The following is a 71764-nucleotide window of genomic DNA, read 5'->3' on the forward strand; positions in this document are numbered from 1 at the left end:
TTTACACAGAAATCAGACCCGGCTCTGATGCACGTATACCCCGGCTTTATTCCTATCATTATAATATACTGATGAACTTGATGGCAATGTAAATAACGGTAACGTTAAGGCCAGTTCAGATCAATGATTCGCAACGAGACAAACCGGTTTTAGAATGTTGCAGAGAAAACTGCAGCGGTGTGAACTGGTTAGTAGCAGAGCCATTGCCTGCCCCTTTAGTTAGCTACATTGCAACGTTGCAACAAGGTAGCATTGCATTCGAGAGATGGTTGGCGAGGTCGGTAGCGTTAGCTAGCGTTTTTTCTAATTGTTAGCTGACATTAGATTGTGTTAATTATATTAGCTAGCTAGCTAACGCAACGTTACCTGATATGAGAGATGGGTACTGTGCGCAACGTTGTTTAAACTAATGTTGCCTTTCTTGACATGGTCCGGTAGCTAGCGTTAGCTGTGCAAATAGCTATGTAATTTAGTAATGTTACATTGTCATCAAATGTAATACGAAATCTACATCAACAAATAATATGACCTCTCATGTCACACAAGAACTTTTTATTGTAGCAGACACCGGAAAAAAACAGTACGTGGCTCACACACAAGTGAGTTGAAGAGCAAGCCTGTTGCATTAGCTCCGCCTACCCTCTCTGGCGGACCAACCACTGATGGGTGATGGAAAACGCGTCACTAACTATGCGCCGCTTGTGATTTTTTCCCGGGAATGTCGCCACAGACACCAAGTTCTTTAGGGTGGCTGAAGGATGGAATGGGTAATATATTTAAACAAAGAAATAAAGTAAATGAATAAATAAATACAATAATGAGGGAGAAAATCGAACAAAACGTTGTCCTCTGGAAGGAGTGGGGGTAAAAAAAGATGGAGGGGAGCAGAGAGGAAAGAAGGATAAGGGGAGGGGGGGTTGGGCGGGTGGGATTTAGGTGGAGGGCGGTGACTAGGGAAGAGGTTGGAATACTGGTCATTGGTTTTGGGTGGAGGGATGTGTGGAGGACATTCACTCGCTAGTGGTGAGACAGATAGACTATTGATAAATATTGTATCTACTTCTGTTTTTGTTTCTGTATTTTATGTATTTATTTTATCCTGTTATTATCAGTATCATTACTATATGTATGTGTATGTATATGTTTGTATATATATATGTGTGTATGTATGTATATTCGTTTGTTTGGAAAAATAAATAAATAAATAAAGAAAATTCCTACAAAGAAAAGGGCAACAGCAAAAAAAATAAAAATAAAAAAAAAAGAAGTATCAACATTGAGTTTCTGGCAACAGATTCCAAGTCTTAAGGGACCTCTGAGTACTAAGCCAGATAAAAATCTAAAGAGTGAGTTTCTAGAGTTTCATGATTGAGCAGATGCTGGTGCCAGGCATGTACAGAGTAGGCATGTACAGAGTAGGCACCTAAAAAAAACTCCTTTCTGCTCTGCCTCTCTTCATTGACATCTCCCGCTGGCTACGCAAGAGGCAGAGTATCCCAGCCACAGTGGTCAGAATTGTATCGTGTAAATTGTAAATTCTAAATGCCATTTGGCTTCATCAATAACAGTGTTTCAAAATATCTGAGCCATCAAAATAAATAAATAAATAAGAGACCCGAAAATAATGAAAATGATAGAAGAACAGAGGATAAACGTTAAACAGTTTAATGTTTAATGTTACGTTAACCAAGACGGCTGAAATAGCATTGTTTAATCTCTGTGATAGGGATACTTTGGAGCTTCGTTATCTAATGAAGATGGCAAACATTAGTTATGAATGAGTTGCTCTCCTAGGCTTGTGGTTTGTGGTGAGGGCCCTCGAGCTAGGCTGGGTTCCACACCGACTCCCATTGTTTTGGCAGCTGGGCTGCACCTGTATCGTTGGCGTTGGCTTCTGTATTATCTGTGTTTTCACTGACAACAGAACAGCTCACAGTGTCACCCTCATCCCCAATGTCATTTACATGGATGAAAGATGAGGCCTTTACCTGACCCTTATTTAGCTGAAGATGACTTTATCATTTTGCCAGCCAAGTTAGTCACTTTCTTAAGGTTAATCTCTGACTACGAAAAGAGATCCACTCATCTGCACATGGCCAAGCAGCCAATCATAGTGTAATAACTGCTAATCAAAACACTGCCATTGCATACTTGTTGTTGGTTACTAACCAAAGGGTGTCCACACAAATGTATTGCATTGTTGATCATTTCCGAAGATGGATCACAAAATGGAGCTCTTACACAAACAAATGGTCAAATTATTGCTTTTAAATCATAGTAAATTACTTTTCAAATAATGACATTGGCATATTATGTTTTATACATTGTAGATGGACCACCAACTGTGTTAGGTGTGGTGGTCCACCCCATGTAATGTATTGAAGGGGAAACCCTGCTGCGGGGACATATCTGGACGTGTCTTGTGTAGGAGTCAGCAGACATCATCCAAGTTAACAAAGTTTTTAGGGAATATATTCATGCTTCGATTTCTTACACCCATGTTTGTTGCAGAGACTGGGCAAACTGTAGGAGGCCAAAGTCATTGTGCACCACTCAATACCATGATCATTCGTGTGACTCAACAGCTTTAGGACACATTCCTTGAAGGCTTCAGAAAACAGACTTTGCCGGTGCTGCAGTGGTCTTTCTGCCCTTATGAACCTCCTGATATTTATTCTGTGGTTTGAAAGAGCATCTCACCATCAACCTCCCGAGCTCGTTTCACACAAACAAACTTTTGACCTCTCAGGAAAAACTTGGTGCTTTTGCTATGTCTGCATCTTCCCTTACATGACCTTTGAAGTGTCTGACAAGTTTTGATTCAGCCTCTCCACAACCAAAGCAGGAACTGTGTCCGCTTCCTGTTATGGTGGTTGAATCTGGTTGGTCAGAAGTGTCATCTGTGTGGTTCTGGTGGTTTTATGGCATAGCCAGGTCCACAGGTGCCTCCATTTGATTGTCCAGGTAACTACTTGGTGTTCCATTGAATGCAAGGGCATTTGTTTTCACTTGACTTATTGCAGGGCTTTCAAATTCAGTCTCAGATCCAGAATCAGATGTAAAGCAAGGGATGTATTCTTTTCAGGAAGACATATCTCATTTCTTTCTCTTAACTGGCTCAATGAATCCAGCTTCTGCATTTGAGCCTTTGCGTTCTTCTTGTATTTGTTGTCTACCATTGCCTTTAGAGGCCTAAGAAGAGATGAAGAGTGATTGATTACCTAATGTAAAATTTGTCTTCCACTTTTCCATACCCATATACATACCTGCCTTGGAGGGAGAACATAGGTAGGGTCCTTTGCAGAAACTCCCCGATCCCCTCATCCTCCACTATGGTGAATGGCTCAGAATCTTTCTCAACCATGTTCACCAACACTTCATCAATCTCTTGCTTTCACATCTCTATGACAAAAGAAAATGGACAAAACATGTAGTCTATGTAAATATTAGGGAAGGGTACAAGTAATGGATCGATCGATTACTCATCGGATGTGTGCTTACTTATTCTTTTTTATATTTTCTCATGGAGGCTACAACTATGTTTCAGAACTTAGCACCATTTATTAATTTATCATATGTAAAAAAGAATACGCATTAAAATAGAGTTTTGATTACAATGTGCTGTTTGTTGGTGAGCCGTTGCATAAGTGGGATAATGTCAGAGAGGCTGAGCATTATGCAGGTTGAATGCCCTGTGCTGAGGGAAATTGCCCGAGGCGTATTTCAGCTACTACCTTCGTCAGCTGTAATGGAAGCATGCATTTAAATACATGCGATTCAATTGCAATGGAAACATCACTTAAGTATTCCAGCAAATATCTCATACTTTATACCACTTAGCAGCGATTGTGTCTTTCTAGTACCTCAGCTGGATTACCTAATATTAAAATTCAGTTTGGTTTTAAGTCAAAATGCAAAAGCATGTTTGTTATCACAGATAGCTAGCTAGCCAAATTCTTAATTATATTCAAAACACAGGCTAAACTATAACATAGTCAAGCTATAACTAGACTAGCTACTTTCTGTACCGTCATACATGGACATCAAGCTGACACTGTTGCAAGAATGCTATTGTAACTTGGCTTGCTTGCTCTTTTGAATTTCCACTTTATTTATCGAGTCAGACTAATGCGCATGAATTTAGAATGATGACTGAACTTTTGTAGGTGCCACTTCAGAGCCAGGCATATTTAGAAAAACAATGCATATCAGAATCAAGTATTAAGCAAAGCTGTTGTGTAAAGGTTTTCTGGGCGTGGAACATTATTGAGTTGAGAATAAAATTATTTGTATCATATCTGACACTGACTGAGTTTATTGACTCAATAGGCCAAGCATTAAGACTTTATTACGATGGACAAATTAGATGTGCGCTGTTGTGCCTAGTCTCACAACCCATTCCCATCTATTCCATTTCCAGCAGCCTAAAATTCATACTTATCCTATGAATGAGGGAGTTCTCACATCACATTATTTAATGAGTTTCTCCAAATCAATACGGATCAGAATGAAAATCTGCAATTTTTATTTCACTGATGAATCAATAAATGTAAGGCAATGATATTGAATTTAAAAAGTACATTTATAGCAAAAACTTTATTTCATAATTGCATTTTAATGCAATATGATGAATCAATCTCTATCTCTTCTTAATCTGTGTAACTTTCTATCATTTACAGTGGGTACCATAATGTTCGGGACAAAGAGTTTTTTAAAAATTGGCTCTGTTCTCCACAATTTTAGTTTTTAATGTTAAATGTGTTCATTTGCTTTCTGTGTTGACTGCCTCATCTTTTGGATGCTCCAAGTGATTAATGAAAAAGTAACAGCCACCTGGGCACAGGCATTTATAATACGCATGCACTGCATTGGTCTATAAGACAGACTATTTGCTTTGTAAAAGCTTACCTGAGTGTTAACAAACAAACAAAAGCAGCTTTCCTTATAAATTTAGACGTTACCACAACTCACTTCATTACATTACATTACATTACAGGCATTTAGCAGACGCTCTTATCCAGAGCGACTTACACAACTTTTTTACATAGCACTTTACATTGTATCCATTTATACAGCTGGATATATACTGAAGCAATGCAGGTTAAGTACCTTGCTCAAGGGTACAACGGCAGTGTCCTTACCCGGGAATCGAACTTACGACCTTTCGGTTACAAGCGCAGTTCCTTACCCACTGTGCCACACTCCATCCTACATGGTAAGTTACGAAGTTGCTTATGCATCAATTTTTACACAGTCTTTTCTATGAATAAAGCCCCATGCCTCATAATATGAGGATGTGGCTGGTTTCACTTCTTTGGCATTTCCTTGGTTAACATTAGTGCAGGAATAAAATCTGCGTAGACACATTAAAGGGTATTTTCATTTGCTGTTACAATTATTCCGCACCTCTGTTACAATCTTACTGACTATGCAGTATGAATGTAACATTGGACTGCATGTACTTTTAAAACTGTATTAAGGAATGACTGCTGTCATGTCAAACTAGTTTGAAGTAAAATTTTATAGTATTTATAAATAAATAAAATATTAAAATGTAAAATAAATATCATATAAAATAGAGTTGAACCCGGGGTTGGTTGGCACAATTATTTTGGGGATGTGCAAACCAAGCCTGGTATAGGTGCGCAGTTAATAATGTGATAACACACTTGGTTTATCACATTGGGAACTATAATTCGTAGAAATGGCTTACTGGTTTCCTCTAGGTACGCTGTTGCTGTGACCCCTAATCACACTAAACAAGAAGGTAACTTACATTTCAGGAACTGCAGCATTCCACGCACCCGCAGCTTTCCAACGCCGACACGTCACATTCCCACGTTATAGCCTTTCAGAAGTGCGAAGAATTAAGCTAAATGTAGTCGATGTTATAGTAGTTTAGAGCCGTTCAAAAGCGCGAAGAACGAAGCTAAATGTACGTTATGGTTTCATTGTGAAACACATTTTTGCCTTCGAAAAGTAACATTGCATTCTCACGAACTCTTGACGTGTGAATTTTTGTTTTGTTAGACAAACGAGGCTGTCAGGTTCTGCTCATTTCCTTTTTGCTTAGACTGTGGGCTTAGTTACGTATGAAACATGGGTTGGGTAACAATGCCTTTATCTCAGCCCGAAGGATAAATAAAGATCAGTTGCGAGCTCATGTCAAGTAATTTAATTCATAGCTGTAATACGTTTATAAATGTGCTAAGTTTCACTCCTGAAACCTGAGCTGCTTTGTCCACATCATAGTGTACAAGACCACAATAATGAAAACACTTTTAATTGCAGGATTAATTAATCATGTTGATGACAGTAAGATCGGAGCAATTCCAAAGTAAATACATTTTCATGGTTATTGTTAATTCTGTTGAGGAAATGAGACCGTATTTCGTATAGTCCATCGTCATATTAATCTTAATGTGTCTTGAAATAGGCTGGTAAGATTTCTTACAGTTTCACGGACGTTCGTTACATTTAAAAGGCATATTTGTGGGTTTCGCGTACAGAGGGTACCACTATCCTAACTTCATTATAATTCCCACGTTGCAGAATAGTATATTTACATTACATTAATCTTAGGCAGATTTCTACAGGAATTAAATATTTGACAGTTTTTGGATAACTATAAACACAATAGCCGACATGATCAATAAAAAGATGCAGGGCGGTTTCTCACTTGACCGAGTGAAGTAGGCTAACAAATGGAATGCGGTAATCCAAGGGAAACTAGGCTAGGGACATTTCAAACTCAAACGCGATTTTAAAAACGAAGGAGCAAAGGAAGGAGGAAACAAGGAATTAATTCGAATAAAAGAACGGGGTAAGTAGCCTACTGTGGAGTTAAATAATGGGTTGGAGTCCTGATCTGTGGTCACTTCTGGCACTACGATCTTTACTTCACTCAAGTGTGTTTTTCTGCACCTCTGCACCTTGAACTAATGCACTTGTTGTACGTCGCTCTGGATAAGAGCGTCTGCTAAATGCCTGTAATGTAATAATGTAATGTAAAAATAAAAAAGAGAAAAATTAAAGCGGTGTTAAGCGGTGATATGGGATTTATTGAATATAACGTATATATTTCTCAACTGAACTAATGTTATATCTGTGTTTATTAAACAACGTCGATAAACCAGCCTTCCAGACAGTGGTCTTGTGGAAAATTCGGTTTTTCTTTCCATCTAGTGTAATATTCATTAATTGGCATTCTTTAGAAAACAATTCTGACACGTTTATTCTGAACACATTTGAAACAAATAGATCCCACTTTGTCCTAGCCTATAGAAACCTCTATATTGTAAATTGAGATGTAAGGATAAAATGACAGTTTTATTTAGCAAATTTTTTGTTATGACGATACACGTCCTGCTATTCACATTTTCCCGTGATATTTCTGGCTTCAATTTATATGAGCTGTTTTGAGTATTGGCTGGACTCCAATGTACGATTTTTTATAGGTACATTGTCTGCACGGGGTATAAGAACTACCGATATCTGGGCAATACAGCGCTCTCTTCTGTCTCTTTCAAACATTGCTTTTACGATATTTCGAACCAGCCTTGCTTTCAAGTAGCCTAATAAAAACAATTTACACTATTTGGACAATAATTATTTTATTCATTAATGATCTTTGGACACGATATATTCGTACATAACGAATATATATAAATCGGGACCATTTTCTGATGCTGTGAAAATGAAGAGCTTTTGTTTGCCACAAGCCCTTCCCTACAAAATGAACATATCAGTTGTTGACACCATTAGACTTTTCGCACGTTCGATCCCACATACTTGCTCATTTATGTTACAGGCATAACTGAAATGTATAGTGTTTCATTTTTCTCCAAAAGCTACAAGGCCCAACAGTGTGATCTTGAAGGAAAACGTTCCTCCCTATATCTACAAAAAAAAAAAAAAAAAAAAACAGTTACGTTTTCTTCTGTATACTCAATGCCGTTTAGTTTCGCACATTGAATGCAAATCACTTCCACAACACTTGATTAATTGTAAAAACTTAAAAATATGGAAAATCTATAATTTTTTCTACGAATACAATTTATCAGAAATTGTTTTTTAAACAAATTATAATTAGATTTTTATTTTCATGTAATATTAGTTTCATTTTTACCAACAGGTGTTAACATTATTAGCACCGCTAAATATTCTTGTATAAATAAAATTAAACAAAGTGAAATCTACGTCAACATGTAGATATGTGTTCATCTCAGTCTGAAAAAACAATTGTGACTTTCCAATGCTTGCTGTTTTACTGTGGTGCAAAATAAATTTGTCATCACAGGCTACAATCTCAAAAATGAAAGTGATAAATGATTGTTGACCTTCAAAACAAGGAAATATATATATATATATATATATATATATATATATATATATATATATGCACTACTTACTGCTTGCTACTGTAAGGGCAGTGGTAACACACCCTGTTCTTGTAGATTTTCACTCTTACCCTAAGAAAGCACACCTCATTCAACAGCTAGAGATCTCAAACTACTGATTAGTTAAATCAGGTGTGCCAAATTAGTGTTGCAATGAAAAACTACAGGATCGTAGATCTCCAGGAACAGGGTTGGTTACCACAGAGTTGGGGCAATAGTTAAGAATTTGGGTGGCAGTGGAGTATAATGAGTGAGGAACTGGTCATGTAACCTGAAGGTTGCAGGTTTGATTTCCGGGTAGCGCACTGCCGTTGTACCCTTGAAGCAAGGTACTTAACGTGCATTGCTTCAGTATATGTGCAGCTGTATACTATGTAAAGTTATGTACAAAGTTGTGTAAGTTCCTCTGGATAGCATCTGCTAAATGCCAGTGCGGCAGATGGTTTGCGAGGTTAAAAAAATCCAGTAGTCCCAGTTGGAAAATTAATTACAGAACGTACTTGCTCTCCAAGTCTTAAAATCTGCGATTAGACACTTCCTCCAGGCCAAAAGGCTATTTGGAATGCTTTTCAGAAAAAAAACCTCTACAAAACAGTCAACAAGTCCAAGCGCCTTTAATTTTGTAAATGACAATGTTTCATCTGCTGTGGTCAGATGAGATGACATTACAACTTTCTGGCCGAACACACATGCAGTGGTTTCGGTGGTGAAAGAAGGATGCGTAGACAGAAAATATCCTCATTCCGACAGTTAAATACGATAGGCAGACTTTAATGTTACAGGCTGTTTTGTATACACTGGTCCTGGGGCTCTTGTTAAGGACAATCGCATCGTGAACTCTACTGAAGTACGTTTTGGCAAAAAAAAAAAAAAAAAAAACGGTTATCCTGAAGGAAGGATGTGAAATATCTGGAAAGATTCTGGATGGAGGAATGGTCTAAGATCTCTCCCAATGTGATCTCCAGTCTTATAATACCCTGTAGATAAAGACTACTAGCCATTATCTATGCAATGGGAGGTTGAACAAAGTACTATGTGCAGGTGGTACAAATTACAGGTGCGCCAATAATGGTGGCATTTAATTTTTAAACTTCTTGTATCATCCGAGAAATGAAATGTGTAATTTAGGTTGATTCCATTGAATCATTAATAAAATATATTCCACATGTTGGGCAATCTGTATAGCTAGGTGCTCTTAAAATTTATTGATAATGATAATGTCTTGTTCATCATTATCATGGGTGCAAAGCATTTTTTGAGGTGACTGTATAGTACATGTTTAGTGGTAATTTAAATTCCAGATTTCATACAGTATGGCGTTTAAATAATGTATGTGTTTGTGTGCATTAGTGTGTGTATATGTGTGTCCAGTGTGTTCTCATATTGTTTGTTAGCAGATCTGCTAATTTGGGTCAAACCACTTCAACCGCTTTTGGTCAAATACAGTCTGATGTGTTCCAGTGTCCTGTTATAGGGGGCGCAGTTTCGAAAATGAGTTTCTCAGAGGAGCCAGAGACTGAAGCTGGAGCCCTCAGCCCTGCCAGAAAAAGGTAAAATGCATGAATCAGAGGCCCTGTTCAGACCTGGCATTAAAATATGTCTTGGATGATCCGATCACAAGTGGACAGCTCTAACTACAGGTGTGAATGCACCGAAGACACATTGAGACCCGATCACGCAGACCACATTTCACACAGTCTGGCTTGATTGACAAGTAATTTATTCAGTGGATGAGAGTATAAGCTTTCTAATATTGCACAACATGTCTAATTTTGCTTTTGGAATAGCGTATTATAGGTCAGTGTAACCGAAAATTTTCTTATCATCGCATTCACTCTGTGGTTGTCAGGACCGGGTTGGGATTCAAACTCCGCTCCTTGTGGTCAGATTCTAGAGCTCGACCACTGGGCTAGACTCAAAGACTGATTAACCTAAAAGCAAGGGCAGGCACAAGAAGCAAACGATAAGGTTTTAATTTTCCAAGAACAAAAAACTGGATTCCAATAAAATATACACAAGAAAGTACTCAGGCACAACAGTCTTTAAGTTCCAAAGAACACGATCCAAAAAAACGTGTAAACAAGGAAGGCCAAAAAATTTCAAAATCCAAAAAACTCATAGAAAAGGTAGCACTTACTCAAGGTAGACAGGACAAAGACTGAGCGAAGACAGCTACAAAACGGGCAACTTAAATACACAGCACAATTAAGGCACATATTACCAAGACGCTCTCAAAGACAAAAAAGAAGGAAACCCAATGTCTACAAGGATGCCATCTGGTAGCCAAAAGGATGTATTACAGTCCAGATCCTGACAGTGGTAGCAGTAAAAGACACTGCACCTAACGAAACGTTGTCAACAATTTTTTGTAATTTCTTGGAAAATACTATTATTATTGACAACTTCTGGGCATAGCTTTGACATATGTTTGCTGATAGACTTATCTGACATCGTTTTCTGGAGCAAAACAGAAGCTTCTTCTTCTTCTTCTTTTAATTTCCTGCAGACTAGGCACAGGTAGTGCATTGCTGCCTCCCGCCTGTTAAAAACAACAACACATTTGGTCTTTGCAAACGGAAATGATGTACGTGTTTATTTGCATATAGAGTGTCTTGTTGTACGTCGCTCTGGATAAGAGCGTCTGCTAAATGCCTGTAATGTAATGGAAGTGAGTTCCGATCACAAGTGGTCACTCGAGACGCATTCTGATGCCAGGTGTGAACTGACATCCTTCTTGACTGAATCTAGACACAGTCTGGATATATCTGGATACAAAGTACAGGTCCGAACAGGGCCAGAGTTAATGTGCTGTGAGTTAGAGCTGCAGTAAGAGGATGAGTTTAATTGGAAGCTCTGTCTCCATGTGCTGTGAGTTAGAGCTGCAGTAAGAGGGTGAGTTTAACTGGAAGCTCTGTCTGTATGTGCTGTGAGTTAGAGCTGCAGTTAGAGGATGAGTTTAACTGGACGCTCTGTCTCCATGTGCTGTGAGTTAGAGCTGCAGTAAGAGGATGAGTTTAACTGGAAGCTCTGTCTCCATGTGCTGTGAGTTAGAGCTGCAGTAAGAGGATGAGTTTAACTGGAAGCTCTGTCTCCATGTGCTGTGAGTTAGAGCTGCAGTAAGAGGGTGAGTTTGACTGGAAGCTCTGTATCCATGTTTTATTCACAGGGTTGTGGTAGAAAGAGCAGGGTCATCTGCACCCAGCTGTCTGTCTATGAAGAGTAATGAATCAATGGATCGTCCAATCTACTTAAAAAGAGAGTTTACAGGTGATCACAGGTAATTAAATATGATCATATCGACACTACTGTTCAATCTCACTGACAACTTTCATGCGTAGGTGGGTGTATTATGTCACATTCAGTTGTGCTGTTAGTTAGAGCTGCAGTAAGAGGATTAGTTTGACTGGAAGCTCTGTCTCCATGTGCTGTGAGTTAGAGCTGGAGTAAGAGGGTGAGTTTAACTGAAAGCTCTGTCTCCATGTGCTGTGAGTTACAGCTGCAGTAAGAGGGTGAGTTTGACTGGAAGCTCTGTCTCCATGTGCTGTGCGTTAGAGCTGCAGTAAGAGGGTGAGTTTAACTGGAAGCTCTGTATCCATGTTTTATTCACAGGGTTGTGGTAGAAAGAGCAGGGTCACCTGCACCCAGCTGTCTGTCTATGAAGAGTAATGAATCAATGGATCGTCCAATCTACTTAAAAAGAGAGTTTACAGGTGATCACAGGTAATTAAATATGATCATATCGACACTACTGATCAATCTCACTGACAACCTTCATGCGTAGGTGGGTGTATTATGTCACATTCAGTTGTGCTGTTAGAGCTGCAGTAAGAGGAGGAGTTTAACTGGAAGCTCTGTCTGTTATGTTCTGTGCAAGGACCCAAACGCAGACCAGGGAAATCCAAAAAACGTTGTCTTTATTCAGTCCAAAGTTCAAAGCCAGGTAATCAGAGATAGGACGGTACAAAATCAAGTTTCCAAAAGAATAGTGGTAAACGGGCAAAAAATCAAAAACCAGGAGATCAGATAGGCGAAGGTACAAAGGAACAGGCAAAAGAGAAGTCAAAACAAAGCAAAGGTCAAACCAGAAAGCAATCAAACAAAAGGGGCAGGCAAACTCAAAGTTGTACAGAGAGGGTATCTCAGGAATCTCGATAAACAAAGGCTTACAACACATCAGCACAGTGAATATGATCAACATTCTGACAGAGAGCTGGTGGAAAAGACTGACATTTATACACTGGGGAAGGTAACAATCAAGAAGGGGTTACGTGAGTGAGAGCGGAGTAACAAACAACATCCAGGTGAAGAACATTAGGATAACTAATTAAATGACAGGGGACTGACAAAACGCGGACTGGAATCACATAGACAACAATGATAACAGACGGCCTGGGTTTAGCAGGTAAAACACGTGCACAGAGAGAGAGAGGTGCAGTTAGAGCAAGAGACAGGTGCAGGCAATTGCAGAACTCAGCGTTAGGGCAGACTAGAAAGAAAAGGGGCGGAGCTACAGCGCAGCATGGAAAAGGGGAGAATGGTTAATGTATTAGTATAGTGATCTAAACTATCAAAAACCCAAAACTAGTGTTTGTTAATCCATTCGTAATATTCACATGTTAGTATATTAATGAGGTTAGTACTTTACAATCTATAAGTTAGGAAGTAAGTAAGTAAAACGAGACTGGAAAGAAGGGGGGAAACCACGAAAACCTGGAACCACCCGAATAGTGAAATCACGCAAATACAGGGGAGTGAAGCAGCTCAGGGAACACAGACACAGACACGGCACTGGGGAGACAAGTGACCGGGAGAACGAAAACACTGGGACGGAGGATGTGAAAAAATAATAAACCCACAGAAACACAAAACAAACAGTAACAGCAAACAGATACTAATACAGACTACAACACTGTCTCCATGTGCTGTTAGTTAGAGCTGCAGTAAGAGGGTGAGTTTAACTGGAAGCTCTGTCTCCATGTTTCGTTCACAGGATTCAGCTTTCCCTGCAGCCCAGCCGATTAAAAGAGAAGACGTCAGGGACATTACCTTTCTTAAATCTGGTATTTCAGTCTTTTCTATTACTTTTTATAGCTCCTTTCGCAATTTTCTTGTACTTTTCATTTCCATTTAATTGGACGAAGAGCTTGTGAAGATGTAGTTCTAATTTAAAATGTACTAAATGTATTCCATCAAAAGACATACATTCATATCTCATCCAGTTTAAAAGTCCAGGAAACTGAAATCTCTGAATCCTTTGTGCATGTGTTGTCTTAATACTTTTTTGCATTCACAAAAAGCCAAGAAATATTTTTGATTCTTGCAAAAAAAAGAGAGAAAGAAACCCAAAAAGGTAGAAACGCCTGCTCTAAATTGGCTTATTTACCCTCTTGGCCAAATGCCAGATATTCAATGGGCGGGGTTAGCTGAGTGTCTGGGTCTTTTTTCTGCATGTAGTATATAAATTACACTCTTTCCAGTTTTGTCTGGGTAAGGCAAGCTATGTTGAAAATGCCTAAGCATTGCCCCTTCTCTGGATGTGGAGAAAGCAGTATGCTTTTTCCTTTTTACAAAAATGAAGAGATTTGTTTTATTTCTGGAGCCCACGGGCACTGCAATATTACAGTAACCTGTACAGTTAGGATTTGCAGTGCCCATTTTCTCCTGGAAGTTTTCGCAGAATGCGGTGGATTGGTAAGTAGGCCTACCGTTAGCTAGGGACAATTAAATAGCTTTCAAGCTTAGACATGTGGAATCAATACTTTCTTTGGGTGTCATGTCCAAATGTTGAGACTGCTGTCTAATGTTAGTGTACAGTAGCTCAGTGTTACAGCATTATTACACATTGAATGATCTTTGGGTTTGACTATATGACGGTTGAGCCTCGTTTATGTTACTTTTTTGTTTTGTCTGGCAGTGTTGGCTACTGTTCTAACCAGCTCTAACCTAGCCAGCGATTAGGAATGGCTTGCGTATGATGTGTCTTACGGATATGACTGTTAATGAACGTCTTGTGCTCACCCACACTGTGCTTGTCTGCTAGACAGGTTACAAAAATCTAATAGTGATTATTGCAATTTAATAGCTATATTTGGGTTAAATACTTGAAAGAACTATTGAGAAGACAGTCAATGGTCACTTATGGGGAATACAACCACAAATTGAATCCAGTTGCCTGGGCCTTTAAACACAGTGGCAGAGTAAGACTTTAAACCTGAGACATTTCGATAAAAAGCATTCCTTTTACAGATACCATTTACTAAATGCATTGCTCAGAGAATTTTCCATTATTCTAAGAAAATTCATGATTCATCAGAAGTAGTGCCTCTAGAAAAGCATCATTTAGAAACAAAAGCTGGTCTTCAAACATGAGTGTTTGGCACTGCTGCATGTTTGGTGTCTGGGCATATCTGTCCTTTTTCTGGCACCCAGAAAGACACCCAAGACCAGAATAAAATAAATTGAGAGTTTGATTCAGTCACTATGATACAGCACATCTTCGTGTGCTTATTTCACACTGATACAGCACACCTCTTCATGTGTATATTCCACACACTGATGCAGCACACCTCTTCATGTGTTTATTTCAGTCACTCTAATTCAGCACACTTCATGTGTTTATTTCAGTAACTCTGATACAGCGCACCTCTTCATGTGTTTATTTCAGTCACTCTAATTCAGCACACTTCATGTGTTTATTTCAGTAACTCTGATACAGCGCACCTCTTCATGTGTTTATTTCAGTAACTCTGATACAGCACACCTCTTCATGTGTTTAAGTCGCTCTGATACAGCACACCACTTCACACTTTTCACACTGATATGGCACACCTCTTTATTATACCTTTGTTTATTTTAGTCTCTCCTGCGCACTCTGATGAAGCTGAAGAAGGTTGAAAAGTTTCAAATGTTTCAGAGCCATCTGAGTCAGGATTGCCCAGAATGCTGCGTAATTCTGTCTGAAGATCCTTCTGTAGTGGATGAATTTATGGAGATCAAGACATTGTTTAAGAGTTGTGATTACTCAGAATGCATTGAGAGAGAACAGGAAGATCCTGAGGCTGTGTTCATAGCTGAGAAGTTGCTGGAGACCTGTGGCAGTGAGAGGTCTCTGAAGATTACAATCCACATCCTGAGGAACATGAGGCAGAAGGATCTCACCAACCCACTGGAGAGTGATGAGCAGCACAGTAAGAATATTCTGTCATTGCTACTGTGTGTCCAATATAATGCTGAAAAGAGTTTAGCCAACAAATCTCATAGTGAACAGTGTTCTGATTCACAGCATTTTCACTTAATAGTGTTTACATTGGCAGTCTTTACAGAATGAAAACATACACAACATGTACATAAAGGCAGGGTAAGCAAAAGCTCATGTTGTTGAGTGGGATTCAAACCAGGTGCCTTGTGATCACCAGTAACTAAACCATCAGCCAGACTGCCCTGAGTTTGTATCCAGGACTAAAGAGTCACAATGTCATTTAGGCAAGTAGGATATGCTTTTGGGTCAACATCACTATTGTTGGTCCAGGAACTACATGTCCTCTCATGTCATCAGTGTGTGCCGAACAGCCTTTCCCTGAGCCATTTTTGAATTCTCCAGAACGTCCTGCTTTCCAGGGAGGAAAGCAATTCTGTAGCTGCCCATTTCTATTCATAACATTGAACAAAATCCCTTATTTACTGAACATATTTTAGCTGTACCGGTTACAGTTATTCTTTTAAATAAGCACTCTTAGTTGTTTGTATTAGTAGCCAGCTAGCTAGCAGAGCTGTTTTTAAATTCCATTCTATTAACATTAAGTAATAAATGGCCCGTCTTCAGTTGTTTTAGTAAAAACGAAGAAAAAATTGTTACAAATTGTGGGATAAAAAAAAGTTAACCAAAAAAAAAAAAAAACACCAAAAACATAACATATATTGTATATACAATATATTGTTATCCTTGAAAATGAGCAATTCTGTCCTGGATCACCATGGTAATGAACATCCTGGATCAATATTGGCAAATCTATCCCAATATCACAATGTGATGACAATCCTAGATCAACAATAGCAAATCTATTCAAGATCAACAATGTGATGATCATCCTGGATCAACGTGAGAAATGTCTATCCAGGATCAACATTTTCAAATCTCTTTTTAGGATGGAAGATGTAATGAATGATCCTAGATCAACATTAGCACCTAAATCCAGGATCTGATGAACCTGGATTAAAACTGGCATTGGAAACCTGAATTGGGGGAATATTTTCTAGTGACTAAAATGTTAAAGATGGGATATGTACAATATGTCAAGTTAAGTGGTAAACTGCCAATGTTTTTTTTATTTTTATTTTTTTTTAATTTTAGGTTACCAAAAACTGAAAAATAATGTATATTTCAGAATTATAAAAAGGCATTTTTTAGGGAACAATTAATGGGTTAACAACTTACAGCTTTTCTGCAGAAAAGGAAGTGAATTAAACCTTGAAATTTGATTAAAACAATTCCTACAGATTTCCCAACATTTGTTGATTACTTACACACCCTCTGTCTGTATAAATTCAGTGTTGGAACAGACTGTATTACTATACCCTCTGAAGTATTATTTGGCCCAAGGTTTATGGGGGCCCTCTGTTTCAGTTGAAAACCACCCCCCAAGACCCAGCCAGTATTAAAATTGTAATATGTATCACACTATTTAAAAAAGTAAACCATATCACACTATTAAAAACGGTAACATGTTTCACAGTATGGTAAACCACAGCAGTATTTTGAATTGTAAAGGGAGTTAAAATGACTAACTTCATTGTTAGTTATTTTATTTGTTATTTCATTGTGATCTGATTTATTTCAGAACAGGCGGCTAACGTTAGCTAGCCGCCCCCAGCTAACTGCACTGCAGAGATTGACACTGACAGGATTCTGGCTGAGTTAGCTAGCTAATGTTATTCACATGTCACAACCATGAGAAGGCAGAAATGACGATGAAGGGGCGATGATAACATGTGTAGATCGGGTACTCCGGGGTGAAACTCCGAGGAGAAAGGGCGAAATAAACACTTAAAACATCCAAAAGGCTAACTTTGACTAGCTAGCTAGCTAACCTTAGCGTGTGGGGTCATTCTCTCAACCTTCGCCGGCACCTCAGAAAACATTAGTTAAGTTTAACGTTGTTAGCTTAAGTCTGTAGTTAGCTAGCTAAGCTAACGTATTGGTGTTGTTATGGTTTACGCAGTTTATCACGCAGTGCGTTACAAATAATCGTGACACAAACAAACAAACATGCAACGCAATCCTCACTTCCTTATCCTAGATCTATTTCAGAACAGGTGGCTAACGCAGCAACAGTAGACACTAACCTCGCCTGCCAGTCGGCGGTAATCTAACGTTAAGGGCACGGTCACACGTGCGAGTGCAGCCGAATGACTATCGCCTGCCGAGGCGAAATTCGCATCTTATTATGCTGAATGTGGGCAGTGCAGGGTGTGACGCACACCAAAATCAGTTGGCTGGTTTGTAGTCCGTTTGAGTGGTTGTTGTTTCATAGTTTCATGGACAAACACGGAGAAAGAACATTGGTGTACAAGTTATTGACAGTAAATAACAGTTGTTATAGTTGTATTTGTTAGCTTAGCCAAGTTAAGCTACCAAATACCGCAAAATATGAATTGATGTTATTGATACATTTTCCATTTATTTACCTTCAATGCCTGTCTCACAACTCACTGCCAGCCAGGCAGCCTCTCTCTTGTGGAGTTTTCATGGGCAATATTGGGATGGCAGGTATGCCATCCCGCCAAGTTACGCCTTGGCGGGGGCATGTCCCATACCTATACAGCACCAAGAGTTTGGCACTTTTCAGGGTTCCCCACAGAAATAACCATAACAGCCACAGACACTCAGCCCTTAAAAACATTAAATTCTGTAAATTCTGACCACATTTCAACAGACAGATTTCATAAACAACTTCACATGTCCACACAATAAAGCCCCAAACTAAGGGGATTTACCGTTTTCTCCTTCTTCTTCTTCTTCTCATTCTTATTTTTCCTGCCGCCTATCCCACTAACAACATGTCTCCCCATTGGACATTTTACAGACACCAGCCAAATCTTCACCTACACGACCCAATCAAAAACTTGCATACACATGCAAAATAACATACAATCATTCACGCAACAGAAAGGCTGGGCAGCGAAATACATTCATACCAATACAAATTGGACATATAGACGCCTATTCAATCAATCTTGACTGTGAGAAAGCCATCCACACATATGTTTGGCCAGTCCATGTACTGCATGCTTATAATGATTGTATGTTTCTTGGTATAAATGTCTGTTCGTAAATGTGAATGTAACATGCTGCCAGGGAAATGTCCCCATGGGGATAAAGAAGTTATCTATGTATGTATGTGCAATATGTATTTTACAAGCAGTATTGTACGTAGCAAATATACAATCACTTGTACATTTACTCAAATTCAGTTCAGAAACAAGTATAAACATGTTTTCTGGAGAAATATGCTTCCTGTAGTTACTGACCAGCAGTTTTCTACTTGAATTTCAATGTGTTCCATGAGGCAAGTCAAAATATTTGACACTTTGATCTGAAATGGTAAGATTACAAAACACAGGGCCAAGTGACTTGAAAGAATTGAGGAAATATTGGGTAGCATTGCTTTGGAATACATCTTATTTAATTTTGGTGCGGCAAGATAGCCTATATTGTTTGTAGTACTGTAACTTGGCGTCATTTTGATATCTATACTTTCAATCGCAGGCCTGGATTTTGGCAGTCTGAATGAATGAGTTATAGACGGTGCATGGCTTGTATGTGTGAGTAACTTGGCATTTTTGCACGTTGAAAACGTGTTTTTTATGAGATCGTACAATACTGGCTGGTTAGACACAGCAACAATCAAAGTCTCCTCAATCCTGGCTCACTAAGAAAACATACAGCCAATTACAGCCAAGTGGGGTCGACCACACACACTTCTTTGCTATTGGTTGGCTGCAAATTCGCCGGTCAAAGTTCACCAAAGTTGAACTCCACGCGAATCGAAGATGCGAATTTGCTTCGCCACTGGAAGCAAATGTTTTATTCGCCCCTTCGCTCACATAGAATGGAAGTGAATGGGAGGCGATTATTCGCCAATGTTAATTTTAATTCATCCGCAGCACAGCACCCACAATTTTAAATTCCTCCTTCCTAGTTCCAAAATTAGGTTTAAGAAATTTAGAAAAATATACGAAACGAAACATACTACATTTCATTGTTACAGTTGTGTGTACTGTAATGTTTTTGCTATGTCTCTGATGGGTTTTTAGTTTTTTTTTTTCAGCCTAATGATGGCTTGCTTCACCGACAGTGACAGCTCTTTTTATCTGCTTACTTGTAAATGAAATAATGAGGGAAAAACACACACCTGGCCATGGAACAGCTGAGCAGCCAATTGTCCAATTACTTTTGGTCCCTTAAAAAGGGGGGGACCACATATAAAAAGTGCTGTAATTCCTACACCGTTCACCCGATTTGGACGTAAATACCTTCAAATTAAAGCTGAAGGACTGCACTTTGAGCTCATATTCATTATTTAATTTCAACTCCAATATGCTGTGGTAGACAGCTAAAATAACAATTAATTTGTCACTTCCAAATACGTACCTGACTGTAGCTGGGTGCAATTAAAATAATGAAATGATTTAAAATTCAATAAAATAATAAAATCAATGGTTAAAGCATGGACTTTGAAACTGGTGTAAACTGGTGTGCTCTCCTCGTCCTGGTCAGTACAGAAGCAGCTGAATTTTGTATTAATTGTAGCTGACCACTTGTTTTTTGGGGAAATCAGACAGGAGGGCATTATAGTAGTCCAGCCTGCAAGTGATGAATGCATTCATTAATCTCTCAGTGGTGGCTTGAGAGAAACGGCCGCAATATTCTTGAGATGATAAAAAGCAGACTTGATAATGATCCTGAAGTGGCGTTCAAAGCTGAGTTCAGAATCACAGATCACACCCAAATTTTTTACTTGTTGATTCACGCGTTAATGCCAGTCTGTGACTACAGTTTATAAGTCAGTTTCTCTCACCGGGCATTAGCGCAAATAACTAGTACTTCCGTTTTATCCTGGTTGAGCTTTAGAAAAGGCCATCCAAACATTGATGTCTAAAGTACCATTTAAAAAATAATCAATTGGCCTTGTGTCATCAGCAGACATGGCAATATAAAGTTGGGTGTGATCACCATTGCTGTGAAAATAAATACCGTGCCGAGTAAGGGGAAAATGTTGAGACTACACTGAGACCTGGGGCCATATTTACTCAGGATTTGCGATGCTTTTATGGACGCTAATGAAACAAATAGCATTTATCCATATTTACTAAGGTGCCGCACCAGAGATTTGCGCTGGTAAAAATGAGAAAAATGTGGCATCACTAAAATTTGCGTCTTTGGGTTATATTGCATATGTATTTTAGGGCATTCTTATGACAGACCACAGACATATGGGAGTAGAGAATGGAAATGTATGTATATATGTATATGACCTGTTACAGGTGATTTATCATGGCGGGTGGCCCTTGCAGCAAAAGTAATTGCGTCTGTTTTTTTGACGTCTGCACATAGCGGATGTTAACTTCTTTCCGGCACAAGATGAAAGTGGCCATGCTTAATAAGGGGCCAATTAAGGAGTTAACATGGCAATTATTTTTTTTTAAATTACATTGGTGATATGGGTGTTTGATAACTTTTTTTTTCCATTAAATTAATGAATGAATAATTATTTAAATGTTTTTTGTGTTTACTCAGGTTCCCTTTGTCTACTATTACTTTTTGTCTAAATATCTGAACTAGTCAGTGTGACAAAAGAGAATAATAGAAGAAATCATGTATTTTTCATGGCACTGTATGAATGATGCAAATAAGGTGGCACTAATATATTTTGCAAACGGAAATGCAGAGGTATGGGGCACAAAATAGCTTGCCTCTCTGGAGCCAGGGTGCCTCGCAGGGAATTTTGAAATGGCTTAGTTGGGCACAGCGGAGGGAAAGTATTCATTCTGGTGTGTGTAACACACTGAGAGAAGTGTTTTAACCTTTTCGAGATGTGTGAGACTGACAGGTGTGTAAAACATTGTGAAAACTGACTACATACACATTTTTATTGACTGCTACTGTTATTTTAAACATTGTTTCTCATGTTTCCTCTCCTCAGATAAATCCATAGAAAGAGCCCAGCAGGCACTGAAAACTGCTCTGAAGAAGAAGTTTGAATGCATATTTGAAGGTTTAGCAAAGCAGGGCAACCCAACCTTCCTCAATGAGATCTATACAGAGCTCTACATCACAGAGGGGGGAAGTGGGGGGGTCAATAATGAACACGAGGTCAGACAGATTGAGACAGTATCCAAGAGACAAACCACACAGGAGACTGCAATCCTCTGCAATGACATATTTAAGCCTTTACCTGGCCAGAAGAAACCCAGAACTGTTCTTACAAAGGGCATCGCTGGCATTGGGAAAACCGTCTCTGTGCAGAAGTTCATTCTGGACTGGGCAGAAGGAGAAGCCAATCAGGATGTTAATTTCATCTTTACTCTTCCTTTCCGAGATCTGAATCTGAAGAAAGAGAGAGAATTTAGTCTGATGCAACTTCTGCAGCACTACTTTCCACAACTGAAAGAGATCAGAAGTGTTGAACACGATGAAGTCAGAGTTGTGTTGATCTTTGATGGTCTGGATGAGTGTCGACTTCCTCTAGATTTCCAAAGCAATGAGATCTGCTGTGATATAACAGAGTCATCATCAGTGGATGTGTTGCTGACCAACCTCATTAAGGGGAATCTGCTTCCCAATGCTCTACTCTGGATCACCTCTCGACCAGCAGCAGCCAATCAGATACCTCCTGAGTGTGTCCATCGAGTGACAGAGGTAAGAGGGTTCAATGACCCACAGAAGGAGGAGTACTTCAGGAAGAGAATCAGAGATCAGAACAAGGCCAGCAGAATTATTGCACACATAAAGTCATCCAGGAGTCTCTACATCATGTGTCACATACCAGTCTTCTGCTGGATTTCTGCTACTGTTCTGGAGACAATGTTGGGTGAAGTAGAGAATGGTGACCTGCCCAAAACACTTACTGAAATGTACACACACTTCCTTATCATTCAGACTAATGTGAAGAATCAGAAGTATCATGGCACTGATGAGACAGACTCAAATAAGATGGCTGTATCAGATACAGAAATCATTCTGAAACTGGGGCAGCTGGCTTTTCTACAGCTGGAAAAGGGCAATCTGATATTCTATGAAGAGGACCTGAGGGAGAGTGGCATTGATGTCAGTGAAGCCTCAGTGTACTCTGGGTTGTGCACAGAGATATTTAAAGAGGAGTGTGGGTTGGATCAGGAGAAGACTTACTGCTTTGTGCATCTGAGCATTCAGGAGTATCTGGCTGCCTTGTTTGTGTTTCATTCATGTATAAATGAGTACAGAAATGTACTCGGACCAGGAAAGAAAAGATCCCAAGAAGAACTTTCAGAAGATGATGATGGTGATTCTGATTTTCATCATGCCCGTGATGACAATAAGGTAGAGGAAGAGGAGAAGACTGATGGTGACAGAGTGAAGCTGTCTGAGTTACACAGGAGGGCAGTGGATCGGGCTTTAAAGAGTAAGAATGGACACCTGGACCTTTTCCTCCGATTCCTTCTTGGCCTCTCTCTGGACTCCACTCAGACTCTTTTAAGAGGACTACTGACACAGACAGGAAGCAGATCTGATGGAGGGAGACACAAACCCAACTCCATTTTTACTTTCTTTCAAAGACTATGGGCATGGACAGGAACCACATCACCTGTACCAGATCCACAGACACAGACAGAAAGCAGCTCACAAAGCATTGAGAAAACAATCCAGTACATTAAGATGAAGATCAGAGAGGAATCTTCAGCAGAGAGGACCATCAATCTATTCCACTGTCTCAATGAACTGAATGACAACTCTCTAGTGGAGGAAATCCATAATTCCCTGAGATCAGGAAAACTTTCTGATAAAAAGCTGGAACTAGACCAGTGTTCAGCTCTGGCCTTTGTGTTACTGGTGTCAGAGGAGATCCCAGATGAGTTTGACTTGAAGGCCTACAACACATCAGCAGCAGGTCATCAGAGACTGCTACCAGTAGTCAGGAACTGCAGGAAGGCCATGTAAGTATTATGTCATTCATAATAATTGACAGCATTTGCCCACATATTTTATTTCTGGTCAGAATAAAGTATAAATAAAGAAAGTCAGAATAAAATGTTGGGCAAGTGAGAATTTGGTCAAAATTATGAGTTTTGAATTGAGCTGTCTCAGCAGTGATTGCCCTAATTTATTGCCCTACTTTTTGAGAAGGGAACACAAGTAGCAACAAATGGTAAAGCTCCTCACTTATCCTTTAAAATGTATTGTGTTTGTACCTTTTCTTATTATTCATCATCATCATCATCATCATCATCATCATCATCTTTTTCTTCTGGCTAGGGTGTCTATGGCAGCCCCTAGAACCATATAGTAAAAAGTTTTAAAATTTGGCACGCTGATTAGGGACAGTCCCATGATTATTTTCACCAAGATTCATGTCTCCACCTTGAGCGATCTAGCGCCACCAATGGGTCAAAGTTTGAGGTACGTTTATGCATGAAGTTTTTGAGCTGTAAGCCTGAGTTTAAGAAATGATATACTGTTGGATTCCTTGGACCAAGTCGAGTTCAACACATTGACATCAATTTCCGCCATATTGGATTTTCCACCATATTGGATTTTTTTGAAAAAGTCAAAAAAAAATTTCACAAATTTTGTCCAATCTTCACCAAATTCAGCACAGATGATGTTCAGACCAAGCCTCACAAAAGTTACCAGATGGATTTTTTATGTTCAAAAGCGTTTGCCCGTCACAGCCAATCGAAATCAGCGGCGAAGTTGCCAAACAGGAAGTGAGCTCATATTTCAGCAACGCTTTGATGTATCGACACCAAACTTGGTACATAGACTCAGTACTCTTTCCCGAGGACGTACAAAAAAAACGTGAGTCATTTTACTACTGCTGCAATAAGTAAAAACGCGTTTTGCCCAATAACTATTGATGCGTTTGCTGTAAAAAATTAATTCTTGTGTGTGGTTGTATGGAGGGAGATCCCAAGGCACAGACAAAAGCAATCGAAAATTTCAGCAAAGACACCAAACAGTAAGTGAGGTCATAACTCAGCAACGCTTTGATGTATCAAAACCGAACTTTTTACATGGACTCTGGACCCCATTTTGAGGACGCACAAAACATTTCCCATCATTTGACCACTGGGGGTGCTGCAATAAGCAAAAATGCATTTTGGCTAATAACTAGTGATATGTTTGCTAAAAAAAAACAAATTCTCATGTCTGGTGATACCATGAGAGGTCTCAAAGGTGGAGACATGGCAACTTTTCATGGCAACCTAATTGATGTGGCCGCCATATTGGATTTTATCAAAATGATTAAAAAATTTTCACGGGCCACAGAGTTGGCCCAATATTCACCAAATTTGGCACAGACAATCTTCGAAGGCTCACAAAAGTTATCAGATGTATTTTTGATTTTCTAAATCGTTTGTGCAGTACAGCCAATCGAAATTGTTGATACACACTCTCTTGAGCGTTTAGCAGCGATTATAGCCTAACTATCAAGATTCTAAGTAACTGGAGATAAAACTTTTTTTGTACTCCACTGAATATAAAAACGACTCATTGAAATCGGTTGAGAAATGTAAACATTATAGTGCTTTTTATCCAGAAAAACCACAGCTCCCCTGTTTACTTGTATTTGTTTTCAGGCCAGTCTTGCCTGGTTCAATATGGTGGCGACGTTGACGTACGATCCAAAGGCCAATGCGGCATCTATGTATACATGTCTATGTGCTGGACTGCGTGGCCCCCTCATCGCTGCTTGCAGCTATATTTTCATTTGGTTTAATTGACAGATTATCATTAAAGATAACAAATGATCAAATAAGTCATGAATTCATTGATAGGCAGAGCAATCTGATGGATCAACCTTTGTCAAAAACACAATTTAGAATCAGATTAAAATTAAGAGAGGCTATATTAAAGGCATACTACGTAGGATTTTTTATTAGAAATTATTATAAAATAACTATGCTAAGGCTTATGCACTGGCAATCTAAGTCTTTAGACACTTTAGCCAAATTTATGCTCCTTTTACCTGTATTTGTTACAAAATGTGTTCGGCACGCTTCTGGGTATGGCACTCTTTTCTGTGTGGGGAGGGCTGCGCATGGCTACAAAGCCTGTGGTTTGGCATCACATTCCAATGAAGTGTTTGTTGTAGTCAGCTGTTGCAATGGCAGATGCTGTTGCAAAAGCCTAGATACAGCAAAGCAAAAAGACAAGCCGACAGGGCTCAAAACTAGAGTCAACCTTGGAATTGCTTCTTCTCGGTGGTGTCAGCTGAAATTCGAGATGGGGATGAAAAGCGACGGGGAGTTGGCCTGTTTTCTGTCAGACCTCTAAGGAACGTGTAGTGAGTTAGTCTACCTTACACAGCTAGATGCCCGAGGTTGGATAGCTTTTGTATCAAATTCTGTACTTCTATCAAGATGTCGCCCCCCCCATGGAACTGCTGTTACTGTTTATAGTGGCACCTTGACGAGCTTGGTAATTCAAATGCATTTAGTTCAATTAGGGGAACTGAATTTGATACAGCATGCAGCATGCAAATGTTATGTGTAGCCAACTTCATTAACAACGCTAACAAAATTTCTAACAACGTTGAAAAGGCTACAAATATCTTCATGAAAAAGTAATTTACTTCACAAGTATATTAGTTAGCTATGATAGACCTATGGCCTGCTTACGTTACTTATTCCACTCCACCGCGATTCCGTATCTATATCCCAATTCTGACTAAATGTCAAGGAGGTATTTCAGGGAGCAGGATTATTGAGTTAGCCGGATAACTGCATGGAGTAAAACCCAGAACAACTCTTTTTCAGTCCATGTTCCAGATTTAGGTGGGTTCGGAGTTTTACTTGCAGTTATCATGTCAGCAATCCTGCTTTGTGAAACAGGGCCTAGAATAGTTAAATACCAAATGAGGAAAAACACAAAATTGCTGCACTGGCACTACAGAGTGCTAAGGGGTGCACTCAGTGATCGTTATAACATTTCATAATTCCTGTGACTATCTGTATGCTTATTCATTTTGCATTTTCGATATCTCTGACCACCTCACCTGTTTGCATGACATTTTGCTTGTAGCTTTCGAGGATGTGTCCTCAACGGAAATGTGGGTGGGGTTGAGGACGAAGGATGTGTGTGTAGGGTTCACAAACAGAGTGTACAAGCCCCACAGAATCCTTCATAGTATGCCTTTAAGTTACAATATTAAGACAAAGGTATTGGTAAAGGTATACACGATATTCAACATCTGATTTAATGATACATGTTCAACCACCTTAACAAACACAAATTATACAGACATGGAAATAAATAAGGCTTTATCATGAAAGGAATGAGAATACAAAACCACAGCTTGTAACCCAGGATGGACCAGTACTCTATGCAAAATCATCAGAAAAAGAATCAAGAACAGAGATCCAAGACTGTGATTAAAAACGTGGACTTGGACAAGTAAATGCAAGTGCTATAACTTTTCTTCACTAACTCAGTTTCAGTTTGTGAACTAGTTTTAGTGATTGATATACTTACCAAACTGTGTTTGTAAAGAAAACAATTATTCTTGTTTTTAATTGTTGGTTAAGGTTAAGGACAAATGTTGATTACATCCCAGCCATGTGTTTAAAAGTGGGGAACCCTCCCCTTTCTCCTGGCCTGCATACAGTTAATGAATGATTATGGAATGACAAGACAGAGATGGTTATGTACTCCTTTTTTATAAGATATCTCTTCAACATCATAATTAAAATAATTTGTTTTGGTTTGAGAGAGAGAGATTTGGTTATGAATGAAATGGTTGTGTTAATATGCTGATAGTAGTGTAAGGAATTAGATTTAGTCGCAGGGAGGAAAACATGTTTATTTGACTCCATTAACTTCAAATCCTGTAAAGTGAAGATGTATGTGAATACGGGTTCGCGTATACGTGCATTGGCAGCTCTGGAAAAGGGAAAAAAACTGTTTATTATGACACAATATGACCGTTGGCAATGATGGAAAAGGTGAACACTTTATTTTACAAAGCAAGACAAAAGACCGCTATGAAAAGAAAAGACATACAAACTAACAAACTAGGACAAAGAAAAGGAACACAAAGCGAGTAGTGATGAATGCCAAAATATTCTGTACAGCAAAGACTATGGTACCAGGAGAACTGTTAAGCAGATTCTCCTCAAATGTTTTTTTGGACTTCCCTTAAATCCAATCCAGAGAAAGCCTTCCACACCCCACAGCTCCCTTGGTTTGCCAAAATAAGGTCTGGATATGAATAGGCTGGTAACATCTGCCCCACCAAGAAACCCCCCTACTCCTCCAGAAAGAGAGAAACTGCACTTCCCCCCTCCTCTGTAGACACAGGAGAAGCATCAAAAGCCCGTGACAGTAATACGATACTTTGTACGATGGCACGTGATCCTATGATTTTACCTATCGATTCTTCAAATACTTCTCTATGGGAGTCCATGGTGGTGACCCATCTGTGACCCAGACACTTATGTAGGCATACCTATGTATAAATATACTACGCTTTACATACTTGTGATCATAACCCATAACTTATGATCATGTGCTTGTCTATGTATGATATTATTCACAGTTCCCCACATTTATCATATCATCCTTAGTTATCTACATGCAAATACATATGATGCATTTTTTCAGTCTGACCCAGGAGAGCCTGGGCCATTGTCCATGAATTGCAGAGCAGCCGTTTATGGCCCCCAATTGAAATTCTTCTGGACCCTCCACCTGGTATGGCCACAGCTCCAAGAGGGTACTATCCTGTCATCTGATTCCTCCAACTCTTCCAGGAGGATAAGCCATTTGAAGATTGCTTCCCCTCAATAAATGGGTCGAAAAAGACAGGCCCATGCAGCTTTCAGCTGCTGTCCCCATCCTGGGGCATTTTATGGCTCCACTCAGCTTCATTCATGTACGGCAGTGGAATTCTACAACTCCACCAATGTGCGTGCCATGGAAGAATATGTCCCATTGTGAAGGGACAACAGAGTTTATTGGGAAAATTGAAATTTTACCTTACAGTAGGACATTCGGTCAGGTAATAAACATACCATGTTACAAGGCTAGTCGTACCACACTGGTCTCTGCTTTATATATGATATAATCGGTGCCAGAGTGAGGTCTACTCTGGGAACTGTTAAAGTGACCTCTCCCCCCAGTGCCTGTTTTTGAGTTCATTCTGTGGCTCATCTCAGGCTAAAGCCTGACGAGTAGAGGGATTCTGAAGCTTCCCAGAGCCCAGAATAGACAGAATGATGTCTGCTTGGGCACCTCCATCAAATGTATCATTCTCCCAACAAAATAATCTCAAAGGTATTATTAACAGGAGTTCCTACAGAACTTTGGAATATCTTGTTTCTCTACCTGGTCATATGTAACACCAGCAGAACAGATGCACTGCCCTACCTGGTTATATTTTAACACCAGCAGAACAGACAGACTGCACTACCTGGTTATATGCAACGCCAGCAGAACAGATACACTGCACTACCTAGGTATATGTAACACAAGCAGAACAGATGCACTGCACTACTTGGTTATATGTAACACCAGCAGAACAGATGCACTGCCCTACCTGGTTATATGTAACACCAGCAGAACAGATGCACTGCACCTCCTGGTTATATGTAACACCAGCAGAACAGACAGACTGCACTGCCTGGTTATATGTAACACCAGCAGAACAAATGCACTGCACTTCCTGGTTATATGTAACACCAGCAGAACAGATGCACTGCACCTCCTGGTTACATGTAACACCAGCAGAACAGATGTACTGCACTACTTGGTTATATGTAACACCAGTAGAACAGATGCACTGCACCTCCTGGTTATATGTAACACCGGCAGAACAGATGCACTGCACCTCCTGGTTATATGTAACACCAGCAGAACAGATGCACTGCACTACTTGGTTATGTGTAACACCAGCAGAACAGATGCACTGCACTTCCTGGTTATATGTAACACCAGCAGAACAGATGCACTGCACTACTTGGTTATATGTAACACCAGTAGAACAGATGCACTGCACCTCCTGGTTATATGTAACACGGGCAGAACAGATGCACTGCACCTCCTGGTTATATGTAACACCAGCAGAACAGATGCACTGCACTACTTGGTTATGTGTAACACCAGCAGAACAGATGCACTGCACCTCCTGGTTATATGTAACACCAGCAGAACAGACAGACTGCACTTCCTGGTTATATGTAACACCAGCAAAACAGATGCACTGCCCTACTTGGTTATATGTAACACCAGCAGAACAGATGCAGTGCACTTCCAGGTTATATGTAACAACAGCGGAACAGATGCACTGCACTTCCTGATTATATGTGAACAGATCACTTCCTTGTCTTCCTGCTTCTTAAATTAATCTTTGTTTAGCTGTATGTTAGCTTGCAATGCTGTGGGAGGGTTTAATCCACAGCGCATGGGTTAAATGTGCCCACAGGCCTTCTGGTGATCGTCTGTTATGTATTTCAAAAGTAAATTACTGGCAGGTGTCCTTTTATTTCTCTGCCCCCACACTGTGGAATAGTCCACCTAGACAGATCAGAGAGGTGTCAAATGTAGCACTTCCCAAAAGCCTTCTGCAAAAGTACTTTTTGGGATGGCTTTTAAATGACTGTATTTTTGTATTTATTTTTATTTTATTTCATTCTTAGTCCATCCTATTTTAGTGCCTTGTTTTATTTGATTATGTTTTGCTCTATTGTTTTTATCTAATTATTTCCTGTTTTTGTATGCCCTGTTTCATCTGCATCCCCCCCCCCCCCCCCCCCCCCCACTGTTGGCTCCCATTTTTTGTATGAAACCTGCAAATTAAATAAATGTGTTTATTATTATTATTATTATTATTATTATTATTGCTCCTGCTGCTTCTACTACAGTACTACTACTACTACTACTACTACTACTACTACTAATAATAATAATAATAATAATAATAATAATAATAAAGAACCAGATTCTAACTCACTATCCACTCTGAAATATTAGCGTTTTATTCTTCACTTTTGGTAGTTGCTGTGCCAAGCGTCCAACAGCATTGCAATAGCATTCACCTTAAATTTCCTAAATTTTACTCTCTGGAAACCATCATTCTTCCATTTCAAATATGACATTGTAAGATGGGTAATATTATTATACTATAATATATGAACTCTTTGCAGACTGACCAGCTGTGACCTCACAGCGAAGTCCTGTGATATTGTGGCCTCAGCTCTCCGGTCATCTAACTCACCTCTGAGAGCTCTGGACCTCAGCTACAATAACCTGGGAGATTCAGGAGTGGAGCTGCTCTGTGCTGGACTGATGAGTCCAAACTGTAAACTACAGAGACTGGGGTGAGTAGTGATGTGTACTCTGTGACCCTCACGGACCCTCAACAAGAAATCGTTTTTATTCACTTCTGCTTCGCGTAGAAACTAGGGAACAGCGTAGTACTGAAATATCGATGCTTCCAATGCTGACGGTTCCTTCTGAGAACTGATCCTCACATAAAAAAAATATCGATACTAATTATTTTCTTGAAAACAGAGCTCAAACAATGTCAACTCTATCACTGTAGTACTAGACAGTTGTTCATCATACAACTGTCTAGTACTACAGTGATAGAGTTGACATAAAATCTCAACAACATCATAAACCTGGGGTGTCAATTTCTGCCCTCCTTTGAGAAAGGGGACTGCCTTGTAATTATTATTTTTTTTATCTCTAGTGGTTTTACTGATCTGATCGAGATCAGTAAAATATTAAATATATGCATCAAAGTGCAGAATATTTAAGCTTTGCAACGCTGTATGTGTTACAGCATTGCACCTTGAATCAATGACAGATGAAAGGTAAATATTTGAAAAATAATTGTATTAAATATATGTTGATATTACTTTCAGGCCATTTCACCCACCGCTAACTTGATTAGATGGTTACGTAATTAGGAAGAAAATAATTATGTATTGTAATTATTACAGCTTATGGGTTTTACTTCTACATTTTATTTATCTATTCCTAGTAAAGATTGAATGTTTTCGTTTTTGTAGACCGATTATCATGTCAGGTAAGGTAGAGTGCACCACAGTGATCATACTAACACTGTTTTTTCTGTTTGCAGATAAAATGTTTTAAAATCAGATTGTTTCCCATATCGTGTGTGTGTCCATGTGTGTGGTCTCTCTACAGGCTGGGTTGGTGTAATCTAACAGAGGGCTGCTGTGATGTTCTGGCTTCAGTCCTGCGTTCTCCTTACTCAGAGCTGAGAGATCTGGAGCTCAGAGACAACGAGCTGCAGGATTCAGGAGTGAGAGCGCTCTCTGCTGGACTGGAGGACCCACACTGTAAACTGCAGAGGCTGGGGTGAGTACAAACACACACTCCTTCAATAATTAAGGTCTTCAATGCGACTAAACACAGCGCAAAATACGCAAAGGAGTTCTATATACTTAAACTAATGTTCCTGTTTTTCCTCTTGGTAGAAATGGCAGAAATGTAAGCAGCTTTAAAATTTAACTTTCTGAAAACATTAACCAAGGCTCCCTGTTTCAGTTTAAGGTCACCACTTGGCCTTTCTGACTGTAGCCTAGTTAGTAATATTTGTTTTCTTGCTTTCTGTTCTCAATCATTTTGATTGCTTAGATAAATAGATACATTCTAATTAATATGTAATTTGTGTCCACAAATCCCTGCAGATATTTTGGAGCAGGTGAGAACATTTGTAAAGCAAATGATCCAGTCCTTTGCTCGCCTGCATTTATCAGAACCAGGAGATGTGTATTCACTGCCTTGACTGGATTTCGGCCAGAAAGGTCAAGGGGTGACATTACACTGAAACATGTAGCCTTAGTAACGGTTTCAGAAAGTTATATTTAAAGGTACGCCTGCCATTTCCTGTGGTTTTTAATGCTAACTGCAGTGTCTATGATTTAACAAGGGCCAATGTCAGAGGGAATGCATCACATCATATTACATTATTATCCAAAGTGACGTACGATAAGTGCATACGAGTGGAAGTGCCAGTATGAGTGCCAGTGTGAGTGTGTGTGTGCCAGTGTGAGTGCCCGTGCCAGTGTGTGTGTGTGTGTGTGTGTGTGTGTGTGTGCCAGTGTGAGTGTGTGTGTGTGTGTGTGTGTGTCCATGCCAATGTGAGTGCCATGTGAGTGTGTGTGTGTGTGTGTGTGTTAGGGCTGTCAAAAAATATTCGAAGTTCGAAAAATATTTGAAAATCTTCGAACCGAAATTTGAGCATTCGAATATTAGTTTTGGACCCCGCGTTTTGTAATTAACATGAATATACAGGCTTTAATTTCATGCGGCGAATCATGTTCATGCATGCAAAGTTCATTTCCTGTGCTAACGTTACTTCCTCTGTCAGCAAAAAGTGTTCTGCCCTGGATCCAGAGCAAGTGGATCGTCTGGTTTTCCTTGTCAATAACCGTGATACTTTCAGCTCCATGGACACCTAACGTTACTGGTCAGCTAGCCTCGCGAGCCAGTCTCTTTTTTCACTTCGTTCAACAGATCTGGTCAGCTAACAATTTAGGCTAAGTAATGTTCCCATGGCAGGCTGTTTCCTTTCTATTCTGAAGATTTTGATAAAATTGGATGATGAAAAAAGTTAAACAAACCAAACAGAGTAAGTCATTTATGTTGTTTTAGGCTACAGGTATTAGCTGTTTGAATAGTTTTTGTGTTAAGAAATAAACAGGGATTTCCTATAAACAATCATTTCCCTATTATTGTGATTAATAAATTCTGAGTTGTGGCAAATTACATCCACGAGAAAGTGCTTTATTCATTTGCGCATTAGGCTATAGAAACTGCAGGGGGCTCATTTATAAAATGAACTTGCATGCATACGCGAAGTGAAGACCTGACTTTTCCACGGTCAAATGTAGCCATGTCAAAATTTTATAAAGCACTACTTTGACGTGATTTTCTACGTACGTGCCAAAGTTGATCTAAAATATGTTTTATAAACGAGGCCCCAGATGTAGTAACCTAGTATGAAAGTTCACCGATGTCCTCTATTCTACTGCCCGCTTGTGGAAAATAATGCGCAGGCCAGTTTGGAGGGAGAGTCACGTGCATAGTGCACCTGACAATAAGCAGCTTATATTTGTGAATTATAGGCAAATGATATTCAAATATATTTGAACTCTAACTAATTACAAAAGCTAATATTCAAACTCAATTTCATGGCACTTTTGACAGCCTTAGTGTGTGTGCCCGTGCCAGTGTGAGTGCCAGTGTGTGTGTCAGTGTGTTTGTTGTGAAATATACGCACATTTGTGATGCCTGGGTACCTTCCAAAACAGCTGTGCATAATACCACACCTGTTGTTTATGGCGTTGTCGGCCTTTTGAGTACAGTCTTGCCTGATTGACAATTAATTTGTTCAGTAGGTGAGAGCATAAGCTTTCTAACGATCTATAACATGTCTGATTTTTCTTTTGGAATAGCGTTTTATCGGTCAGCGTAACCGAAAATGTTCTTATCATCGCATTCAATTACGCATTCACGTGGTAGCAGTTAAACAAAGATGCTGCTAACGAAACCTTGTCAATGATTTTTCGAAATTTCTTGGAAAATACTATTATTATTGAGGACTTCTGAGCATAGCTAAGCCATATGTTTGCTGATAGACCTAGCTGACATCGTTTTCTGGTGTAAGACAGGAGCGGACAGAACTATATCATGATTTCCTGTCTCTGTCTCCATCTACTGAAAACAGATAAGATTTCATCATTGCTATGTAAGTATTACTGCTCAAAATATTTCGGTTATATACATTATTTTTAAATTGAATGTCTTTAAATAGGTTAGTGGTATTTCATAATGAGGATATTTCACACTGTAATGTAAGCGTTCGTTAATTGGTAGTCTAGTCGTTTTTGTGATGCATGCAACAATGATGAGGACAGTGAAAATTGTTTTCATGTCCTCCCATCACCATACAAGAAAACATACGAGAGTACAGAGTATAGAAATACATACAAGAGTTAATTATTACACATTTAGGTACTGTACAGCATTGTGTGACAATATTTTCCCATTATTTTTAAATCTGATATCAATGTTTCATCTTAAAGGAGTACCATGGTGATTTTCACACTTTCTCGGTTTTATGTGCTATTTGCACAAGAGGCATTGAAGAAACACAGTAAGCAAAGTATTAAATATGTCCGTTCTGTATTTTTGGAGAAATATGCGTTTTAAATTCATCGTCCTATTTTCAACCGGTTGAGAAAGTTGTCATTTTTTTACGTCACGAATACAGTAACCACTCCCATTTCCACGCCCCGTAAAGAAATCTGACAGGACACACCGTCCTGCTGTTCAGACAATGCAAATATTTGACTAACGTTAGGTTCACTTAAATTAGAGTGCCTTTAGATTATTTCTGGTTATATTCATTTAGCTAGCTAGCTAACGTTAGCTAGCTAGGAGGTTTGCTTTCATAAGGCAATGTTATCGATAACGTTAGCTTGCTAGTTTGCTTTTATGAGGACGTTATAGTTGTGCTTTTATCTTAACTTGGCTAGCTAGATAGCAAAAATTATAATTGGATATAAGTCAACGTCCTTACCTTAGCTATCTATCGATACTTGATATACTACTAAGCTAGCTAGCTTGTGAAAATTCAGTCTCCCAAAGAGAGCGTATCATGGGGGAAGCTATAGTAACGGGGCACGGTCTGTCAATCATAGCTAACTGACAGTTCTCATTACCACGCCCAGACGGTTCGGGTGAATTTTTATAGTGGGAAATTTAGGCTTAGAAAAATACGTTTTAAAGTACATTGAAATGACTGAAGAATAAAAAAATTATGCACATTTGTTTTGTTGTTGCCTGAAGACAACTGGGAAGTGTCACGTTCAACCACCATGGTACTCCTTTAAGCCTTCATAAGGGGCTCATTTATATGCTTTAAAATGGACAAAAAGCAGTATATTCCTCTTTGGAGAGATTTTGGATATGTTTCTGGACCCCTAGCTATTGTAGACCACTGTACTCATGGAAAGCTTGTAATTCCCACTTGAAAATGATGCAAAAACTGAGTTTCTTGAGTAAAAACAGTTGAATTGTAGTGAATATGAATATGTTGTGATTTACAGCAATACATAATTTCGACATTTTGGGTAGATTTGGAGATTCTGGGTACACTGCTTAGTTTTTGGTTCATAGATCTTTAGTAGTTCTACACATCCACCCTTAGATATTATGAACTTGTGGTCAATAAGATTTTGTATATATGCAATCTCTCAGTATTTCATTGCGAACTAAAAAAAGTAGAAATTTATTTTATATTTTTTGCCTAGACAATTGCATTTGTGGCACTTTATTTCTACCAAAATTATTAATATAAAGTAATCTAAGCTAGTATTGTAAATGGTACAAATGTCTTGCTTCATTTAAACCATTTTTCAAGTCTCTGTGGTGTTCACATCTGGAGTTATAAAGCTTTACCCCCTTAATGCACATGCCAAATCTGGCCAATCCTTGCCCATTTAAGGGGTACCCTATTTAAAGCTTTATAACTCCAGATGTGAACACCACAGCGAAACCACATCGTTAGAAAACTTATACTCTCACCTACTGAATAAATGAATTGTCAGTCAAGCCAGACTTTACTAAAAAGGGCGACAATGCCGTAAACAACATGTGTGGTATTACGCACAGCTATTTTGGAAGGTAAATTGTTTATTTATTATTTTATTTTATTTTTTTATTTTTTTTTATTTATTGTTTTTTGTGTTTTGTTTTCTTGTGTTTTTTGTCTTTGTTCTTTTGTCTTTTGTTTTGTTCATTTGTGTGTCTGTGTTTGCTTTCCATTTTTTATCAGCTCTCAGATGTAGTATGCTTGTATACCACTATTATTGTCATTATTTTCTGTCTACTTCCATCAGATGAGCTCGATTAATAACGGACTCATATTGATTATATTTCTGTTAACTATTGATTGTTTTATGTTGGTGATGCTGTTATTTTATTGCTGTTTTTGTTTGTTTGTACTATACTTTATGTTGTAGGACCCCCTCGAAAACAAGATGGTACATCTCTAGGGGTTTATCCTAGTAAAGAATTTCAATATAATATATATGTGTTTGATACACACAGCCCTGTTAGTTTATATTAATGTGTGTAAGGTGTGTAACACACTGCTATGTGTATAACACACACACAGCCCTATTACTTAATTTTAATATACTGTAAGGTGTGTAACACATTGCTATGTGTTTGACACACACAGCCCTGTTGTTTATATTAATGTGTGTCAGGTGTGTACCACACTTCTATGTGTTTGACACACATAGCCCTGTTAGTTTATATTAACGTATTGTAAGGTGTGTAACACACTGCTATGTGTCTGACACACACAGCCCTGTTAGTTTATATAATTGTGTGTAAGGTGTGTAACACACTACTATGTGTTTGATACACACAGCCATGTTAGTTTATATTAATGTGTGTAAGGTGTGTAACATACTGCTATGTATCTTATACACACAGCCCTGTTAGTTTATATTGGTGTGCTGTAATATGTGTAACACACTGCTCTGTGTTTGATACACACAGTATGTTTAGTTTATTTTAATGTGTGTAAGGTGTGTAACACACTCCTATGTGTTTGACACGCATAGCCCTGTTATTGTATATTAATGTGTGTAAGGTGTGTGTGTCCTTCTCTCTGCAGGCTGTCAGGCTGTAGAGTCACACAGAGAGGCTGTGATTCTCTGGCTTCAGCTCTGTGTTCAAACCCCTCACACCTGAGAGAACTGGACCTGAGATACAATCACCCAGGAGACTCAGGAGTGAGAGCGCTGTCTGCTGCTAAACTGGACACACTCACACTGCTGTAAGTACAGAGAGTTTCCATACTGCACCTCACACACACACACGCACGCACACACACACACGCACACCTGAGAGAGCTGGACCTGAGATACAATCACCCAGGAGACTCAGGAGTGAGAGCGCTGTCTGCTGCTAAACTGGACACACTCACACTGCTGTAAGTACAGAGAGTTTCCATACTGCACCTCACACACACACACACACACACACACACACACACACACACACACACACACACACACACACACACGCACACCTGAGAGAGCTGGACCTGAGATACAATCACCGAGGAGACTCAGGAGTGAGAGTGCTGTCTGCTGCTAAACTGGACACACTCACACTGCTGTAAGTACAGAGAGTTTCCATACTGCACCTCACACACACACACACACACACACACACTCACACTCTGTTCTGCTGTTCTTACAGTGTGGACCATGAAGGAGAGAACAGGACCAAACCAGGACCCAGGAAATGTGAGTCTGTATTGACACAGGACACATAGATACACACTCTACTGTGAGTGTGCATGTGTGTACACACATAAACACATGTGGAAACACACATGTACACAAACACACACATATATTATCACTGTTCTTTCTCTCACACATCTAATAAGGTGAATATTAATCTAATGTCTCTGATGTGCAGACGGCTGTCAGCTCACACTGGATCCAAACACTGCAAACAGAAACCTGTCTCTGTCTGAGGGGAACAGGAAGGTGACACACACACCGGGGAAAGAGGAGCCATATCCTGATCATCCAGAGAGATTTGAGCAGTGGCGCCAGGTTGTGTGCAGAGAGAGTGTGTGTGAGCGCTGTTACTGGGAGGCTGAGTTCAGTGTGTCTGAGGGGAGTGCGTTTTCTGTGGCCGTGACGTATAGAGGAATCAGCAGGAAAGGAGGAGATTCTGACTGTGTGTTTGGATGGAATAAAAACTCCTGGAGTCTGGAGTTCTTTAAACACAGTTACTCAGTCTGGCACAATAAGAACCAAACACACATACATGCCCCCCCCTCCCCCTATCGTAGAGCAGAAGTGTGTGATGATGATGATGATGATCTTAGAGGTGTGTGTGTGTACAGGGTAGGAGTGTCTGTGGACCGTCCGGCCGGCACTCTGTCCTTCTACAGTGTCTCTGACTCTGACACACTGACCCTCCTGCACAGATTCCACACACACTTCACTCAACACACACCACTCTGTGCTGGATTTGGAGTGTGGAGTTCCTCAATGTCCCTGTGCCAACTGGAGTAGAGACACACACGCGCACACACACACACACACACACACACACACACACAAACACACTCTCTCTCTCACACACACACACACACCCACAAATCCCTGGGTATGTAGTAGGGGTGTTCAGAGAGGCCACTATTTGTATTTGCATCATATTTGGATAAAATGGAAGAGGGCGTGGTTTGAACCAGAAGTGGCCGTTGCTTTGCAGGAATAAAGTAAACTTGTAGACAACCCAGATTTATATATATATATATATATTTTTTTTTTTTTTTTTTTTTGGTCATTGACACTCCTATTCCTGTGATATTAAAGGCATCTATCATAATAATGCAGTATAAAAACATGTTATGCAACATGCTGCTGCAACAGAGCTAACTATTTTGTGGCACCCTGGCAAATGAGCTCCTGCCCCCTGCAACAGGAGCAAACAGCCTATCAGGCAATACAACTTTCCTTCTCAACGTTAGATACAATTTGAAAAAAATTAAGACTGTTAATGAAGCAAAGAACATTTAAAAGTATAACCAATTACCAAAGTTAACTTCTAGATGGTTAACAATACAGCAGGATAGTACCATATCTTCGTTGAGGACACACCCTCAAGCGCTACAAGCAAAATGTCTTGCGAAGAGGTGAGGTGGTCAGAGTTATTGAAAATCGCATTTTTAGCAACATGAATGACTCAATACAGATGGTAACAGTAATTAGACAGTGTTATGATGTTCTTTACACTGAGTGCACACCTTCAAGTGTGGGAAAATCTTACGGTAGCTACTCTGTAGTGCTGTTGCATTTATTTTGTGTTTTTCCTCATACGGTATTTAGTTATTGCAGACATTTAGTTAGAATTGGGATGTAAACACAGAAACCTGTATTTATTTTCTCAAATGCAACCAAATATTTTTCTGTTTTTTTCTGATTTAATATTTGCAGACTCAGAGCTTTTATTAAAGGGTATTCTTATACACTTTGGTTTCACCATGTAGTAATTACAGCACTTTTTATACGTAGTCCCCCATTTCAGTGTTTTAGACAAATTAACATAATGTCAAATAAAAGAGTCATGTTTTGTATTTGGTTCCATATCCTTTGCATACCATGACTTCCTGATGTCTGTGACCTATCAACATCATCAGAGTCTGGATATCTTGTCAGGTTGTCCTACAAGCGATACAAAAGCTCTTTGCATTTGAATGGATCTCTATGGGAATTGGGGGGTGGGACTAGATTCAGCTGTAAATTATGCTGATAGAAGAATTGTTTCTTCTGATTAATTTTCCTGTTGAACTCAATGGAAAAAATATTCAGGAGAAACAATGCTTGTAGTATCTACTGCATATCTGGCAGCAGCACGGTGGTTTGAGGCTCATTTGATACCTTGGACCCTTGATTACTTAAAGCCATTTAGCCAACAAATGTGTTCCATACTGTATGAGCATAATTCAGTGGAAGTACTACAACTTATGAATAGAATATTTACTGTCATTGATTAGAAATTTTGTTAGCTTTGTTAGTGACGTTGGCTAGAGAAACATAGCTTGATAGCATGCATGCTGTATCAAATTCAGTTCCCCTGATTGAATTAAATGCAGGTGAACTACAGATGCCTAGGCACTTATGCTATGTTTTATTATAAGTGAACCCTGATGAGGACTGTTAGACGTTTCAGTAAACATTGACTTTATTTTGATATTTCTCAGTACTAATTAATTAACCCCTTCTATATCGCCCCCCTTGCATGTCGGGGGCAGGGGGGGGGTGGGGGGGGCGCAGCACTTGTCGAGCAGGGAGGGGGGTTGGGGAGGGGGCGCATTTGGATGTGGACGACGGACAGACGGACAAACGGACGGACGGGGGGGGGCGCTCGACCCAGTGTACCGAAAAATCGTACCGAAAACAGCTGACGGTTGGTAGCCTACAGAAAATGAAGACAGGCGAACCGCAGTTCATATATTAGCACATTAATTTATTTTAATTGAATGTAGTTTTCCAGTTTAAAAAGTAGGCTATAGACAGAGCATTTTCCCACAGAATATTTAATAGCCAAAGAACCAAGCACTTTCCCTATTTTCAATAAAATTTCGTTTTAGTTTTTTATTTTAAACAATTTAGATTGAAAGAATGTGTTTGAAAGGCCTATGGTAATTTTATTTTACTAAATTTCCCAAAATGTGTTGTTTTAGCCCTAGATGCTGATTTCTTTACCGTGACTTGTTCTAATGGCTGCTTGAAAGAGAAAGTGCTGATATACGTTGGCTAAGTAGATATAGGCTATCGTTTTCTCATAAAATGTAGTCGATATAGTAGCCTTGGCTAGCCTACTTTGAGACGTTTTTTTTTTTTTTTTTTTTAAAGGCTTGTTATTTAATTGAAAATAAATAGCACACTTGACTTACTGATAATAATGTTCGATTATTATCCATTTATTATCCATATTTACATACCCAATTTCGTCACCAGAGACTCCTCATTCGCTACAGCAGGAGGAACAAACTATTGTTGTGTCGTTCGCGAACGATTCGGGCAAAAGTACTGTTGTGTCGTTTGCGAACGATTCGGAGCGGGTGTAGTACATTCAGTGAATGAATCACTGAACTGCGAACGATAGTCAGTCAGTGAACTACCAGTTCACGTTCGCGAACGAATCGTTTCACGAAGTGATTCAGTACACTTCGTTCACCCAAAAGATTCGTTCTTTTGAACGAATCATTCATGAACGACACAACACTAGTCTGGCAGCAGGAGGTCTGGAAGATGGTAGAAAATAACTACATTAGCTGACTAGTTTACTATTCCATTGATTGAGGTCCATTGGTTTATTTATTTTTGTCAAATACCCCACCCCCATGAACACGTCAAATGCCTCCTACAATTTCATATGCCATATTTATTATTCAAAATCAGGCCTACCCCTTTACACATGAGATATTGTATAAAGATGTTCACCGATGCTAAATGGGATCAAGTTCTTCATTGCGCATGCTCTGTGCTGTGAAGTCAAAGCTGTTTTCACTGTCCTTTGAAATATTTAATCAGATGAGTGATTTCTTCCAAGGGCTCAACATTTAATAGGCTACATTTTGTTGTAAAAAAAAAAACCTTTTTAGGCATAAAGACTCAAAACCTTTCCTTGCCACTGCGTAACAATTTCAGCTTACATACTCAAAAACTAGTGGTTTGTTTACACAGGAGAATCAATGTGTCTTTTCATGCAAGTTTAACAAACTAAACATCGTTAGAAACATCATTTCACCTTCAACAGGTAGTTCAGCTGCAGAACTGCCGCTCAACATTTTTTTTTTAAATTAATTAATTTTTTTATCACAACTGTAGTGCGTGAAAACCCCAGGAGGTTAGCTGTTTCTACGATGCAGGTACCACCGTGTCTGACACCATCAATTAGGCTATGCTATCGTCAAAGTCGCTTCTATTCAAATGTTTGGTCGAATCAAAAACTAAACCTGTTCACCATGTATGCAGGCTTTATTTTATACTGAGCTCCAGCCACGTGATTCGCTGTTTGGTGGAGTGGGCTATTTGTGTTAATGAGCAGATGTACCTAATTAAGTGGCCAGTGAGTGTATATTTGTTTATGCATGATACTGGTATATGTCTTGTGATTTTACAAATATTGAAAAAGTGATGCAATATGATAATTGACCATATTTATGCATCTAACGGTCCTGTAGTCAAGAACATATTAACATAACTAAAGCATAGAAGGACAATTAATATAGACATCGGCAATGCAAGCCTTTGGAATACCTGGGAATTTTAGTTATTGATGCTGTTTTTGTTTAGTTTTTCTTTTTTATTTTAATAATCTAATGTCTTGTGTGTCTTTTTGAGTATGTGATTACTGTCATATTTAAATATGTGACTATTGTAATATTTGTATAATTGAAATAAAGTTTATTTTTAAAAATAAAAGCTAAAACAGACAAATGAGCTGACTTGGTATCATTACTAATTGGAGAATAAAGAAAGGTTGGTATACGATCGGAATCACCGTGGTCACAGGCTAATACCGAGTGCTCCCCATTCACACAACACCCGGGGTCCGCAAGTTTACTTCTGCACATGTTCCGCTAGAAAATTATAGGGCATCTAATAATTTATAATGTCGCTAATCAGAAAGTAAACTACTAAAAAATATCAACCCTATCCACAATATTTCTGACAAGGCCTCTGTATAGCGAGATGTGTGCGGATCTTTCGGTTGGGAAACGGAAGTGTCGTTGTTCATTGTTTTTAGCGAAGTCGATGAAAGTTAGCAAGCTAGCTAGCTATCTTGTTTAATTACCGTTTCATTCACCGTTTCATTTTGCATGTCTCTGAGGAGTTATGGGACAACATGCAGTTTGCGGCTGTCACAACGGGCGAGTGAAATTAAATATGTGGCTACAACAGGAATGTTATGATCAGAAACTGCTCAAGAAAGCGCAGTGCTCCTGTCCGCAGTGGTTCTCCTTCCATCGACTGCCTACTGCCGAAGAGGACAGACAAATGTGGCTTTGGAATCTCTGCTTGAAAAAGCCTCCAAAAAATTTGTTTGTTTGTTCATTTCATTTTGTTGACAAGAAGCCAACAGAGGAGAATCCCTACCCAACTTTATGGCTCGGGTACAACAGACCCCCAGAAAAGAAGTGCTGTATATTGTCAAGGAATAATGCCAACATTGTGCAAACAGGTTAGTGTTTAGCCAAACAGTTACTTAGAAACGAAGTAGGATAGGAATCCACGGATGTGTTTTGAATTTGAGAAGTCCAGATTAGCATTTGTGAATACTTTTATAATTGTGAATTAATAGCATTGCCCACGTAGTACAACAATTACGTATGTTATCCCTTCTAGATGATTGTGTTGAAATGGATGGCCCTCTCGTTACATGCTGTGATGCCCATTCACAGTGGGTGGATCCTGTGCTTGAAGACCTTGACTATGCAACATGATGCCCTTTGCAGAACAGCAGCACAGCAGATCCAGTACCAAGCAAGAGCCCAGTTACAGACAGACTGGTTACCAACTCTGCTGACTGTTTCCTCTACACTGGTCTCCCTTTGCTGTCATTTCAGACCCTGGTTGAGTGCCTCAAGCCTTTTGCTCCAGCTTCAATTTCAGTGCATCCAGTGGACCAAATCCTGATGACACTCATGAAACTGAGGCTTAACCTAGTCATGGCAGGTCTGGCACGTCGTTTTGGAGTGTCACAGGGTCTGGGAAGCAAGATTGTGGATTGATGTAATGACTGAGCATCGTAAACGTCTAGTGCCATGGTTCCCAAGGGAAACCATCTCTTTGACCATGCCACTTGCATTTACGCAGAGGTTCCCCAAGACCATGTTCATCATTGATTGTTCAGAGAGTGTGCTTCAGAAAGCCAAGAATTTGGACTCGCAAAGTGCCTCCTACAGTCATTACTATGCCACAAACACTATTAAATATCTTGTGGCAATAGCTCCTTGTGGATTGATCATGTTCATCTCAGATGCCTATGGTGGCAGGTGCAGTGACAAATTTATACTGGTTACCTAGATTACCTACAGCCTGGGGATGAAGTCATAGCAGATTGTGGATTTGCTATTTGCGACTTACTGGAGGAACGCAAAGTGACCTTGGTCATTCCAGCCTTCACACGCAGGGGTAGCCAGCTTACCTATGATGAGGTCACCAGCACCAGGTGAATTGCAAATGTTTGGATTCATGTGGAGAGAGCAATCAGGAGACTGAAAGTTTACAAAATCCTCTCACAAACTGTGCCTATCACGCTCATCCCCAAAATAGATCAAATACTGCTTATCTGTGCTAGTATGGTGAATCTGAGAGGGGACCTTATTTCAAGGAAATAGGGTGATTTGTGTAAGTGTCCTCTAGGAAATGTGCCTGTGAGATGAAGGTCAGTATGTTGTGTCAAAAACAGCTTAAATGACAATGGATGTAATTTTATGTAAGCGTAAAGTGGAACCATACTTTTGTATTACAAGTATTAATATGTGCACTGTACAAAGTTTATTTAGTGTCATCAGTTTACTTGAAAACATTTCATGTATTTCAGCATTCTATATATAGAGGAAAAGGCTCTCCTTGCCAGCTGATGTGAGCAGAATTGTACAGAATTGATTTGTTTGTGTCATGAGATTAATATTCAAGCAGTATTTAATCTTATTCAAACCTATTCACAACATACAATCGTTCTGTGTATGTCTTAATTTTTGGTGAATGTGAGTCTTTGTTGGTTGGTTTGAGACAATGTCAGTAAATAAATAAAAAACTCCTTACATATTATATAAATTTCATAGTAACTATATACAATAGTTTAAGTGAAATCCAGTGAAAAAATACATTTCTAAAAAGTGACCAAGAGCATTGAGTCATACAAAACCAAACAAAAAACCCTAACTATCAGAACAGTCAATGTTTCTAGCCTCTCCTTTCTTAGTATTTCAACTCACTCCATCTTCACCAATTAAATGTACTTCTTGTACAGTTATAGTTTACCAGCTACAAAGTCATCTACAACTCTGGGCAACATATGTAAAAAGTAAAAGTAAAAGATGCTCTACCTGGCACTTTGTGTATTCTCTATCAAAAGGGATGTCCAACACCAGGTATTCCTTAGGTGTCCAGACAACTAGCTTGCAGGTTTGAACTCCCAGACACAGCATGGCCAACTGGCATTGGAAGTAATACCCATTTGAACCATTTTGTTTCACTAAAAACTGCTCATCCCCTAAGGACTTGATGTCTCCATGGGGCTTGTTTAGAAACTCTGCAAGTGACATGGAGAAATTGAATCGGCATTTCACCCCTAAGGGTTGTGAAGCATCAAAGGCTCCTTTTCCACTGCAGGGCCGAACGGTTCTGAGCACGGAAAGGAACGGTTCCAATGGTGTTTCCACCTGGAAACGGTTTGGTGCGGAATGATTACAAACCATGCCCAGCACGATATTTTCAGCACGGTTAGACAACCGTGCTCAGTGCAGCAGAACCGTTTGGGCGGGCAGGCTTAATGACGTATTCACTGATTGGTTTCACATTACATCAGTTTTGTGACTCCGCATACGGTCTCTTCACGTCCTCTTCCGTAAGCTAGGTCAGTGGAGAAGCTAATATAAATAAAAATGCCAATCAAAAATCGTATTCCATCATAGCAACAAGATAAACCCGACAATATCCATTAGATATACAGCAGTGAAAACGCTGCTCACTGAATAACGAAATAAACGGGACAAAGTTTTAAAAAAATTATACCATGTCATTCTACAGTCAATATCTGGGACTAAATATTGAATAAATAGGCTACATTACCTTACCATTGGTTTTACAGGTAGAGATGTCCCTTTTGAGACTGCGTGGTCGTATATTGTCTTCGACAATCCGTTTATTAAATATATTTTGCGCATTTGTGATACCTGGGTACATTCAAAATAGCTGTGCATAATACCACCCGTATCGTTTATGGCGTTGCTGCCGTTTTTAGTACACTCTGGCTTGATTGACAATTCATTTATTCAGTAGGTGAGAGTATAAGCTTTCTAACGATGTATAACATGTCTAATTTTGCTTTTGGAATAGCGTTTTATTGGTCTGCGTAACCGAACATTTTCTTATCATCGCATTCACTTACACATTAAGACGCTGCACCTAAAGAAACGTTAACAATTTTTTGTAATTTCTTGGAAAATACTATTATTATTGAGGACTTCTGGGCATAGCTAAGCCGTATATTTGCTGATAGACCTATCTGACATCGTTTTCTGGAGCAAAACAGAAGTGGATTGAACTCGTTGATTTACTGTCTCTGTCTGAACACATAAAATTTCATCATTGCTATGTGAGTATTACTGCTCAAAATATTTTGGTTATACACATTATTTTTGGATTGAGTGTCTTTAAATAGATTAGTGGTATTATATAATGTGGATATTTCACACCGTAATGTAAGCGTTAGCTAGTAGTTTTTTGAATGCACGCAACAGTGATGGTCAGTGGAGGATACGCTAAAAAGAAAAACCAAAAACAGACCAAAATACACAGAATCCTCATCCGTTTCGTCAGCCAACGAAACATAACATAACAAAAACAAACCAGTATGGGGAGTGACAACAACAACTGGTGCATATTACATTGACAACGGGACGCCGTCGCTGATCCACCGCTTCACTTGCTGTCCTCACTAGATACTACCTAGTCCTGGTTTTAGCAGCCCGACGGTGGAAACAGAAACGGTAACTGTTCCCACAAGTACTGAGCAGCGCGGAACGGCACAGAGTGGCCCTGGTAACGGTTCGGCCCTACAGTGGAAAAGCGGCTAATGATCCCATCTGGGCTGGCTGCCAACCATGGCTGATCAGAACAGACCACAAGACCTCTTTCCTCAACATTATGCCCTGTTTTTCATAACCTGAATGGCTTGTTCCTCATTATCACTGCCATGCCTGGTGGCAGAGTTTCCTTTAAATGTAAGAAACAAGTGTTCATTTAGAAACTTTTTGGGGTCCGTTTTGCTGCATTTTGGGACCCTCTTTGCTGTACTGGATGTAATGCGTATTTTCCTGGCATCATGCTATACTTGGGATTTGCTCTGCATGTGTGTTTCCTGTGTCAACCTATCAAGATTCTCTGGGCTAAGATTCACTAAAGCATCATAAAGAGCAGCACATTTCTGACACACTAACTCAGTTCTATGTTCATTGTGAGGCAAGAAGGGGTCAAAGGGTAATTCTGTCTCAGTGCGGTTTACTCCCCTTGCTCTGTAATACAGCTGCAGGAGGCCATTTGTTGGGAGCTGAAAAAGGGTGCCATCACAGAGATCTGAGTAGGTTGGGGTTTGCATTTGGTTTCTGGGTTGTGGAACTTGTATAATGATGAGATGCTTTGTGGTGTTTGAAATTTATTTGTTTGATTTTCCTTTGCCCTACATTCTTTCTTGATTCCATTTTAAATTCCATTTTCTCTGAACATCAGTGCAGGATGTCCCTGTCTTCCCCTGTCTGACTGCATTCTCAACCTTCCAAAAAGAAAACATACCAAGTGATTTGTTAATCACAAAAAAAAACCTTTTCTATAGACTGAGATACTTAGTAGGTATGTTAACTAGGGATGCACAAAACGGTGAAACATACATTCTTCAGGATGCAGATAGACATAAATTGAATTTAAATGAAAAAGACCAGCACTGACATAGCCTCATCACTGTAGTATTGCCATAGATATGTAGGCTATATCAAAGACCTAGCGCTGTTATTTTAGACTTAATCAGCCAGCCAATAAACATAACCATTAACAAAAAATAAACATTACATTACCAAACAATAAAGTAAACATTAAAACAGTCCTGTGTCACTGTATGGAAACAATATATCAACATCATAAGAATTGAACGTCACATCACGCCTCCAGTGTGGTTGACACCAATGAAAAAGGCCAAACTAGGGAAAATCAACAAGTAGTTTCCCACTAGTTTCCTGTGCACTCAATGAACGTCAACATTCGTAAACGTGTCTAAATTGATTTAATCTTACTTCATGAACTATCTATCGATCTATGCTTGCTGTGAGCTAACCTTCCATAAAACAGCTGCATGACTGCATGATCGCTGGAGTCCAGCGATGCATGAGCACCCTGCTGGCTGGACCTCCCCTGCCTCTGTAGTAACCACCCATGCTTGGTGGTATGGACTCTTCAGGCTCTGGCTAGGCTCAATATCCGCTTTCAAGTAAATGTATTTGTCTACAGTCTTCACCAGAACCCGTCCAACCTTATTGCTGTGAAGATACTGATATGCTTCGGAGCTTTTCAGGTTGTCCATAGCTTCTCCGTCGCTTGCTAAAGACTCGACAAAGTAACTAAAAATACTACCATACGTAATTCTTGGCCACTTTTTCATATCATCCTCCCATCCTTCTATGGTACAATGGTGGGGGAGGACAATATCAACAATTTAGTGTTGTCTTTGTATGTTCCCAAATTTCTGCCATTTTAAGACATTACCATAGCATTTAACATAACGTTTGTTTGCGCTAAACTGGAAGTTCTACACATATTCCACGCAAGGCATCATAGGACTTTAAAATATTGTGGATAGATACCATGAAACATGCCTTGGTCAGATATCATATTTTGCCAGGAAAAAAAAATCAATAGATACATTCAAAGGCTGTCAACCATTTCCCTTTAGAATGAAAGGAATATCTAGAAAGTTATGTTAGGCCATAAATGAGGGCAACCACAAGGGAAACAAACCAAGAACATTCATTTAGATCAGAATGCAAAGACATTCATTACAATTCAGTTATATTTGATAGCCTTTTTTACACAGACACCATCAGGAAGATGCTTGAAGAAAGGGGGTGTACACAGGCATGAAAGGAATTGTGTATTGACATACAAATCACCCAGCTGGATAAAATAGTGAATATCTATTTATTTATGTTTATCTTCTGCAGTTGGCAAGCTGACCAATGAATGTTTAAGTCAGATTAGTCTTAGACAGCACAATCGGCCTATGAATTGTTGCATTGGTTTAACTGCTGAACCTTTGACTGAATATGAATTCTGGCAAACAGCCCAAAAATCTTGGTCTTTTGTGAAGGTAAGAATTCTTACTAAGGTAATGCAGGACAAACTGGATCCCCTTGAATGTGTGCAAACTAAATCAGGATGTATCAAAAAGGGGTAAGGTTGCCAGTCAAAATTGTGGAAAAGTAAAGACAAAAAAAGTGTGAGTCTTAATTTGAACAACGTGGAAACCCTGATGAAGGCCATAACGCGTAGGTCCACCACATTTTAACTCAAATACAAAACATAACATATCATGTGAAATAATACCTACAAAGGGAGCTTTTGTAAACAATAGAGGGACACAAAGTAACACCAGTGACATAAGTAATACCTTTGGTGGCAAAGTTGCCATGGAAAAGATTTTCACAAATTATTTTGTTAAAAATAAATACTTAAACATCTATGACCATAAGCAATAACAAAGAAACTAAGCTGTTCACGTCACTGTCTAGTAACACCAGACTAGACGGTAACATGCGTGACAGTAACACCAGAGACAAAATTGTTAAAATTGAGTCTTTTCTATGATTGATGGCTCCCACATGCCATCAGTGCAATGTTGATATATAACTTTAAATTAGGTGAAGGAGTGATTTATAAAATTCATGTGATAAAAATCTAATTACTGAGCACGTAGTCTACATGTAACATGAGTGACAACCATAACAAGCGATGGGCCATGTGTGCAAGAATACAGTTAAATTGATAAAATATGGAGAGCATGCATTAATGTACTTTCTGTAACCTTGGCATGCTTATCCTCCAATGACCTTGTGTTCGAGGAAGCAGATCATAATAGTGTATGACATCACAGAAATGTAAAAATGTCACTACAGAAACAACAGTGACATGAATTGTTGGGAAAAAGTAGTTTAAAAAAATAAAATAAAATAAATAATAATAATAAAAAAAACATTTCAATAACTTGCATAAGGTTCAAATATGACTTAGACAATGTATTGCTTTTTGGTTTTTCAGAAATGAGTTGCAACCTCTGCATTTCCTTTCACTGGGACAGGCTGATTTGCACGTGCAGTACAATTTTATAACATGCATTTGGATAGTGTTTTGGCTGCAAGTTGTTGTCCAGTAGTATGTCAAGCCCTCTTAATATTTAATAGCCTTGCTTGACTACCCATAATTACATTTTAGATCTACAAATGCATTTTTACTAGTCATAATTACAATGTGACTAGTCAGAACGATAATTCAAGATATCTGAAAATATATTTTGACTAGTCAAAATACCTTTAAAGATATCTATAATGATGTCACAAGAATCGTAATTTGACTCGTTACGCATACCGAATGATAATGAATTATTTTCCCAACCAATCAGAGTGTTTTGGCCAGGCGTGGTCTGAAATGTGCACCGGAAAACATTACCGGAGGCAAACTTTTCCACAAACCGGCACACTGAGACAGACAGTTAGATTAATAGATTAATCAATAGAGGCTCCTCCCTTTTGCCCCAGAAAGTACATGCGTTCGTCCAGACCATAGACATATAGGGGAGAGCGGGGTATGTTGTCACACTTTTCAGTCTTTCTTACATTGACTGGGCACAATACATCACAATGGTATAAATGTCATACCAAATGAAAGAAAGAAGTCTTGGGTTTATTTTGTATTAATTACATGTTCATATCTTATTTCAGTATAAAAGTTGTAGACAGTTAAATAGATCGTGCGCAGTTGTGACAACTTGCCCCATCGGCGGGTAAGTTGTCACACTATGTCGGGTAAATTGTCACATTTGATTATCAACAAATAAAAACACAACTACTTAATTGTGAATATTGATTTTTTAAATTTCGAATTCAAACCAAATTCAACATCATTAACCACTGTTGTTGGCACGGCTGCCTGACTTTCTACTTTTTCTGTGGGAACCTTTTGACAATACCAGAGTCAGAGTACGGTAATTTATGCCAAAATCCCTCGCTGTACTCCTGATTGATTTCTTTTGCAACTTCACCTGCCTCACTGCCTTTAACATTATATCAGGTGGTGTGCTGCAATTCTCTGTCTTTCTTTCAAAATTTCTAACCATCTTCCTTCCTGCCTTCCTTCCTTCCTTCCGAAGTTTCTCTCTCTGGGGATTAATAAAGTTTATCTATTCTATTATTCTATTCCTTCCTTCCTTCCTTCCTTAAACTCCTTCCTTCCTTCATTCAAAATATCACAATTTCACAGTGTTTTTTCACAGCATGTTCTATGTGACTGTTTATACTGGGGCAAGTTGGCCCCTGTGTACAGTATAGTGTTGTGTCGTTCGCGAACGATTCGGGTGTACGTCAGTTCAGTGTGCCGTCACATCCCTAGTACGTTCGGTGAATGAATCACTGAACTGATAGTCTGCGAACGATAGTCAGTCAGTGAACGACCAGTTCACTTTCGCTCGCAACTGACTGAGAGCTCAACTTAACAAATCGTTTCAGGAAGTGATTCAGTTCAGTTCGTTCGCCCAAAAGATTTGATCTTTTGAACAAATCGTTCGGGACGGCTCCCCAATGGAGTCTTAAACACTAGTCGGGCGCTACTGGGCTCGTCTTAGGTTTGTTGGTGATGGTGAGCCCCCGTCACGAACGAGTGTTGGGCTGGATTTAATATTTCAAAGCACTTGAATAAATGCAGCAGACATTTATTCTCTTATTGCATTGCCAAACAAAAAGGACTTTGAGTTGTGTTTCCACCGCGAAAATGTCCTGAGGCGTTTCCTGGATGTCTTTGCTGCCCACTCCAATGAAGGAGTGTTTGGCAGGGTAACCTGCTACAATGCCTTAGCTATACTGCACCTCCGTGTGCTTATTGGTGAACGCCTTTTGAAACAAACCACAAGGCTGTATGAAATCGAGCAGATGGTGTGGAATAAAACAACTAATTGTAGACTTTAGTGTTTGTAGAAAATTCAACTGGCAATTCCAAAAAAGTTCACGTTTTTAAGTAAACGTTGTTTTAAGCAACTTATTGCTCAAAAGGAGAGTGTAATGGACTTCAGAATACGAGTAACGGCAATGAAAGTACATTGAGAATTTTTTTTAATTTAAGAAGTGTAAAAATTTAAGGCACGCCGGTTAAAAACAAAATGTTGGTGGGGGGTCTTTTGTTCCAAAGAAAGATAGACTGTTTTTTTTTTTTTCTTGCCGACCCGCCGTAGTGAACCAATAGATTTTAAATATGATATCATGGACAAACAACATCCAATTTGTCTGACATCACCGAAAGAGAGGACATGTAAATTTGCATACACCTCTAGCCAGGCACTTTAAATTCTAGACAGAATTCCATCTCCGTCATTACAGTGTGCAAAATGCCAGAAGGCGCGAAGTCCGCGCCCAAAAAGGGCTCTAAAGCCGCGTTTCCACTGCAGGAACTTTACCCCGGAACTAGGAACCTTTTGAGGAACTCAGTGCGTTTCGACCGCAGGAACTAGGGTCTAAATTAAGTTCCCCAAAAAAAAGTCCCTGCTCGGGGGGTAGTACTTTTCAAAAGTACCGGAACCTTTGGGGTGGGGCGCAAGCGCTGAAAATTTCTGATTGGTCGACTACTTGCAGTGTTTTATTTCAACCGCCATTTAAAAAAAAATTTTTAATTTAAAACTTGAAATCAAACTTGTATGTTATGCGGTGCAGTAGCCTACTTTTGGTTATAGCCTGCCAACGTCTTGGAATTATAACGTGTGCTCTTCTGTTCTTTTCTTGCTTTAGTATTCGTTTTATAAAATGCTAAGCATTCGTGCTGGGACAGCATATTACGTACCAAAACATTCAAATGGTTTAATTCGGTTGCTGAATATTTTCTTCCGGATTTTCTTTGTTAGCCCGTTGTAATTGACTCAAAATGTTTGATACAGTTATGTGAGGTATGCGGTAGTTCTGCGTAATTTACATTGGTGATACAGTAAAAGCAAACTGGAAATCACCTTCCACACTTTTTTCAGACTGCCGTAATTTTACTCTGCCATTCTTCAATTCCACAAAAAGACCAGGAAGACTATGGACTAATTTATCGTGCATGGTTCGCATCTGGAGGGCACACTTCGCTGCTCGGCTAGCAGTAACTTTGAAGGAAAGCAAACGGTGGCTGTACCACTGCTAATTTAAATTTTCACGCAAGTCCGAGTTTTCGTTCTATTCTTGTCATTTTGCGATTAGCCTATATGGAATTGACGATGAGAAAGTAATAAAACAGCAAATTGTTTACAACGTGTGCATGTTTTCTGCTGTTAATGCATGTGTTTGAGAGAATATATGAAAATCAATAAATACAAAAGTAACCATATATAGTCATTGTTGAGCCGCGTTTCCACCGCAGGAACTATACCCCGGAACTAGGAACCTTTTGAGGAACTCAGTGCGTTTCCACCGCAGGAACTAGGGTCTAAATTTAGTTCTGGGGGCTTTGTTTTACCCCCCAAAACGTTCCTGCTCGGGGGGTAGTACTTTCCGAAAGTACAGGAACCTTTTGGGTGGAGCTTGCAGCGCTGAACATTTCTGATTGGTCGAGTACTCGTAGCATTTGTGTTGTATTTATTTTCCGCCATTACCCGCCATGTTTGAAAATATGCAGCGGCAAACCAATTTATTTTCATAATAACAAATCAAACTTGTATGTTATGCGGCGCAGTAGCCTACTTTTGGTTATAGCCTGTCAACGTCTTGGAATTATAACGTGTGCTCTTCTGTTCTTTTCTTGCTTTAGTATTCGTTTTATAAAATGCTAAGCATTCGTGCTGGGACAGCATATTACGTAGACTACCAAAACATTCAAACGGATTAATTCGGTTGCTGAATATTTTATTCCGGATTTTCTTTGTTAGCCCGTTGTAATTGACTCAAAACGTTTGATACAGTTATGTGAGGTATGCGGTAGTTCTGCATAATTAACATTGGTGATACAGTACAAGCAAACTGGAAATCACCTTCCGCACTTTTTATCCGGGTAAAATAACAGGTTAATTCTAGTAATCTTCCCTTTAGCTTTTTCAGACTGCCGTAATTTTACTCAATTTTACTGCCATTTTTCAAATCCACGAAAAGACCAGGAAGACTATGGACTCATTTATGGTGCATGGTTCGCATCTGGAGGGCACACTTCGCTGCTCGGCTAGCAGTAACTTCGAAGGAAAGCAAACGGTGGCTGTACCACTACTAATTTACATTTTCACGCAAGTCCGAGTTTTCGTTCTATTCTTGTCATTTTGCGATTAGCCTCTTTTGCGATGAACCCCTCCGGGCTGTCCCGGTTATTAGAAAATAATGTAGGCTACTTCGGTGGTAGTATGGGGTTACAGAAGAAATCATATGACAGATGGACCGACGGCAACGTCAGTGGGCTAATTTGCCTAATCTTTGCGGTACTTTAGACCCCGGTGGAAACGCAGACAACCATTGGCTGCAGGAACCTTTTAGTTCCTGGTAAAGTAGTTCCTGGGACTGAAAGTTCCGGGTAATTTTGGTGGAAACGCGGCTTTGGTAACCCGTTGTATATAAGTGGAATAAACCCCTCCGGGCTGTCCCGGTTATTAGAAAATAATGTAGGCTACTTCGGTGGTAGTATGGGGTTACAGAAGAAATCATAGGATGGATGGACCGACGACAACGTCGCTTTTTCATACGTCAGTGGGCTAATTTGCCTAATCTTCGTGGGACTTTAGACCGCGGTGGAAATGCAGACAACAATGGGCTGAAGGAACCTTTTAGTTCCTTGAAAAGTAGTTCCTGGGACTAAAGTTCCGGGTACTTTTGGTGGAAACGCGACTTAAGAAAACCGTGACCAAGACGGCCGGAAAAGGCGGAAAGAAGCGCAGAAAGAGCAGGAAGGAGAGCTATGCTATCTACGTGTACAAGGTGCTGAAGGAAGTGCATCCTGACACAGGTATCTCCTCCAAAGCCACGGGTATCATGAACTCATTTGTGAACGACATTTTTGAGCTTATTGCTGGTGAGTCTTCCTGTTTGGCTCACTACAACAAGCGTTCTACCATCACTTCAAGGGAGATTCAGACCGCCGTGCGCCTGCTGCTACCAGGAGAGCTGGCCAAACACGCAGTGTCTGAGGGCACAAAGGCTGTCACGAAGTACACCAGCTCCAAGTAAACTTACTACTTTACCAAAGGCTCTTCTAAGAGCCACCCACCTTGTCTACAGAAGGCAGAAATTTTGCTTTATTTCTCCTTTTTAATGACACTCAGTACCTTTTCAGTGCATTTCATGTCTCAGTTATACCGTGGTAGATAGTCCATTTACTACATTAGATGAAAAAGTCGTTTTGCAAGTTTTCATTTTGACTGTCTTCCTCCAATAAAATTGGTTTGCTTAAGAATTTTGAAAGCGCTTGTAATGCAGCCACAGGTGCGTGCGCCAAAATAGTTTTTCCCTGCTCATATACGCCTAAATCAGTGGTCTCCAACCCTGGTCCTGGAGAGTTAAAGAGTCTGCTGGTTTTTGTTTTCACCTGAAAATCAGCACCCAATTGAGACCCAAGACACCAGGTGAGTTGTACTGTGTAATAAACTGCTTTAATTGATTCATGAAGTGCAGAGTCACTATGAAAACCAGCAGACCCTGTAGCTCTCCAGGACCAAGGTTGAAGACCACTGGCCTAAACAAACAAGTATTGAAGTCAGAAAAGCTCTACAATGAACAGGATGCTGTATCCTGCATTTAATTGTATCAAAATGATATTTGGCCTGTCAAACTAACTCACTGGTGTGAAATGAAGGGTGCAAAGAGAATAGCCTCATCAATCATCATTTGTCCATAACTTGCCCTTAAAGTAAAAGCAAGTATGACCACTTTTCTTGAATCGGTTTGGTGAGTTAGTTGAAGTGATTAATGTGACATAAAAATTGGGAAAAGAATATTGCTTTAACTAGTCAATCAAAGTTAAGGACAAATGTCGACTGAAACTTAGCCGAGGGGAATGGCAAATAAACCTGCATTACGTTCTAATTTGTTACAGTACATAGAATTTCAATGAACGCTTTCAATAACTCCAAATTACTGGGTGGAAATATATTCAACACTTCAAACTGTTGTTTAAACTATATCTTTTGATTGAGGATCGTAATTCCTGCAAGGACCGTTTTGCTGTTGCTGTCTTTACTCGCAAAATTGTTTGTCTGTATTATTGAAGATTTTATATGTTGCTTTATTACTATTTTATGTACAGTTCTATTTATTTTTTCCCAAAGGCATTCAGTTGATTAGTGGACTCTTGATATCTTTCATATTTATTATTTGCACTTTCTGCCCATTTTTCTAGCTCTAACTAGTCCTACAGTTTTCGCACTACACTCAAACTTTTTACACCAAAATGACTGGCTAGTTCCAGGCATTGTTGCTTGCATTAATATTTTTGAAATATTAAAAACTTTTTAAAATATTTAACTTTTTTTGTGGTCACTCCATAGAGGCTCATTCATGGACGTTTACTGGGGCGTTTAGTAGGACGCATGCGCAGGTAGTCACTGACTCACTACTCATGGACGTTTAGTAGGACGCACTTCCAACGGCACAAGATTTTTAAGCACAGCTTTATCGCCTAAAGTTACTTTAGCTAACCCTAACATGTTCGCATTTAGCCTACTTAAGTTAACCTAGTTAGCGCGTATGGGTGCTATCCTGCACGCATGAGTATGAGCTAATGACACACAGCTACAACCATCAATACAGATGTATGGACACACAGACGCTACAACCATCTGTATGGACATCATGTATGGACACACGGAGGACAACAAATAACATTACAGAGGTGAGGACATGTCATAGGTAGCTAACTAGCTATATAGTTAGCCAAGTTTTACTCATGGTACTTTTAGGATATGACTAATGCCTGGAACATAATCGCTACTTGCTGACCCCCTGCTGTATATGTAACGCTACAGTGCGCAGTGGGTCTGGACGGTTTCGTGCTTCTTCTGAGCTATGCGCCCTCATTGAAATGCATTGAGGCTTGAGGACAGTGCCAGTTGGAATTTGAAGCAAGCCCACACAATTCCTTCAGGAATTGTAACCTTTCTAGTTCCAATGTTGTTATGGCTGCAAGGCAGGTTCCACACACCTAAAAACATCCAGGGGGAATATTAGGCGTAATAAAAAAGTAGGTTGAGTCACCGCGTGGGCATGCCCAAAACAAGACAAAAGTTTGTGAGTGAAATAGCGGACTCATTTGCATGGCAGTACATTAATGAAGATAGACAATATGTGTTGTTCCTTATATAACAGATTGAAAATCAAAATGTTCGGTTCAGCAAACTTTGATATGTAGGCTAACAGTAATGAAATCTCAGCAAAGATGCGCGCTGTGCTTTACTGCTAAAAATGAAAGTTCTGCTTAAAAGCCTCACTCTGGTATTTTCGAGTCTTTATCCTTTTATGTTTACATATGAGGCTTCTGTCAATAGTTAACGAACAATTTTAAAGTGTGTGACATGCTTAATAGTTTTAAAAGGCGAATCGTGCGAGAGGAGCACAGTGAAATTGTGTTAAACGTGGTATTAACCGGACTATAATTTCCAGTAATGCTGCTTTACAACAGATGATTGATTGATAAAGGAGAAAAAATGCACACAGCTTATAAAAACAGCCGTAGCCACTGTACAGACGATTTATATGTTTTATGTGTGCGTGATTGTTTCTTCGACTAGCGGTAACTTCATAATGCCTGAATTTGCAATTAAGCGCTTTTTGCAAAGAACCGCTGAGACAGTTCTATGCTGTGAGCGGCGTGTGAAAATTGTCCTCTTATTTGATTGGGCAAAATCCCACCAACGGTGCAGCCAATGGGCGAATAGAGTGTTGCTATAATAATGACACTCCTCGGTTGTGTGCGTCATTCTTTATTGTGAACAAAACAAGAAAGATGAGTGGCAGGGGCAAAACCGGCGGAAAAGCTAGAGCGAAGGCTAAGACTCGTTCATCTAGAGCCGGACTCCAGTTTCCAGTTGGTCGAGTTCATCGGCTGCTGCGAAAAGGAAACTATGCCGAACGTGTTGGTGCTGGCGCTCCAGTTTACTTGGCTGCCGTGCTCGAGTATCTGACTGCTGAGATCTTGGAGTTGGCTGGTAACGCTGCCAGGGACAACAAGAAAACCCGTATCATTCCCAGGCATCTGCAACTGGCGGTGCGTAACGACGAAGAGTTGAACAAACTTCTCGGAGGCGTCACTATTGCTCAAGGCGGAGTGTTGCCGAACATTCAAGCTGTGCTGCTCCCCAAGAAAACCGAAAAGGCAGTGAAGGCAAAGTGATATGTCTCTAACGAGGACCATTCATTCACCCAAAGGCTCTTTTAAGAGCCACCTACATCTGTATCAAGAGCGCAAAGCTGCTATTTCAATCTACTCATCTTAAGTTGACTTGTTCCGTGCTGTATAGTGCCAGCACTAAATACGCATGTGATTTTTAATACTTGTTTGTAGGTCCTGGGGATCATTGTACACCTGGTTGTCGCAAACGCACATTTTTAACAAGAAAATAAACGTTCTAATGAGAACTGGCTGTGCAACTAATTTTTGAAAAACCACATGTAAAATGACAATGTTCAATGTTTTCTTAAGCGATACTGTTTTTTAAAAAAATTGTAACTGCCTTGTAACTAAAACGCACTGAATTGGAATGGTCTGAAATTGATATGGCTTAATATGATTTGTAAAGTGTCTTATGAAATGTTATATAATCAAGTTTTTTTTTTTTTTTTTTAAATCAAAAGCAATTGCTGACCTGAAGTTCCACAAGCTGTTCCAATAGAATTTCGTAGAATTATTTACTTGAAGACACATTGTTAGGAACTACAACCATGAAGAGTAGAAGTCCCATATAAAAAAGGTTTAACTGATCAAATTAACGATTGAGGTGAATAGGACTCCTAATCGTTGTAAGTGTGGACGCATGGTGACAAGAACTAACCGAAGACTATAGTTCGACATTAATAATAGCGGGGCGACATAGCTCAGGAGGTAAGAGCGGTTGCCTGGCAGCCGGAGGGTTGTCGGTCTGATCCCCGCCCTGGGCGTGTTGAAGTGTCCTTGAGCAAGACACCTACCTCCTAACTGCTCTGGTGAATGAGAGGCATCAACTATAAAGCGCTGTATAAATGCAGTCCATTTAATCTAAGATTTGTATAGAATAAGTCTTATTCGATTAACTAACCTTTTTTATCGCATGTCAAATTGTGAAAGGTGCTACGTATGTCCTATGTTAGTAGTTCTGAGCGCCGTCAAAGTGTGTTGTGATTATACTAGGAAGCAAGTAAATGTTGAGTTGATAAATATGGTACTGATAAAAGGAGGATCATCATTATTTAAAAAAAAAAAATAAAAAAAAACTTTGTGATTGCAATTTAAATTTTAAAAAATTTTCTCACTTTAGTAATGTCGCTGTATGCGAAAGTTGGAATAAATCAAGAAAAAAGTTTAAATTTTTGGCGGCAGAGGAAACAGAAGAAACAATCCAATAGCCTCGGTGAATGAAGGCAGGATCCGAGCCAATAAGGATCGGCAAAATCCTATCCAATCAGCTCCTCTCTGGTATGCTTTAAATCTGTGTCGGCGGTATCGTGGCATATTCTGATAACCAAGTCTTGAGTAAGACGCAATGGCTAGAACTAAGCAGACCGCACGGAAGTCCACCGGTGGCAAAGCCCCCAGAAAGCAGCTCGCCACTAAAGCAGCACGAAAAAGCGCGCCTGCGACTGGCGGAGTGAAGAAGCCTCACCGTTACAGGCCTGGCACTGTAGCTCTGCGAGAAATCCGCCGCTATCAGAAGTCTACTGAGCTGTTAATCCGCAAGTTGCCTTTCCAGCGCCTCGTGAGGGAGATTGCTCAAGACTTCAAGACCGATCTGCGCTTCCAAAGCTCAGCTGTCATGGCTCTGCAGGAGGCGAGCGAAGCTTATCTGGTTGGTCTGTTCGAGGACACCAATTTGTGTGCTATTCACGCCAAGAGAGTGACCATCATGCCGAAAGATATCCAGCTGGCCCGCCGCATCCGTGGAGAGCGCGCTTAAATGGTTTTCGAGTGTTATAATCCAAATAACAAAGGCTCTTTTAAGAGCCACAACAGTACTTGTCAGAACAGCAAATTTCTCCATGTTTTGTCTGTTAGTATGATTAATAGGTTTGCTGATGCCTTCTGCTACAAAGCATCCCAGCAACAATACTATTTTTACAAAACCTAAAATAACAACATACAGTATCATGTGAAGTGACGCTAACACTAACACCAGTGGCATAAGTAAGACCTTTAAAGGCAAAGTTGCCATGGAAGATTTTACGAATAACTTTGTAGCAAAAAAGTAGCCAGACAGCTATGACCATGAGATAACAAGGTAACTAAATTGACTCACTGACTCACCTTCTCTGAGCTTGACATGCACATCCTCCAATGTCCTTTTGCCCTGGGAAGCAGATCATTATTGTGGATGGTGGCATTGAAACAGAGATTTGGCGATTTGTCACTACATTAACACCAGTGACAGGAATTGTAAGGACTTCTTTTATCTTAAATTAAGCGGTCAAGAGGTTGCATGAAGTTTAAATAGAGTACGATTTAAATAATGTATGGCTTTGCTTGATGCAATAATTTGAAATATTCATAAATATTTTCTTTATGAGAAAGTGTTGCAACCTCATTTGCATGTGCAGTAAAATTTTGTGAAAGGATAAAAGAAGAATAATCAACACAGATGCCTTATGTGTGTGTGTGTTCCTTGGCTGCAATACATCGGTGATTCACTTTACGACTTCAAATGAAAACGAGCCACTCTTGGCCCACTCAGTCTACTGGCTACTTATCTGAAGCGCTAGTGCCCTGTTTTGGTTTTGTGATATTAATTCGTATCAACTCCAGATTTAATATTCTAGAAATGTAACATTATGATTTTTATAGTTTTTTTTTCTTTTTCTTTCAATATCTTGTTTGGCATGCAGGAAGTACCCGAATACTCGGAAGAGTGGGCGTGGTGGAGGCGGGTTTTACATACTGCCGTCTTTTTGTTCATACCAAGCTCCAATCAGGTCGTCGTTACGCAGATATATTCGTGTTGTTCTGGAGGCTAGAGACAGTATTTTCTTGTTAGTTCAAAAAAAAATGTCAGGCCGGGGAAAAGGTGGGAAAGGACTGGGTAAAGGAGGCGCTAAGCGCCATCGCAAAGTTCTCCGTGACAACATCCAGGGTATTACAAAGCCAGCAATTCGTCGTTTGGCTCGCCGCGGAGGAGTCAAGCGTATATCTGGTCTCATCTACGAGGAGACTCGCGGTGTGCTGAAGGTGTTTCTGGAGAACGTTATCCGCGATGCCGTCACCTACACCGAACACGCTAAGAGAAAGACCGTGACCGCTATGGATGTGGTTTATGCCCTGAAGCGTCAGGGTCGCACTCTGTACGGCTTCGGTGGGTAAACTTTTCGTCGCTCGGAATTACACCAAAGGCTCTTTTAAGAGCCACCCACATTTTCTATCAAGAGTAGCGTTTTCCAGTTTCTTTATCGGGTTTACCCCCAACCCTACCGATTTATAGCGGTCATATGAACATTGTTGTGCAGCGCTCCTCCAATTGCTTTCATTTTCTCTTGTTGGAGGTAAAGGCCATGTGCACACGTAGCCTAGCAGATCCCCAAGCAGCTGTGCTGAAATGCGTTCGGTTTGAGTGCAAGAATGAAACGCCAACAATTTTCCATTCGAATTTGTATTCATCGACGTATTGGTAAGTCTTGTGGATTATTCCAACAACGCCTAAGACTCCAGAAGAAAATTGGTTTAAACCAGCCTGAGTCGGTCACGATATGGTTTCAACACTTAGCCTATGTTATATCAGCTGTTCAACCCATATACTCAACTAGTCCACCAGCATGACCACCATCTTACTCTACCGGCCCTTCCAGCTTTTAAACTGACTAGCTAGAATTTATGCAGAATCGCGAGTGGAATGTAAAGCTGGGAAGTCAATGCATAAAAACTTTTGTCATAAAATAAAATGGCAATTTCTGGACTGAAGTGACAACAAATGATGCACACTGAAAGGTACTGTTAGTTGAAAATCTCTTTTTGGAGTTTGTGTAGCCTGTTGCCGACACAGGCAATTCACGTTTTAAGTAAACGTTTCTTAAAGCAAATTATTTCTCAAAGGGAGAGTGTAATGGACTTAAGAACTACAATAAAAGTACATAGAGAAATTTAACAATGGTAAAATTAACGCTGGTTAAAAAGAAAATGTTGGTTGGGGGGTCTTTTGTTCCGAAGACAGACGTTATTCTTTTTACAAACCCGCCTTATTGAACCAATAGATTTTGAATATAACATCATGGGCCAACAGCTTCCAATGAAAATTAGTCTGACGTCATTAGCAACGAGGGCATGCAAATTTGCATACATCTCTGGCCAGACACTTAAACAATGACTCAGAACTACATTCTGCCCACATCATTGCAAAATGCCTGAAGCTGCCAAGTCAGCGCCCAAGAAGGGCTCTAAAAAAGCCGTGACGAAGACTGCTGCGAAAGGCGGAAAGAAGCGCAGAAAGAGCAGGAAGGAGAGCTACGCTATCTACGTGTACAAGGTGTTGAAGCAAGTCCATCCTGACACCGGCATCTCTTCCAAAGCCATGGGGATCATGAACTCGTTTGTCAACGATATTTTTGAGCGTATTGCTGGTGAGTCTTCCCGTTTGGCTCACTACAACAAGCGATCCACCATCACTTCAAGGGAGATTCAGACCGCCGTGCGCCTACTACTGCCGGGAGAGCTGGCCAAACACGCAGTGTCTGAGGGCACAAAGGCTGTCACTAAGTATACCAGCTCTAAGTAAACTAGTGGAATAGTTCTTGACCCAAAGGCTCTTTTAAGAGCCACCTACATTATCAATAAGAGGCAAAAATTAACCAACTATTATGTTTATACTTTAATGGAATCGATAGACGATGGAAAACCCGGCCCTAGGTTTAATGCGTGTCGAGGCTTCTAGGTATTTTGAAAGGGTTTGTAATGTAGCCGGAAAGCGTTCATCGCTGACATTATGCATATACAAGTGGTTGTTCTATATTATTGGGATGGCAGGTATGCCATCCCGCCAAGTTACGCCTTGGCGGGGCATGCCCCATACCTATACAGCACCGAGAGTTTGGTACTTTTCAGGGTTCACCACAGAAATAACCACAAACACTCAGCCCTTAAAAACATTAAATTCTGTACATTCTGACCCCATTTAAACTTCACATGTCCACACAATAAAGCCCCAGTCTAAGGGGATTTTGCGTTTTCTCCTTCTCTTTTTTTATTCTTCCTGCCGCCTATCCCACTAACAACATGTCTCCCCATTGGACATTTTACCGACACCCGCCAAATCTTCACCTACACGACCGAATGAAAAACTTGCATACACACGCAAAATACCCATACCTTTTTACTCTGAAATTTTTTTCAGTACAAATAGCTAGTCCACCTGTGGCCTAGTGGGTAAGGTTCCAGTCTTGGGAACACAGGGTCCGAGGTTCAAGCCTAGCTAGGAACGTGTTTCTTTAACCTGCTTTTACCCTCACTAATAATTGTCTACTACTTCTCAATTATTGGTTTTGCACCATAACTACCCGCCGTTCACCGAACGTATACACTGAATTATGACGTACCGTCTGCACGTTCAGTTATTAACCGGCTACAATATTGCAAAGCCATATGGATTCAACGGGAGCTCTTCTGTGCTTACTGGCCTGTGTTCTTTAAAACCACGGACAGGTTTGCTAATGCTATTTCACGCATTGCATAGCTATGTCATGGTGCTGCACTAACAAAGTCACAGATTGGTAAACCTCTGGTTGGAGGATTAAATACCGCCTCGCCCTCAGGCAAATAATTCCCTCTTTTACACTAACGTTTTCTTACGCTTTTATATTTTCTTTACCAAAACTCACTCACGGCCACCCATATGCATTTCATGACGGCAAATGTATTCCTTTTATTAAAAAGTTACACCAGTTAACAGCTGCGCCATTTGTACTAACTACATTTCTTCACTTGGCTACTATACAAAACCTTCTTATCAGCAAACGCCACGTTTCTGCATTCATGTTACCTCGCCCTGTTCTCTATCTAGCCACATACAAACAATTACTACGTATGTACGTTCTGCAACTCCCCATTAAAACATTACATTTAAAAACATGATTCACTCATTACATAATTACATAATCACTACATAATTATAACTACTAGTACTGAACATGAAAAAACACAGCAGTGCAATAGATTTCACACGTTACTTAACCCTCCACTTTAACAGCTGGTGCTTTATGGCGACTGTTATATATACCGTTCAATAAGGAATATAAGCTCACTCATGGTCACTCCATTTACGTCGCACTATACTCTGTGATCATGTCAACCTTCACCTACATGCCCATTCTGCTAAAAACATATTGTTTCAACTACGCAATTTCATCATTTCATCCTAATTTCTCTCACACTGTTGTTATTTTCTCATATGCAAAGCCTGCTGGGACATATGCGTCTGCTCCTATTCTCCACTATTATGTTTTCCGGTTCTAGTTTAGCAAAACAGCGAAGAGGATTCCTACCTGCAGATAAGCCTATCAAAATGCCTTACAAATCTTACAAACACTAAAAGTGCATCTCCACGAAATAACAGACAACGGAGCAGGACAGAAGGCTACACAAGTTGCGACCTAGGGAGTTATAATTCTACAGGCTTGCTGATTCTTTTGTCAGTCAAGGCTCGTTGGATGGACGTCAAATCCGTGAGTACATACACTGGCCATATTTCATATGCGTTTCTGATGCGTTTCATATGCGTTCTTTCGTTTTACACTTATACGCCACCGAACCCTTTGTCACAGCCACTGTTTTACATATATAGCAAACCGAAACTGCTAAACAGTACACGCTCATCAGACTACAATTTCACACAAGGATAGCCATAATCCACAACCGTTTCTTACAGGGTCACTTCGCATTTCTCACTCTCATAATAAAACGCTTAGCAAAAAGAAATTATATCTCATAAAAAACACGTTTTCAACGTACAAAAATGCCAAGTTACTCAAAAGTATTGATATCAAAATGACGCCAAGTTACGGTACTACAAACAATATAGGCTATCTTGCCTCACCAAAATTACATAAGATGTATTTCAAAGCAATGCTACCCAATTGTGGTGTGGGGATGGCTGGTTTAAGCAGCCACACCTGCCCTGGGTCAAGCTAATTAGACCTGGCCAATTGGATAATTGGTTAAGAATTAGATAATTGCCCAGGCTAATTGGACCCAGGAACAGGAGTGGCTGCACCTGTGCGTAGTGAGGTAATCACTGCGCACAGGTTAAATCTGCCATCCCCACCCACACCAGGGAGCTTCGGTCATGACTGGGTTACATCTGCTCATTTGGCGTTACCATCTTGCCAAACCCTTGTAAAATAAAATCTGGACTGCTTGAACATCATCTCCCTGTGTCTCTGTGCTGGAGGGCCCCAAGGAAAGCCACTTCGGTGGCCTGTGGCAGGCGTGTTTGCCACACCAATATTTCCTCAATTCTTTCAAGTCACTTGGCCCTGTGTGTATAAGCATGCACTACATGGACAGGCCAAACATATGTGTGGATGGCTCTCTCACAGTCAAGATTGATTGAATAGGCATCTATATGTCCAATTTGTATTGGTATGTATGTATTTTGGTGGCCAGCCTTTCTGTTGCGTGAATGATTGTATGTGTCTTGTTATAAATGTCTGTTCGTAAATGTGAATGTAACATGCAGCGAGGGAAATGTCCCCATGGGGATAAAGAAGTTCTCTATGTATGTATGTACAATATGTATTTCACATGCAATATTTATTGTACGTAGCAAATATACAATCACTTGTACATTTACTGAAATTCAGTTCAGAAGCAAGTATAAACATATGTTTTCTGGCTTCCTGTAGTTACTGACCAGAAGTTTTCCACATGAATTTCAATGTGTTCCATGAGGCAATTCGAAATATTCTATATCTCCGACCCAGGCTAATTTTCTTAATATTCCGTTAAAAATATTTTTACAGAATGTTATTTTCAGTTTGATACCGATTTCTATTGCTCCGAGACCTCCATATTCTGTGCTCTTGTGCATTAATTCTCTTTTTGTTACCTCTATATTATTTCCCCATATTAATTTTACACTGAGTTTATTTATCCTGAAAATATACTGGAGGAAAAACTCTCGCAAGGAACATTAATTTGGACAAAATGCAAGTTTTCACAATACCTACCCTAGATTTATAACAGTTGTCTCCATGCTTCCATTTCTCCGTTTCTTCTGAAACCTCAGTCTCTTTCCATTCCCAGTTTTTAGTAACACAATTTGCTGAACTTTATGTATCACCCAAGAATTTTATTTTTATCCTTGTCTTCTACAGTCTACAGTCAAAGCAGGTTTCTCCCCTTTTTTCACCAATCCAAACACGCTCCGTCTTTGCATGATTTAGTTCCTGCTATATTTTCATACAATTGAAACTGCTCAATGATCCCGTCCATTTCATTTTGTTTTTTAATAAAAACCGTTATGCCATCTTCATAGGCGGAAGCCTTTAAAGACTGTACATTACTGGTGCATTGCACTCCAGTCAAATTTATATTACTTTTTATTTTAAGTAGTAGTGGACTAATAGCAATAACATACAAAGCCACATTTAAAGGGCATCCTTGTTTAACTCCTCTAAAGATCTCAAAGGATTCCGTCTAACCCCCATTCACTTTAACCCTCAGCTGTGACTTCACATAAAGCAGCTTCACATGATTTATAAAATCAACAGGAAAGCCAAGGTTTTCGGCTTTTTAAAAGTGCTTAATTAAATTTTCAGGCACATTACATGTTACAAATCTCACAAAGACATTAAAGACAACAAAATATTACAAAATCAACATCACCATAAAAATATATACAAATTCAAAAAAAAAATATTTTGTAATAATACCCAATAGTGTCTCAGATTGCATTTTGGTTTTAACATCACTTAAATATTGTTCTATCCCCTCCTTTTCTACTAAAATTTATTTGTACATTTCTTTAAAGAGCTTAACAATTGTTTCTCTAATCTCCGAATCATCATTTCCAACTGTCCCATCATCCATTTTCACACCCTTTAAACATTTTCCTTCCCGTCTTTCTCTGTACTTCTGAATGATTTTCTTTATATTTGAACCTTCATCAGCATTAACATTGTAACCCGCTTGCATCCCATTGTTTGTTAAAAACTCATTATTACAGTTATCTAAAGCCGCGTTTCCACCGCAGGAACTTTACCCCGGAACTAGGAACCTTTTGAGGAACTCAGTGCGTTTCCACCGCAGGAACTAGGGTCTAAATTTAGTTCCTGGGGCTTTATTTTACCCCCCAAAAGGTTCCTGCTCGGGGGGTAGTACTTTCCGAAAGTACAGGAACCTTTTGGGTGGAGCTTGCAGCGCTGAACATTTCTGACTGGTCGAGTACTCGCAGCATTTTATTGTATTTATTTTCCGCCTTTACCCGCCATGTTTGAAAATATGCAGCCGCAGACCAATTTATTTTCATAATAACTTCAAATCAAACTTGTATGTTATGCGGCGCAGTAGCCTAGTTTTGGTTATAGCCTGCCAACGTCTTAGAATTAATAACGTGTGCTCTTCTGTTCTTTTCTTGCTTTAGTATTCGTTTTATAAAACGCTAAGCATTCGTGCTGGGACAGCATATTACGTAGGCTACCAAAACATTCAAACGGATTAATTCGGTTGCTGAATATTTTCTTCCGGATTTTCTTTGTTAGCCCATTGTAATTGAAAACGTTTTATACAGTTATGTGAGGTATGCGGTAGTTCTGCGTAATTAACATTGGTGATACAGTACAAGCAAACTGGAAATCACCTTCCGCACTTTTTGTCAGGGTAAAATAACAGGTTAATTCTAGTAATCGTCCCTTTAGCTTTTTCAGACTGCCGTAATTTTACTCAATTTTACTGCCATTTTTCAATTCCACGAAAAGACCAGGAAGACTATGGACTCATTTATGGTGCATGGTTCGCATCTGGAGGGCACACTTCGCTGCTCGGCTAACAGTAACTTCGAAGGAAAGCAAACGGTGGCTGTACCACTACTAATTTACATTTTCACGCAAGTCCGAGTTTTCGTTCTATTCTTGTCATTTTGCGATTAGCCTATATGGAATTGACAACGAGAAAGTAATAAAACAGCAAATTGTTTACAACGTGTGCATGTTTTCTGCTGTTAATGAATGTGTTTGAGAGGATATATGAAAATCAATAAATACAAAAGTAACCATATATAGTCATTGTTGGTAACCCGTTGTATATAAGTGGAATAAACCCCTCCGGGCTGTCCCGGTTATTAGAAAATAATGTAGGCTACTTCGGTGGTAGTATGGGGTTACAGAAGAAATCATATGACAGATGGACCGACGACAACGTCAGTGGGCTAATTTGCCTAATCTTCGCGGTACTTTAGACCCCGGTGGAAACGCAGACAACCATTGGCTGAAGGAACCTTTTAGTTCCTGGTAAAGTAGTTCCTGGGACTGAAAGTTCCGGGTAATTTTGGTGGAAACGCGGCTTAATTTATGGTGCATGGTTCGCATCTGGAGGGCACACTTCGCTGCTCAGCTAGCAGTAACTTCGAAGTAACTTCAAACGGTGGCTGTACCACTACTAATTTAAAGTTTCACGCAAGTCCGAGTTTTCGTTCTATTCTTGTCATTTTGCGATTAGCCTATATGGAATTGACGATGAGAAAGTAATCAAACAGCAAATTGTTTACAACGTGTGCATGTTTTCTGCTGTTGTTGCCAGTTATACATATAAATGTGAATGCATTCTGTCGCTTCGGATGTCAAGACATGAAAGCGAATGTTCGCATAAAAACATAATGAATGTGTTTGAGAGGATATATGGAAATCAATAAATACAAAAGTAACCATATATAGTCATTGTTGGTAACCCGTTGTATATAAGTGGAATAAACCCCTCCGGGCTGTCCCGGTTATTAGAAAATAATGTAGGCTACTTCGGTGGTAGTATGGGGTTACAGAAGAAATCATATGACAGATGGACCGACGACAATGTCGCTTTTTCATACGTCAGTGGGCTAATTTGCCTAATCTTCGCGGGACTTTAGACCGCGGTGGAAACGCAGACAACCATGGGCTGAAGGAACCTTTTAGTTCCTGGTAAAGTAGTTCCTGGGACTAAAAGTTCCGGGTAATTTTGGTGGAAACGCGGCTTAACTCATTCTTAATGCCTTCAAAATCAATTTCTTCTTGTGCTGTCCAAATACTTTTAGTCTTTAGGGTCAATATATTTTTCCAAGAATTCATTATATTTCCTATTTCGGTCTTAGTTTAATGATTTACATTTATATATAAGAAAATTTCTAGAAAAATATAAGAAAAAAATATGTTTCTTCACAATAGGCTATCCCACGACTCTACACTGGACTTCGTTAAAACCTTTGTTTTTCTCTTTGAATTTCTTTTTTTTAAATTTTTTTATTTTACTTTTTTTTCTGCAACTAAGGATTGATTTTTCAAACAATTTACATTTAGTTTCCAGTAATGAATTATTTTGTCACCTTCCATTATAACGGTACTCCTCACACTGAGGTGGTCTGAATATATGCAGACCTCTGTTGAGTACGACCTCAGCTGCATATTATTTGAATACAGTCCATCAAACGTGTAGCTACTTGCTAACAGCGTGTTATGAACACGCAGTTCTCCGGTCCGAACAAGTTTGTTAGTTTTGTACTGCCGGCATTTCTCTTGTAATTGAAAATCACTTTGGTTTAATTTTGATAGAGGTTATATTTCACTGTCTTTATCGCAAGTCGTATACTTGAAAGATTATGATGTTGTTCACCATTACATTTATGTTTTCTTTAAATGCTGTATTTAATGACAATTGAAATAAGTATCTTGGTGGGTGGATATGCTTGAAGTGATGTCAGCAGTTCATATAATTTCATATTGTGTTTACTAGCAGCAATGTTAATATTCAGTTTTTTTCCCTAATGCCAAGTGTGCATATGTTTAATTTATTTTCTTTCTGTTTTTTCCTTTTATTTCACACACACACACACACCAACACAACACGCAACTCCATGTCTTGATGGAAATAAATATATCTCACATGTGGCCAGATTCTCTAATCAGAGTCCTGTTCATACTAACAATCTAATCTAAAGATTTTTGAAACTTACCAAATTTAGCAGGAAAATTCAAGATGATTTATTGGAATGAAATATACATTACATTACAGGCACAGACATTGCCCTTGAGAGCACCCACAGGCCTTTGGTCTAGCTATAGAGTTCTCATAACTCTTCAATTCCAAGGCTCAAAGAATGCCTAGATTGTTGTTACCACCACAATGCTGACTTATCTGAACAAACAGACAGAGGCACAGTTTTCACTAATTAGGCACTGCCGATTAACTTACAGCGACTAAGTGCTTCAACCCACGTGGAACCTAGTGTGGAACGCACAAGAAACTGCCACAAAACAAACTTTTCCGATCTTCAGACCAGCTGGATGAAACATCAACTTGCGTACGGCAAAGGACTCCTGTTTCTGCAGATCACATCTGAAACCTCCACAAGTTACTGACCCACCAGTGTCACAGCATGATTCTCCTTTGGACCCAACAGCAACCATCAAAGGCTGCTACATATGTGGATGGATGGACTGTAATGTTGACTGAGCATTCCAGAAAATGACTAAAGAGCAGTTGAGCTTAGTCTTCACAGACTGTAATGTGATTTTGTGTTTCAATTTGTCTTTTTTTACTTGATCATCGTAATCAGATGCCCAAACCACCTCAACTGGTTCCTCTCAATGTGGAGGAGCAGTGGTTCAACTGTGAGGTCCTCCTGGAAGACTGAGCTCCCCTTCCTATCAAGGGATGAAGCCCTGCCACCCTATCAAGAAACCCCATTTCAGCCACTTGTATTCGCACTCTTTCAGTCACTACCCATAGTCTGTGATCATGGGTGAGAGTAGGGACGAAGATCGACTGGTAAATGGAGAGCTTTCCTTTTGGCTCAACTCCTTCTTCACCACCACCGTTAGGAACACACTGCATGTGAGTGAATTAAAGCAAATCTATAATATGAAAAGCATGTCAACCGTTACAATCTCAAAATAAATGCATAAGGACAGACTGCTATTGGGTGAAAATATGCAGAGCGTTAAGCGTTGTAGCTGCAGTTTGTGCAAAGCATGGCCAAGGATTCTGCTGTCCTGACTTCCGTGGGGAGTTAATTCCACAAGTGCAGGACTTTTCAAATTTGAAAACCCCTTGTTATTCGTTTTAACTGCCAATAAATACTCATTTTGATTTCAAATTAGCTAAAATATGCAATGTTCATGTTTGTAACCTCAGAGGTTGTAGTAACATGTATTCACTTAGAGATTCAACAAAACATGCAATTTGACCAG

General features: G+C 39.6%; 6 protein-coding genes and 2 long non-coding RNA genes across 10 annotated transcripts in view; 6 read left to right on the plus strand and 2 right to left on the minus strand.

Annotated features, from left to right (window-relative positions):
• Positions 1-1646: 1646 nt before the first annotated feature.
• LOC135242471 (uncharacterized) lies at positions 1647-6114 on the minus strand. The gene is made up of 2 exons (XR_010326362.1): positions 5777-6114; positions 1647-3402 (listed from the first exon to the last, which is right to left on the minus strand). It is a non-coding gene; the product is annotated as an uncharacterized LOC135242471 (long non-coding RNA).
• A 233-nt stretch (positions 6115-6347) lies between these two features.
• Positions 6348-37522, plus strand: LOC135242414 (NACHT, LRR and PYD domains-containing protein 3-like). Of its 3 annotated transcripts, XM_064313497.1 has the most exons (9): positions 6348-6823; positions 9861-9949; positions 12009-12119; positions 13390-13459; positions 15256-15586; positions 21602-23591; positions 30798-30971; positions 31807-31980; positions 37319-37522. In XM_064313497.1, exons 2-9 carry the CDS (start codon positions 9891-9893, stop codon positions 37482-37484), a joined length of 3075 nt encoding a protein of 1024 aa, XP_064169567.1. In that variant the 5' UTR covers positions 6348-6823; positions 9861-9890; the 3' UTR covers positions 37485-37522. The 3 variants fall into 3 exon arrangements, with proteins under 3 accessions (XP_064169567.1, XP_064169566.1, XP_064169565.1); XM_064313496.1 differs by lacking the exons at positions 6348-6823; positions 9861-9949 and adding an exon at positions 11566-11676 and having other exon boundaries at positions 15256-15599; positions 21618-23591; XM_064313495.1 differs by lacking the exons at positions 6348-6823; positions 9861-9949 and adding an exon at positions 11566-11676.
• On the minus strand, positions 15206-17824 carry LOC135242467 (uncharacterized). The gene is made up of 2 exons (XR_010326358.1): positions 17683-17824; positions 15206-15564 (listed from the first exon to the last, which is right to left on the minus strand). It is a non-coding gene; the product is annotated as an uncharacterized LOC135242467 (long non-coding RNA).
• Positions 37523-52590: 15068 nt separating the features above from the next.
• LOC135241651 (histone H2B-like) lies at positions 52591-55396 on the plus strand. Its single transcript, XM_064312200.1, has 2 exons — positions 52591-52650; positions 55064-55396. The coding sequence occupies exons 1-2, from the start codon at positions 52609-52611 to the stop codon at positions 55394-55396; spliced, it is 375 nt and encodes a 124-aa protein (XP_064168270.1). The 5' UTR covers positions 52591-52608.
• A 2742-nt stretch (positions 55397-58138) lies between these two features.
• Positions 58139-58798, plus strand: LOC135241646 (histone H2A). The gene has a single exon (XM_064312196.1). It carries the CDS (start codon positions 58167-58169, stop codon positions 58551-58553), a length of 387 nt encoding a protein of 128 aa, XP_064168266.1. The 5' UTR covers positions 58139-58166; the 3' UTR covers positions 58554-58798.
• A 1086-nt stretch (positions 58799-59884) lies between these two features.
• Positions 59885-60360, plus strand: LOC135241645 (histone H3). Its single transcript, XM_064312195.1, has one exon. The coding sequence runs from the start codon at positions 59899-59901 to the stop codon at positions 60307-60309; it is 411 nt and encodes a 136-aa protein (XP_064168265.1). The 5' UTR covers positions 59885-59898; the 3' UTR covers positions 60310-60360.
• A 1016-nt stretch (positions 60361-61376) lies between these two features.
• The window catches only part of LOC135242606 (uncharacterized), a 24664-nt gene continuing 14276 nt past the window's right edge, over positions 61377-71764 (plus strand). Inside the window, exon 1 of the mRNA XM_064313757.1 lies at positions 61377-61700. Coding sequence (XP_064169827.1) covers positions 61392-61700 — 309 coding nt within the window. The 5' untranslated portion in view covers positions 61377-61391. The remainder of the gene's footprint in view (positions 61701-71764) is intronic.
• On the plus strand, positions 61704-63153 carry LOC135241648 (histone H2B-like). Its single transcript, XM_064312198.1, has one exon. It carries the CDS (start codon positions 62734-62736, stop codon positions 63106-63108), a length of 375 nt encoding a protein of 124 aa, XP_064168268.1. The 5' UTR covers positions 61704-62733; the 3' UTR covers positions 63109-63153.

Source organism: Anguilla rostrata, chromosome 16 (genome assembly GCF_018555375.3).
Source record: "Anguilla rostrata isolate EN2019 chromosome 16, ASM1855537v3, whole genome shotgun sequence".
In the NCBI taxonomy this organism is placed as follows: domain Eukaryota; kingdom Metazoa; phylum Chordata; class Actinopteri; order Anguilliformes; family Anguillidae; genus Anguilla; species Anguilla rostrata.

Bases quoted from the DNA above. Each gene is read 5' to 3' on its own strand.
- LOC135241651 (XM_064312200.1), top strand. From the start codon at position 52,609: ATGCCAGAAGGCGCGAAGTCCGCGCCCAAAAAGGGCTCTAAA. The intron at 52,651-55,063 runs GCCGCGTTTCCA...ACGCGACTTAAG, and splicing joins CGCCCAAAAAGGGCTCTAAA to AAAACCGTGACCAAGACGGC.
- LOC135242414 (XM_064313495.1), top strand. From the start codon at position 11,612: ATGAAGAGTAATGAATCAATGGATCGTCCAATCTACTTAAAAAGAGAG. The intron at 15,587-21,601 runs GTAAGAATATTC...TCCTCTCCTCAG, and splicing joins GGAGAGTGATGAGCAGCACA to ATAAATCCATAGAAAGAGCC. The intron at 23,592-30,797 runs GTAAGTATTATG...AACTCTTTGCAG, and splicing joins AGGAACTGCAGGAAGGCCAT to ACTGACCAGCTGTGACCTCA.
- LOC135241646 (XM_064312196.1), top strand. From the start codon at position 58,167: ATGAGTGGCAGGGGCAAAACCGGCGGAAAAGCTAGAGCGAAGGCTAAG.
- LOC135241648 (XM_064312198.1), top strand. From the start codon at position 62,734: ATGCCTGAAGCTGCCAAGTCAGCGCCCAAGAAGGGCTCTAAAAAAGCC.
- LOC135241645 (XM_064312195.1), top strand. From the start codon at position 59,899: ATGGCTAGAACTAAGCAGACCGCACGGAAGTCCACCGGTGGCAAAGCC.